Source organism: Ricinus communis, chromosome 4 (assembly GCF_019578655.1).
Source record: "Ricinus communis isolate WT05 ecotype wild-type chromosome 4, ASM1957865v1, whole genome shotgun sequence".
NCBI classification, from domain to species: Eukaryota; Viridiplantae; Streptophyta; class Magnoliopsida; order Malpighiales; family Euphorbiaceae; genus Ricinus; species Ricinus communis.
This window is the reverse complement of record NC_063259.1, coordinates 15,990,957-16,063,045: the sequence shown is the minus strand read 5'-3', so window position 1 is coordinate 16,063,045 and position 72,089 is coordinate 15,990,957. Positions and strand designations below refer to the sequence as shown.

The window sequence follows — 72,089 nt, the reverse complement described above, 5'->3', positions numbered from 1 at the left end:
TGGAATTTTTGATGTTTGTATTATGCTTGTGTCAAAGTAGAAAAGCCAAGAATGGCTCTATCCTTTATTTTGTAAGAGAAAGATATTAAACCAGGCTTGCTGGTAATCCCAGTAATTAAAAGTTATACTGAGACTTGAGGGTTAGGTGTTTTAAAGAGTGGTTGGGAAAGATCTTGAAGAGTATAATTCCATTCCCCAATCTGAAGGGTGAAGGATTTTTTGAATGGTACAAGTGGAATAAGCTGGGTCTTTATGGTTTTTGTATTTTTTGAAATGTTTAAGCTTTGCAGAACTAGTTACCTCTAAGATAAACTGGTAATAAGACTGAGGTTTTGCTTTATTCCAGGGTTTAAAATACCATCCTGGAAGAAAAGCTTTTGAAACTAATCTTGAAGGGCTTTCTGTACAAAATCATTCCTCAACAGTTAAAATGCTTTGAAAATTTTATTTTTCTATGTATTCATTAGTTTTAAAAAGTTTTGTTTGAGATAAAACTATTTCTTATGAATTTGGTTTTGAAATGCTTTGAGAGTTGTAAGATAGGTTTTGTGAGAAAATTACTATCTTAGGTTTTGAAAGAGGGATAGGGAGTATACTTTTACCCTTGGTTGAAGAAGAAGATGACTTTGGAGAAATCTTTCGCTGGACTTCAGCCATAGGTTTTGTCTTTGAATATTCTTGGACTATTTTCAAAAACTCTGTAGGTTGCTGTGCAAGCCATTCCTGTATTTAAAATTGCTTTTGGGCTGGCTCTTCTTGGCTTTTGTTTAATTCTTCTTGGATGATCTCAGTCTAAGTTTTGATTGGCTTTGAAGAGAAGGGAATAATCTCCTTCTTAGAGCTTTGATCAGCTTTTACATTTGCTATTGACTTCTCTTCTTTATCTTTTGCTATTATTTTTCGCGACATTATCACTCCTGTTTTTGAAGGAACTCTCTGGTTAGAAAGTCTGGTATTGAATTTGAATCTCTTCTCATATATTCGATTTCAAAATAAAAAATAGAAGAATAGCTTGTCATCTGACAAAAATTTATTTTGAAGCTATGTTTTGAATATCTTTTTGTAATACTTCTTTTGCAGATTTACAATCAATCCTTAAAAGAAAATTTTGATTTAAAAGATCATTTTGAAACTTTGAAATGCGTAGGACTATTGAAAGAATTTCTTTTTTGATATTTGAATAATTTCTTTAAGTATCATTCCAGTGTGCATAAGTAAACTGAACAATGCATTCTTTTTTATTGACACAGAAAGCTGCACACGACCAGTGGGATCATGATTTGGTAATTAAGTCTTTCTTCTCTAAGTCTTGGATTTCTATCCTACAATGTCTTTCTAAGGTTTCATTCATTTGGATGGGCCTAGCTTTAGTATGAATTTGTTTTTCACTAAATTCCTTTTCGTATGGTAAATCTACCATATGCTGTTTTCTTTTCCAGAAAGCATTTGGAAGATCTGAACAAACTTCTCTTTTGATTATTTTCTTGTAAATCAGAAATTCTTTTTTGGACAAAATCATTTTGCAATTGGTTTTGGATTCTTTTTAAACTCATATCTTGTTTTAAATGGAAAAGCTGGGTTTACTTTCCTTTAGTTAAAGCATTTATCCCAAAATTATAAATCGAGTGAGCTTTTGTAAGATTAAGATTTCTTTTCTTGTGTTTTTCTAAAAAAGGAAAAACAACTTTTGAACCCTTAGCTTTGAAAATGATACCATTAGTAGTTACTTTGAAGGGGTAATCAAATTAATAAAAGGAGTCCCTAAAATAACTGTTTGTTGCAAATCTTTTGTAAGAACAAAAATATTATTTAAAACAATATCTTTGTTTAGAATTGCAGCTTCGATTTTTTCCGCAATTCTCATCTTTGAATTATTAGCAGTGGTGAGTCTTTCTTTTGTCTCTTGATGATTCTTTTAGGAACTAACTCCTACTTGATACAGTTGAGGTATGCTCCTGTATTCAAATAAGGCTATAGTTTCTATTTGAAAATCATAAGAAAAAATGAGTTTTATCTAAATCAGATATTTTCTTGAGGTTATTTCTTTTAGCATATTAATAGAATTTTCTGGAACATTTTCAGAAACTTCAAGATTTTGAAAATTATTTTCTTCATCAGAATCCGATTCACTGTTTTGCTTAAGAATCAAGCTTTGGAGTAGAATATAATCACTTTGCTATTTTTCTTTTAATTCTTTAAGCTTTGTTTTAATAGTTTTAATTTCTTTTTGGAGTTTTTGGATAATAGGAAGATGATGCTTTTGCCTTTTTCCTTTTTCCAAAATTATAGTAAGATCGTAGGTGTTTTTACCAGATGAAAGGATGAGAGTTTCGGTTTTTAAAATTTCTTTCAAAACTTGCTTTTGAATTTTGGGGTCATTAATATGCTTGACAGCTTCAAGAAGAGCGTATTGTTGCTTAGTGAGCATATTAATATTTTTTAGAATCTCATCTAAATCTGATTCAGAGTATTCTGATGAAGTTTTAATTTCATCAATTTGGAATTCTTCCTCGTTATTAGAAAACTCTCATTCAAAGGTTTCAACTAGAAGAGCTGAAATTTTTGCTTAAAATTTCTTCTTCTATTTGAAGCTCCTGAAGTTCTTTAGAAAACTTACAATACTTTGAAGTATGTCCTTTTTTGCCACATTTGTTGCAAGTAATTTTGCTAAAACCTTTTTTGGGATTTTGTTTAGTGTATTTTAAAGAAGATGGCCGCTTGTAAAAATTTCTTTTTTTCTTGGCACCTTCCTGTTTTTGTGAAAATGCTTTCTCTTATAGTATTTAGAAAAATCTTCTCTAAATTTTCCTTTGCAGGTGGGGGAAGGTTCTATAGGATTATATTCAAACTGGTTACAAAAGCTACCTAGTTCTTGTCTAGTTTTCTTCATTTTCCAATTGAGCTGTCTTTGAAGCTTAAGATCATGGCAAATAGTCATTCTTTATGAGTAAGACTAACTAATTCGCCATAAGTATAGAAATCATAGGGCATTTGGCCATTATGGGCTTCTCTGATAGTATTTCTAACTCTTTCACCTAGTATTTTAGGTAAACCAGCTAAGAATTTTTCTTTCTAAAAAGGTTGGTTTGAGTCTTCTATAAGCATTACTCTGGTCAGGAAAGTGTCTTTATAGGCTTGGAAATTACTAAATTTTTTGCAGGTCAGATTGCTGAGAAGTTCAGCATTCTTATCTTTGAGATAAGATGGATCTCCTCTGAAGTGGAGGAAAATCGTAAGGATTAAGGTTGACACAGCATCCTCAATTGGATTTCCTAATTCATCTAAGATAGGGGTTCCTTCTATTATGGTTTGGATAGCACCTAGGATTTGTAGCTGCTGTGCTTGAGTGAGATGGTAATCCCACCATCCTTTAAGCTGGCCTGAAAAACCGGTTACAAGGAGTTCAGCTATAGCTCTATCAGAGGTGCCGCTTTGGATTTTGTAGGCATTTGCTGCCATGGTCATCTGTTATAAGAGACCAAGAATGTTGTACTAAGACATCCCATCTATATTCCATTCATAGACAGAGGAGGCATTGAATCTAGATTGGGTAAGGACATTATTCCTGTTTTCTATACTTAAGTCAGGGTTAATAGTCCTAAGAGTATGCCAAGTCAATCTAGGAGCTTGCCATCCCAATCTACTGATTTGGGAGGGTTTTTCAGTTATACTTTCTAGTTCTGAATCATTAGATTCACTGCTTTGGGCTTGTTCTATAGCACTGACATTTCTACTACTTTGAGGAGTATCTGGTATTAGGTTTTTTGTAGACTCGGAAGTGGCTAACTTGCTAAGCTGTTCTCTAGCAAACTCAGTTTGCTTGTGAAATTGGTCTTCACTAAGCTTTGAAATCTGAAAGGGTTTAATGACGGGATTTTTGAGTTTATCTGTTTGACTTATCTCTCCTGGATGACCAGTATTGGAGATTACAGAAGTTAAAACTGTAGTAGGTCTCTGAATATGGCTTTCTATCCTAATCAGTTGTTTTTCTATTGTGTTAAGATAGGTATTTGAAAAATTATTCTGTTGAACAATATTTTTGATATTTTTCTCAAAATCCTCTCTTACTAGTTTGTAAGATGCGGCTTCAATTTCATTTTCTCCATAAGGAATGGTTATCTTCCTCAGAGGAGGATGTTCAGACTGGATGGTTTAGTTTTCTCCGACCTTCCATTCTGGGGCTTTGTTCCTAATAGTAACTGGACTAATGAGTTTATCTTTGAAAGAATATGAAATACTATTTTCTTTGCAATAAATCTGAAACCAATTAAAAAATATGATTTGAATCTTGTTTTGTATGCAAAATTCATAGTAGCTTTCTTAGATACCATCTTTCTCTTTTAATTTTTTTTTTAAAAACTAAAGTTTTTTGGAATGGTTTTTCTTTGAATGGAAATCTTCATGTAAAAGGTTTTTATTAATTTGAGAATCTTTTGAAATCATATTGATTTCTGCTTCTAGATTTTGGATTATTACCGATAATGATGGTGAAGAGGGGGTAAAGATAGACTCTATGTCATCATCTTTCTTTGGTTCATTGTAAACAGGTCTAGTGACATTGCTTTGGTAATCAACATTTTATAATATAGTGGTTGAGCTTGGTAAATTTGATGCTGAAAATCTTGGTAACGTTTGTGATGAAATTGGTTCTTTGTAAAGGGCATAAATAACATAAGGTATATTTGAAACCCTTCCAATATCTATGGTTGAAATTGAAGAACTATCATCGGAAAATCTAGAAGATGTTAATTTTCTATTGAATGTGAGCTTTACTTTTCCATCTGGAAACTAGGTTATGTTTCTGAGATTAGTGTTTGGTTCTGTATGTTTTGGAGATTCGAGTTGGGTTGCTCCTTCAAGGATCCATTCTTCTGGAAGTGTGATATCTTTCCATTGAATAGTTTTTGGAATAGTTGCGTTCTTTTACAGGCGGCCATCTTCTTCAAAATACACAAAACAAAAAAAAAAAAAAGATTTTAGCAAAATTACTTGCTACAAATGTGGTAAAAAAGGACATACTTTAAAGTATTGTAAGTTTTCTAAAAAATTTCAAGATCTCCAAATAGAAGAAGAAATTTTAAGCAAAATTTCAGCTCTTCTAGTTGAAACCTCCGAATCAGAATTTTCTAATAACAAGGAAGAATTCCAAATTGATGAAATTAAAACCTCATCTGAATACTCTAAATCAGATTTGGATGAGATTCCAAAAAATATTAATATGCTCACTACGCAACAAGAAGCTTTTTTTGAAGCTGTCAATCATATTAATGACCCCCAAATTCAAAAGCAAGTTTTGAAAGAAATTTTAAAAACTGAAATCCTCATCCCTTCTTCTAGTAAGAACACCTACGATCCTACTATGATTTTGGAAAAGGAGAAAAGGAAAATGCATCATCTTCCTACTATCCAAGAACTCCAAAAAGAAATTAAAACCATTAAAACAAAACTCAAAGAATTAAAAGAAAAATAATAAAATAACTCTATTATACTCCAAAGCTTGATTCTTAAGCAAAACAGTGAAACAGATTCTGATAAAGAAAATAATTTTCAAAATCTTGAAGTTTCTAAAAATATTCCAAAAAATTTTAGTAATGTACTAAAAGAAATAACCTCAAGTAAATATCTGATTCAAATAAAACTCATTTTTCCTTATGATTTTCAAATAGAAACTATAGCCTTGTTTGATACAGGAGCAAACCTCAACTGTATCAACTACGAGTTAGTTCCTAAAAGATATCATCAAGAGACAAAAGAAAGACTCACATCTGCTAAGAATTCAAAGATTAGAATTACCGGAAAAATCGAAGCTGCAATTCTAAACAAAGATATTGCTTTAAAAAATATTTTCATTCTTACAAAGGATTTGCAACAAACAATTATTTTGGAGACTCCTTTTATTAATTTGATTACCCCTTTCAATGTAACTACTGATGGTATCATTTTCAAAACTCATAGTTCAAAAGTTATTTTTTCTTTTTTAGAAAAACCTAAGAAAAGAAATCTCAATCTTATAAAAGCTCATACAATTTATAATTTTGAGATAAATGCTTTAATTAAAGGAAAGCAAACCCAGCTTTTCCATTTAAAACAAGATATAAGTTTAAAAAGAATCTAAAGCCAATTACAAAATAATTTTGTTCAAAAAAGAATTTTTGATTTACAAAAAAAAAAAATCGAAAGTGAAGTATGTTCATATCTTCCAAATACAATTTATAATTTTGAGATAAATGCTTTAATTAAAGGAAAGCAAACCCAGCTTTTCCATTTAAAACAAGATATAAGTTTAAAAAGAATCTAAAGCCAATTGCAAAATAATTTTGTTCAAAAAAGAATTTTTGATTTACAAAAAAAAAATCGAAAGTGAAGTTTGTTCATATCTTCCAAATGCTTTATGGAAAAGAAAACAGCATATGGTAGATTTACAATATGAAAAGAAATTTAGTGAAAAACAAATCCTTACCAAAGCCAGGCCCATCCAAATGAACGAGACCTTAGAAAGACACTGTAGGATAGAATTCCAGGACTTAGAGAAAAAAGGCTTAATTTTCAAATCAAGATCCCCCTGGTCGTGTGCAGCTTTCTATGTCAATAAAAATAGTGAAATAGAAAGAGGTATACCTAGATTGATAATTAACTACAAACCTTTAAATAAAGCTCTTAAGTGGGTTAGATATCCTATTCCAAACAAAAAGAAATCTTCTTCAAAAGCTTATGCTTTTATTCTTTCAAAGTTTGATATGAAATCAGGATTTTGGCAAATCCAAATTCATCCTAAAGATCATTACAAAACTGCATTTACAGTTCCATTTGGCCAGTACGAATAGAATGTAATACTATTTGGTTTAAGAAATGCTCATTCTGAATTTAAAAAAAATTATGAATGATATTTTTAATCCCTATTCAAAGTTTTGCATTGTGTACATTGATGATATACTAATCTTTTCAAATTCTCTGGAACAACATTTTAAACACTTAGAAATATTTTTCTATGTTGTTAAGAAAAATGGTTTGGTTGTTTTCAAATCCAAAGTATCATTATTCCAAACAAAAATTAGATTTCTTGGGCACTACATCTACCGGAGAACTATTACCCCAATTGAAAGATTTCTAGCTTTTACTTCAAAATTTTCAAATAAAATTTTAGAAAAAACTCAATTGCAGAGATTCCTTGGCAGTTTAAATTATGTCATGGACTTTTATCCAAATTTAAACTGTTTAGCAAAACGTCTCCATGATAGGTTGAAAAAGAATCCCCCTGCATGGTCTGATGAGCATACAAAGATTGTTCAAAACATCAAAAAATAAGTTTCTGAAATTTCATGTCTACATCTAGCTGATCCATCTCCATTCAAAATAGTCAAAACTGATGCAACAGATTTAGGTTATGGTGGAATTCTTAAACAAATTCAAAATAATAAAGAATGCATTATCCAGTTTACTTCTGCATACTGGAACGATACTAAAAAAAATTATTCAACCATCAAAAAAGAAATTCTTTCAATAGTGCTATGCATTTCAAAGTCTCGAAGTGATTTTTTAAATCAACAATTTCTTTTAAGAATTGATTATAAATTTGTAAAAGAAGTATTGCAAAAAGATGTTCAAAAGATAGCTTCAAAACGGATTTTTGCCAGATGGCAAGCTATTCTTTTTGTCTTTGATTTTGTTTTGTGTATTTTGAAGAAGGTGGCCGCTTGTAAAAACTTTCTGTTTTTGGCACCTTTCTGCTTTTATGAAAACGTTTTTTGTTATAAGGCTTAGAAAATTCTTTTCTACATTTTCCTTTGCAGGCGGGGTAAGGTTCTATGGGATTATACTCAAACTGCTTACAAAAATGTGATTTGGATCTTGTTTTGCATGCAAAATTCATAGTATCTTTCTTGGATACCATCTTTCTCTTTTATTTTTTTTAAAGAACCAAAATTTTTTGGAATGGTTTTTCTTTGAATAGATATCTTCATATAAAAGCTGTTTGTTAATTTGAAAATCTTTTGAAATCATGTTGATTTCTGCTTCTAGATTTTGGGTTATTGCCGATGGTGATGGTGAAGAGGGGGTAGAGATAGACTCTATGTCATCATCTTTCTTTGGTTCATTGTAAACAGGTCTAAGGACATTGCTTTGGTAATCAACATTTTGTAATGTAGTGGTTAAGCTTGGCAAATCTGATGTTGAAAATCTTGGTAATGTTTATGATGAAATTGGTTCTTTGTAAGGGGCATAGATAACAAAAGGTATATTAGAAACCCTTCCAATATCTATGGTTGAAATTGAAGAACTATCATTGGAAAATCTATAAGATGTTGATTTTCTATGGAACGTGAGCTTTACTTTTCTATCTAGAAACTGGGTTATGTTTCTGAGATTAGTATTTGGTTATGTCTATTTTGGAGATTTGGGTTGGGTTGCTCCTTTAAGGATCCATTCTTCTAGAAGTGTGATATCTTTCCATTGAATAGTTTTTGGAATAGTTGCGTTGGCTTTAGAAAGGTCTATTTGGAGGAATAAGGTTTCTCCTTTTGGTGAATGAAGTTTGTGTTTTGAACCAAAAGCAGAAATTATGACTTTGTAATGTATTTTGAAAATCAAAACTATCGGGATAGACCCTTAATGAAGTTTGTGTTTTGAACCAAAAGCAGAAATCATGGCTTTGTAATGTATTTTGAAAATCAAAGCTATCAGGATAGACCCTTCAAGCATTTTGTAATTATGTGTTTTTATCTAGAGAACAATACTCTTTAAAACATTTTTTATCATTTAAAGAAATTGTAATATTTGGAAAACAATTGAAACTAATAGGTCATTTGTTAAGACTTGACTCGACTATTCCTAACAAAGAATCATAAAAAATTATAAACCTAGCATCCCTAAGGGTTACTAAAATGGATGTATCTAAACCTTCTCTGGTAAGGGGCTTTATTCCTACCTAGACAAGACCTATGTGGATGTATTTATAATCCTTTTCTTTATGTTTCTAGAGGATTTTTGGATTTAGAAGATAGATTTCTTCAAAAAGCTTTGGAATTTGGATATCTCTTTCTTCAGTTTTGATAGTAAAATCTGTTTTGAAGATAGGAAACTTTAAAAATTTATAAATTTGCTTTTTTTGAATCTTGGGTATTTCCCAATCATCAATATGTTTTGTAAAATCTTCAATACTGATTTCTTCACTATTTACTAATCCTTTGGATCTTGAAGATTCAGAGGTAGAAGAGTTTGAAAAAGAAGACGATCTATAGAAAAGTGGTTCTAAATTCATTTTAGAACAAATTAAAATAATTTTTTAAAACAAATATGAATCAAGCTACCAGTTTTACTGTCCTTATGTCAAAAATGGGTCTTACTACTGTGTATAAATGAACAAATTTGTTCAACGAAATTATGATGTAGTTGTTTAAAATGAGTTTAAAATTCCTTTTATGCAAACAACATTCTCTTCCTAGGAACTGTGAGGCTCTAATACCAATAGGAGTATGTGACAATTATATTTTGGTTTAATCTTGTTACTTCACTTTGTTAATTGTGGCAATTTCATATTCTAGTTTACCTTCCAATAATATCTAAGAAAGCTATATTGGTAGATCTAATAATCTAGAAATATTAGGCCTCCTTGTAGTTTGTATAATACTTTGACACTTAAGTTTATTAAGGTAAATAATTTTTCAAAAAATTTGAATTATTATTTTATATAAAATCTTAAATTACGCTAATTACTTATATAATTAGAATTAGCATTATTAATTTATAATTAATACGATATTTTAGCCAATTTAAAAAATTCTCTCTCTATTTGTACTTTTTCATATATTACAAATATAATAGTTAAGTAGTAAGGAGTTGTTTGGTTCATGAAATAATTAGAGTATGAATGAGAATGAGTGATTCTCATTATTGGTGTTTGGTTTATTAAAAATCATTCGGGAATTAGAATGTGATTATCCCATCAATGGGAATCGCCCATTCTCCCCTTTCCCTTACACTATGCATGGAAAAAAAGAAGGAAAGGGAGAGAAAGGTATTTTAAAGGGAAGGAAAGGGAGTTGAAGGGAAAGAATAAGAAAATTATTATCTTATTGTGTTTGGTTAAATAAAAATAATCATTAAAAAAAATTAAGGGGAAATATGTAAATTTGTTTGGATTAGTAGGAGGGAAAGGGAGTAATATTTATTAAAAAACACAAATACCCTTAAGTTAATATATAAGTCTCAAAAGAATTATGTTACTACATAATAAAATACATACAAGTTTTAATTAATTTTATAATGAAATGTATATAAATTTCTTTCTTACCTTGATAAAACTAAGAGATGTCTACTTAATTAATTATGAAATATGAGAAATAATGACATTATGCAAATAATATAGAATCTTATTTGGTTTTACTTGGGAGGATCTCTGTCAAATGATGGTTGCAAACAAGACATTTATGCCACTCTTCCTTCATATTAGCACATGAGAGAAGCTCTTTCAAAATAAAATGAAAAAAAAAATATTTTCAAATAGAATTAAGAGGAATCAATAAAATAAAAACAAACATTTATGTTTATGTAAATTCAAAATAAAATTTTATAATATAATAAAGATACGGAGAAAAAATCAACCCAAGAAAAATCCTTAAATTAATGAAAAACTCCCACCAAATAGCTAAATCAATCAAATAGTGTTCAAAAGACTAAATAGATATAATATCAAATAAAAGTTCTTTCCGCTGCTCTACAGGACATCCAAGAAAAGCACGTAAGTCAGCAGCATTGCCCACAAGGTAGCGATAAGCAGTACACATGTAATGAGGCTGAAGTTCTAATTCTTACAACTTATTCCATACCTCTTGCTCTCGTATATGATGTGGTTGATGAGTCTTTACTAATCGGTTTGTTAAGTTTCTAATTGCAAGTGCAACATTATCCAAGCCCTTGTTCATTATCTCATAACCTTGATGATATTTATTTAATGCTTTCGATTCAGATTTCTGTGTTTTACCTTTGGTTTTGCCTTTTTAGACGAGCTTGTATATTGAGTTGTGTCCTAAGAGATCTAATATAAAAAATATCATCATAAAAAACTGCACAATTTTCTAAAGTAACTTCTTTTTGGAATGCCAAATTGTTAATGTTTTCAATGTTAATATCTTCATTATTTGGAAGATTAGTTGTAGCAAGTCTCTGCCTCATCTCATATGCAGTTTCAGCAAACTCTCATGTTGCCCTATCATCTCCATAAAGTTGCGCCTAATAACATTAAATGGTAATAAATATTTTTAGGACAACCATTGCAAAATCTAAATAACATGTATACATAACAGTTAATTGTTCCGAAATTTCAGGTTCAACATGAAACATGCAAGTCACATGATTCCAAGCAATACTGCTACCTCCATTTTTAAAAATGTCATAGCATTTGTTGAAGGTGCATTTTATATATTTAATTCTATTTTGAACTTTATCTTTATCTATTTTCTTTGTTGGAAAATGCTCAACAATAGTCTTAACCATACTTTTAAAAGCTTCAGTAGTAAAAGGTTCATTCACTCTAGGTCCCATATTATTCTCAAGCATTAAACAATCAATTAGATAATCATTCATTGCTTATGTCCAGTGATAAAGATCACTCTTAATATCACTTTGTTCCTGTTGCTTTCTTTTTAACATACTTTTGTTAATTTAAAAATATTAATAACAAAAAAGAAATAATAATTAATAATAATGTATATTAAATATAAAAAAGTATTCTAAGCAACAAATAATATAACATAAGAAAAAAATATAGTTAAAACTGTAACTGGCATACAACAACTTTAATAGATCAATCCATACAAAGAATATTGTAAATAAAAAGTAAAAATAAATATAAATGAAAAGGAAAAATAAATTAACATCTTAATTTCTATAATAAACCATCCACATCTCTGTTGCTATATTATCCCTCAATATTTCTCCCTTTCTTGTTTCTTCATTTTCATTTATGTTGGTTGGTTGCTATCGTTGTGGTTGACTTTGATTTCTAAGATTCCCATATACTTCAATAATCATAGTCTCATATGGATCTACACTTATCAAATAATTATGCAAGATACAACAAGCTATAACCATTAGTTTTTGAGTCTCAAGACCATAAGTAGATAGATTTATGGTTGATAACCTTAGAAATCTCATTTTAAGTACTCTAAATGTCTTTTCAATCGCATTACGTAAGGATGTATGTTGAAGATTGAATAGTTCAAGAGCATCTCATGGTGGATTTCTTGAATATTCTTTCAGATGATATTGTTCTCCTCTATAAGGTGTAATTAGTTCACTCCTCAACATAAAACCGGCATCGACAAGATAATACTTTCCTATGAAAATTAAAAATTATTATTTACTTTAAGTTTTGATTTAAAAAATAATTTTGAATTACCTTATGGAATTTTAAAGGAACATCATCGGTTTAATATATTCTTTATGATTCTAGAATCAGATGTTGTTTCCTCCCATCCAGGCAATACATATGTAAATTTTAAATCAAAGAACAAACAACAAGTATATTTTGTGTTGGAAAATCCTTTTTGCCACGATATCTAGGTGCATTTTGAGGAGAAATTTTTACACGAATATGAGTTCCATCAATTGCTCCCATACAATCCTATTAAATATATTTATCATAAGAATATCGCTAATCAAGAGAAAATAATAATTTAAAATTTTAAATGAATTATTATTTTACCTTAAAAAATGGATAAAATCTATCATTATTGAAAATTTCAGCAGAAATTTCAGACTCATCAAGTTGCTTGAGGTACAACTCTTCTAATCTAATAAGCGAAGTTAATACATTATGGAAATGACGACTAACTGTTTCTCCTGATCTTCAGAAAAAAAATGATATCTCACAATTCTTCACTGTGTGGCCAAGAATAAAAAGAGATTTTAGTACTTGTTCTTCTATACTAGCATGTTTTGTTGGTTGAAGTCAACCTTTTTTAACTAATATATCACAAAGATTTAAAAATATGCTAGCACTCATTCGAACTATATCACGACATTTGTCACTTCCAATAAGTTTACTCATAATTTCTTGTCTCACTTACTCTCTTTCTTCTATTATGCTATGAGTAGGATTATCTTTAATACTTCTCCTTCCTAAAGTATTCCAATAAACAACAAGACAAGTGATTTGTACAAGAGCTATATGATACAAACGTTTATTATTCTTATTATTTCGACCATCCATCTAAAACATAAAATAAATAGTAAAAAAGTGTTAATAATTCATATTGCAGATATTTATTATATAAGAGTTTGATATAAAATATAATATATAAATCTAAAATTAGTTTTTCAAGAAATTTCTTTTTTATATTTTGATTGTCTTCTTACATTATGTATAGTATATAGATTTGCAATCTGCTATTGCGAGCAGTAGACTTTATTTTTCTTTTTCAGAATATAAATCTTGTTATCCCACTGATCTCTTTTGTTGATATGCTTGATCACATGCGCTTTATACATGATGTGTTTTTTTGTCTAAATATGTTCAGCCTAACATAGAACTCAAAAATCAATAATTTACAATTACCAAGATGTCACGAAAAACAAGATTCCAAGTAGAAACAATTGAAATCATTCACAAAACTGACAATATACAATTAGCAAGATGTCACGTAAAATAAGGTTTCAAGTAGAAAGTGGAGATTGAAAATATCAATGTCTATAGCTAGGAAATATAAAACTTTCAGGTAAAAGAAAAAAAAGAAGACATATTTAATAAGAAGTAGGAGTCCTCTTAATCGTGGCGAAATAAAGAGAGAGCAAATATGAAAATCTAATGAAAAAAATCTAAATTTATATAAAAGGGTAATTTTTAAATCATTATAAAAAATAAAAATATAAAAAGGATTTATATATATATATTAATTATTTTCTATAAATTGAAATTTTTAAATCCTAAATTAGAATCATCTTCTGTAAGGAGAATGGAGGGGAATTATTTCCCTTCTATTCTTAAAAATTTAAATAACAAAATATAATTATAACTCATTCTCCATCTATTCCCTTCCCTTCTCTTTAACTTACCTCACATCTATGCATAGTGTTAAGGAATACAAAATTTATTCACATCAAAATCAAATCAAATCAAATCAATTATAAATAATCAACAAAGTGAAAATAATAACTTGTCATTTATATAAACATGAATTTTTATATATTAAACGCATATAAAAATTATAAAATAAATATTATTATCTTTTTAACTATAATTAAATATTATTATTATGTCAATCATAAATGAATTTGATTTTCATTCTATATTCAACCAATCAACATATACAATACAATCATTTCCAATTTCTTTTATTTCCATTTCCATTTTTATTTCCGGCTTTGAACAAGATTTTAATATTATTGACAAGTAATAAGTCATAAAATTAGCCTTCTTTTCAGATAATGATATAAACGATCATTGACTTTGCATTTAGTTTTATCATTTCAATCGTTCAACTTCAGTTTTGGTTATAATTTAGTCACCTTGCCAACGAGAGATTGACATGCACATCACATTCCTCTCTTTATTTTTACGATATATTAATCTTTTATTTGTAGATGTAACTAAAATGAAAAACAATTAAATTTAAATTGATCAAAATATAATAAACTAAAATTTTATAACCAAAACAAAACTAATCATTTATATTATTATCTCATCTTCATTCATATACAAAATAATTGTTAGAGAAATTAGTATATTTACTATATTAAAAATTTTATTAAATATTTTCTATTAACTTATTTAAAATTGTTATTTATAATAAAAGTAATAGCAATAACTCGTACACTGACAAGTTTACATAATTAGAGAATAAAATCACCAAACTCATGTATTACTCCCTTATCAACAATCAACTTGGACAGAAATGCTACTACTAGAGACCACTCTTAAGTCAGACTAATAACAGAGTGATTATTGCTAAAAAAAAGTATTAAAAATAATAATAACAACAACAGCAGCAACAGATTTCATTTTGGCTCTACCGAATTGACATTCATTTTCTTGTCCTCCTGGTAATCACTCACCTGATATTCTCTAAAATGGCAGGATCAATCAAAACATTTGTGCACATGCATCAGGTCCCTACTCATTGACAGCATATTTTAGTCTGCAGCATCAGGTCCCTAAAGTGTTCTCACTGCTACTACTTCAAAGTATTAGCAGAAAGCAGTCTCCAAAGTAACTATTATGCAATTGACAGCATATAAAAGGAAAACGATTAGACCAAGGTCAGTCAAATGGGGAAAGCTTGCATATGAGTTACCCACTTTGCAATGTGTCCGGGTTCCTGTTGTGTAAGCTTGAATGTCCACGTTTTTGCTTGTACATTGTGTCAAGTGCAAACCTTATCAAACATGTTGATGATATTTTAGAACTTAAATCAGGATAAGCTCTGATAGTTTTGATCTTTAAAAATAAGTAATGGATTAGAATTCGGACAGATTACAAGGTGGGAAACTCATTTGCAATCCGGACACAACAGGAATCAAGCAAAATATCATAACGTACCTATGGCTCGATTGCTTCTGTAATCACCATTGACCTTGGGAGTCAGTGGACATCGATTGATCGAATGTTAGTTGATGTGGAAACTTTGAATGTGAGAAACTCTGTGGCTGTCTGGACCAGTCCACTTATTGTAGCGTTCTCTTAGGATGGGACACTCTGAGAATTTCAAGTGTTCTAGTAGTGCTGTCAAAATGTAGTCTGGCAGTGCCTTCAACTTTGGGCAGTCCAGAATGCTCAAGTTTTAAAGCTGCGGCATTATTCTTGTATTATCATTGTCTCCCATTCTCATTTCCCATCCATCCCATTCTTCTAATTCTTTCATATACCAAATTGTAACTTCTTTCAACTTGGGAAATGCGGAAACTGAAGACGTTCCTCCCCCGTCTTACTTTACATTGCTGTTTTCAGTTGCTTTTGCTATTCCTAAAAAGCCAACATCCAAGCTTCTTATGCTTCTAATGTTCATTGTTTGTTTTGCAAGGGAGCATAATCTTCCCAAAGGAAGCAAATATTCGCATCTGCTGTCCACAATTTCAAGCTCCCTGAGATTCATCGGCCAGATCATCCAGTTGGGGAATGAGGTTCCTATATATGCACCTAAGCGTAAATATTACAAGTCTGAAGGTGCTTGCAATGCTTCTATTAAATTATCATCATTCATCTGCAGACCTATCTCCTCCCAAGTGAAGTCTAAAAACAAACCGAGTAATTTTTTCTTATTCTTGAGTTCTGCGTTCAGAGCTTCACCTACATCCACTACATTTTCTAGATTCCTTGTCAAAAGATTCCCCTCTAGTTTGTTTAGCTGGTTTAGATCACCAAGATTAGCGGCTTCCATTACTTTCTCACTGCTACATACAATGAAATAAGATACTGTTCGAAGAGAAGCTAATCTCTCCAATCCTTTTGGCATGAAACTTAATGATGAACCAATCATTTGGCGATGTCTCAGTTTGGTAAGTTTTCCCATTCCATTCGGTAATCTTTTCAAAGATGTACATGAAGTAAGATCCAAGGATCGCAAATTAATATAAGTTACTCACTGTTCTGGCAATGCCTTCAGAGCAGCATTCTGAGACAAGTCAAGGTACCTCAAATGTAACAGTTTCCCCACTTCACTTGGAATTTCTTCAAGAGAAGATTCACTCAAGTCCAGTGATCTTAGGCAAGTGAAGTGCTGGAATTAATCCGGTAGTACTGCACATATTGAAGTATTTTTGGTCTTAATAGAGAGACTACACAGATTTTTTGCTTTATAAATGGTCATGGGAAACGAGGTCCTTTCAGAAAGCATCACTGTCATAGTGACGAGTTTTTTCATATAGAAAGCCTGTCCTTGACTTTTCAAGACTCTGTGCATCTACCCTACAACATTCATTCTTTGTCAGAGATTGTACAAAATCATGCATTTTGAATCTTGCTAAAGACTTCCTCATCTTAAAATCTATAACTTCTTCAATTTCTTCAACATCTTGGAAGAAAGAATGCATTCTAAATTTTCAAAGTAACCTTTACCAACTAACTCCATCTCGGTTTCCCCAAGATAACCATGAGCCATCCACAAATTAATCAATTTATCTTTCTCCATCTTATAGTCTTTTAAGGAATATGGAACAATACAAGAAACATCTCCTTATTGCAGCAGGTAAATCATAGTAGCTTAAAAGGAGGAAATAAACCTCTTTCTACCTCTTCTAGTTCCCATAATTCACTAGCTAAAATATTTCTCCTTTCATCTTTAGTTGTTTGGGTTAAATGCTCCGCTGGTACTAAACCTTGCCACTTATATCCATTTAGTATCAAAACTTCAATTTGTTTCTTTTTTGGTATCCCTCCTATTATTTTTGTTACTTCTGCGAGTACCAATGAGGAATCCGACAATTATTTGCTGATATGGCTGCCGGATTTATAAAGGACCACAAACCATTTGCCACATATGTTGTTGAGTCATTTACTTTATCCAAGTCAGCAATTAATAAAATCTCACCCTCAAATAAATAACCCTAAATCAGGAAAATTTCCAATTTTGAATCCTAGTTTTTAGTATTTGGATCGATTCGCTCTCTGTTCCCCTTTCTCTTATAATCGATTCTGAAGCTTCTTTGTTCTTTATCTTGACGAATAAATGGAGTAAGAAATAGTTGAAGTGTGCTTAACCTAAAGGAATATAGTGTTAGAGTTGAGCCATTGATCTATATGTGCATGTGGAATGACAAGTGAAGCTTTGCCAAAAACAGCTGAAAGTGTAGCTTTGTCTCTCGAACTGAAAGGAAACCCAGTCGCAAGTTTTGGGAATGCCCTCTTATAGCAAGTATAAGAGTGCTTTCCTTAGTTTACATTGATATGTTTTTAGTTGTAATGAAGGTTTCTTCTTGTACAGGTTCTTCATCTGTCATTTTATTAAGTTAAGAATAGACAGTGGCGAATCTGACCTTACAACTGAGCTGCTGGATGAGTACAAGAATGGATTAGTTTGCTACATTCAAAGCTGAAGAAAATGAAAGAAGAAAAAAGGAGCATGAAGCACAGTAGGGACCTGTCTAAGCTTGGTTGTTATGCTGTGGCTGGGATTCTTATTTAGAAGATGTACTTTTGTTAGCATGACTTGAAGATGTACTTTGGATAGATGGTGGGGTGTATATACAATAGTATTTACAACTACTGTTACTTATGTATTTTGATGATGAATGAATGAAATGATGAATGAGCATTTGGTTTTTACAGTAGTTGATGATGAATGAATGAAATGATAAATAGAGTAGTTTTTACTTACTACTGCTTCATTTGGTTATTACTTTTATGATAAGTAAGCACAACAAATTGTTATATAGAGCAAGTCTCGAAACAGACAAATTGAGTGATAATTTAATAAATAAGTGAAGCTGTTGATTACTTTAAATAATCAATTCTTTGAACAAAAAGTGAATGGATGTCGAAATCCTGTCCACATGAACCCTAGGCCTAAGGCTGTCAAAAGCCATTACAAAAAAACTGTCAAAGGACCACATGTTAGATCCACACATATATTAACAACACAACAACCAAAATAAACATTATTATTTAGGGTTTCAAAAACAGAAAACAATTCTAATTCTTTCCAATTATAATTCCTTTATTCTTTGCATTTCCTGGAGGCACCCAAGCTCTCTTCTTTGTTGAAACACTTCTACCAATTTTCCATTTTCTTTTGCTACTTTTTTGTCTTCCTCATTATTAGTTCATATGACATTTATTGCAGGCAGAAGTAAATGAGAGGAATGGAATACTTACACGGTTTTTTCCTCATATGTTGTTGCCTTGTAGAAGCACCAGTACCATGAAACCTCTTGTTGTGGCCCTTAGCACAACAAATTGTGCATGTCATCACAGAGCCCTTCTTGGTGACCTTGCCATTTTTTATTAGAGCCTCCATCTCATCTTCCTATAACCTTCTCTTTCTAGTAGGTCTTCCTTTTCTAGGTTTGATTAATTGGGGGGTAAGACTAGTGGGGCAGTTGCCTTAGGCCAAAATTCTTTACTGGTAGTTGGGTTAAGCAAATGGCTATAGCATTTTAGGTATGTTTCAATCTTGTAGTAGTCATATATATAAAATTTAGAATTTTCATTGCTATACCAAATTGCACATACAATATGACAACAAGGTATTCCAGTTAGATCCCACCTCGTACATGTGCATGTCACCTCTCATCTCCAGACCACTCTGTTGTAAACATTCAGCAAAATTCTTTGGACTTTTCTAGTTTTTTCAAGATCTTAGGGCAGTAAGCAGATTCCACTCTTTTCATAGCATCCCTGTTCTTATGTATCCTCTTTATTAATTTTGTTCTTATAACCTCATTCATAGCTATCACACCCTTGGTTCTAGCATCTAAGATAAAATTGTTAAAAACTCACATAAGTTGTTTAATAACATGTCACACTTAGCATCAGTCCTAAAATGAGATTTAGACCGGTGATAAAGGGGGATGCTATTCATGTAGTTATGTCCTTGATGCGATACTAATGCAAACTTCTCAATTATCCTTTAAAATATTTGGACATAACTTGCCCTAGTAGCACCCCGCATAAGTTCTTTTAACCCTAGATATTAAACTTCTTTTTAAAATTATTATGCATATGTCTAACACAAAACTTATGTTCGAAATTAGGGAATAGTTCTTCAATGGCAAGAATAAGACCCTATTCCAAAATTACAACACATAATTAATACCATTCTTCCAATCAGTCATGAAAATATATGAAGGAATAGAAAAGGAGATTGTGAAGAGTATTTACCTTCTGCCTGTCAGTCATGGGCACCTAATGATAATTGTTTGTTATCTCCAAATCTTCAGCCAGCAACTCCAAAAACTATTTCCAGTATTAGTTGTTTTCTTTCTGCACAACACACCATGCCCCTGGATAGATGCAGCCATTTGCATCTAAAGCAACAATTGTGAGAAGTTTTCCTCCAAATACTCCTTTAACCCAACATCCATCCAAAGATATGAAAAGCCCTCAATGCAGCAAAGCACACATACATACTGTTAAAAACACCTTCATTCAAATAAAAAACTATAGTGCTTCATAGATTACTTCTCAACAGTTCTAGCTTGTAATCATGAAGTCTAAAAATTTGTTCTGTCTCATCACCATTGATAAATTTCAAAGCAGCATTTCTTACTCTCTATACTTTAAGTTTGGACATATCAACACCACAGTCTTCTTTCACAGCTTGTATGATCCCTTGAATTGCCCAATTGGGATCAGCTCTGAACCTTTCAACATAATGCTAAGCTATCCATTTGGCATTAACATGCCTATTGTATGCCTCTCTTGAACAGTTGTGAGTGAAAGAAGTTGACTTGATTTGCACTATTTGTTTATCTGTGTTCATCAGGTAAGCCCAAATGAAGAACTGGCATCTTTTCTTGCATATAGCCTTGCATTTCTACCTTGTATTTGGACCAAATATTACATGGTTTCTAGTTTTGATTGATGAGCTCTTAACTGCATCCTTGAATTGTTTAAAGGAACTGAATAGCATTCCAATCTTGAACCTGGGATTTGCCATATCAGTCTCCTCATTAAACACAGGCCACCTGTGCTTCCTTGAATCTTCATCACTATCTTCAATTGTGGAGCATGACAACAACTCATCTGATGGAGCATATACTGTAGCATCTGATTCTTCAGACAACTCCTCAACAGGTTGCCTAGTAGTTCTAGATCCAGATGGTCTGTCCCTCTCAAGCTCCTTATCAACAAACTTATCAAATATGGCATCATCATTATCTTCATTCCTGAGGTCATAATCAGAGTCCACAAACTCACTGTCCTCTGAATCTGCATCACTATTCTCACTACCCTCAGAGCTGTCATCATCCATATTTTTTTCATTTTATGGCTCCTCTCCTTCCATCTCAGACATATTTTTTATAGCCTCTTCACTAGCATGTGGTTCCTCAACTTCTTCCCAACTTCTTCCCCAGCTTCTTCTACTCTTTCAAAATTATCCCTACTAAATATATGCATCAATTTACAATCCTCCACAGATATTACCATTTCTAAAGCATCACTACAGTTTCAAGGCTTCTCAATCCATCATTCATACCCTTTATAGGATCCTTCCACATAATAATTTTTGTTTCAAATTTCATTCCTAGCTCTCTAGCCATTGAATCTATTTTTAACCTAGACATCTTATCTAAACTACAAAAATCAACAGCTCCCACATCCTATAGCTTAGGGTGACCTCTACCATCAACTCCATAATCATGCCAATACAAACTAAAGTATTCGGAATTAGGCACTGCAAAATACAATTACCCTAAATTAATTTAACAAACATTAATTACTTTAAGAAAAGCAATATTAATAAACATCATTAACATTCAACCGATAAAAAAGGTTTCTTCACAGTACTAAGTGTAACACCCTTAGTTGTAATAATAATAATTATATATATATATATATATATATATTTAAAAAAATAATAATAATAATAATAAAAAAAAAAACTCTCCTTTTTCTCCTCCCTCTCTCTCTTTTCCTTCCTCCCTTCCTTCCCTTCACTCCCCACGCTTTCTCCCTTCTCCCTCTCCTGCTGACTGCCTTCTCCCCTTGCCCACGTGCCGCCCATGCCGCCGTTCGTGCGCCTTCCCTCCTCATTCCTTTCCGCTGACAAGCGAAGGGCGAAGAGGCTGCCATCGTCGATTCGGCCTCCTGCCGTCCTTTCCGCAAACCGACGCCGGAATCGGACTCCCATCCCCAAAAACCCCGGAAGCAACCCTCCTCCGTCGGAAAATCCTTGCCGGCCTTGGGAAGTGTCGCGTGAGCAGCGACTTTCCGGCCCCGATCCGGCCGCCTTCCGGCCACTTTCCGGCCAAAACTCTTGTACTTACTGGACTCCTCACAACTTGAGCTTGGCGTAGGTGCTTCCGGATTCGAATTCGAACCTTTGTTGGCGGGCTTAGGACCCAGTGTTTTCCGGACGCGTGAAATATTTCAATTTTTAACTCGGTATAATTTTATTTTAGACTCTAAAAAATTTTGTTATAATATTAGAATGTTATTGAGGCTATTAATTGCTTGTGTTGGGTAGTTTAAAAATAAATCAAATTAAATTGTTTGGATTGTGGTGTTTTGGAGTCGGGAAAATATTAATGCAGTTCTTGTGGCCCGGCTCCTGTTATTAAATTCCAGCATGTTTGATATGTTTTTGGCAGGTCCTGGACCCATTTTACGGGGGGGTAAATATCCATAATTTAGGGGAGGTAATGTTAAATTTTCGGCAGAATCCTCGAGTCCAATTTAATTCTAGGCAGTCGACCTTAGGGTCTAAGTTTAGGAAAAATTTCGAATGTCTATTAATTGTATGTCTTTTGTTATTAGATAATTCAGCCTTCCCGCCAGCTCCACCCGAGGCGTTGGAGCGAACTGTGGAACGCCTCAAATCTGTAAGTTAAAGTCATTTAATCTTTGCGCTGTTGCTAGTATGATTTTAATATGCTATTTAGAATTTGTGCTTAATATGATTATTAGTATCGCAAGATAAATGATTTCACTTGATTATTAATATTTGAAATAATATAAATATTATTATTAGTATGTTATAATAAGATAAGCGTTATTATTTTTCCCCTCACAAATTGCATGTTGTTTTACCTTAAATCTTTAATCTTTATTTCGATATGTGTTGGTTGAGTTCATCAGATAATGATATTTATTATATGTGATGATTGCGAATTGGGAAATGTGGCTTGTAGAACATGCCTTTGATGGGTTACATCGGGACGGCGTCTGCCATTAATGATCACGGACATGTAATAAGATATTTATGGGTTTGCCCTGGTCGAGCATGGCTCTCTGGGCTGATTTGTGTAAATTGGCGGAGGTAAGGTCCCTGGTCGAGCATTGCTCTCGGGGCGCCAGTCTTATTGGATTAAGAGAGCCGGATGGCTACTAGATTTTGGGGTTTAGGGTTCTACCGAGCCACTCGTCCCGTAAAAGTAAATATATATTTTTATTTATTTATTTATTATGGTATTTGATTATAATGTGATTTGTATTTACGTGCATGGTTGATATTTTAATTCGAATGATTAATATTTTATGTGAAGGAAATAGTAGGGTATGATTATAGTATGATTTGAATAATCTATGTTTTCTGAGAAGAAGCAATAGTCCCTAGATTATTTGATTTTAACTCACTCTAGGACCCATCTCCACTTATGTTTTTTTCGATTCGTGATTAGTTCTCCATGACTCTTATTGATGGCAAGAACTCCTTCATCATCGGGTGATGTATTTGATTTGGTATGTAAATTGGTAAATCTTAGATTCTCCGCATGAGTAGTAATAGTAGATGTATCAGTTGTAAATTTTCTGAGCTTCAGGTCTCGCCTAGTTTTCTAGCGGTCAAGTATTTATGTAGAATGTAGCTATTAAGATAATTTATGGTTTTAATAATATTAATTTGAGATGAGATTTGTTTAAGTCAGTTAGTGTCGGGGCTTACTACGGGTTTCGGTGGCCTTACGCTACCCATTCCCTAGTCGGTCACGGGCCCAAGGTGGGGTCGTGACAAAGTTGGTATCGAGCTTAGGTTTAGATTTCCTTCGACCTAAGTTAAGATTTTTCTTGAATGCGGAGTTAGGATCATGTCACATCTTGTTGTTTTCATTGACTCCAGTGTCTCAGCCTTCACTGTTAGAGAGTCAGTCTTTCCTTTCTTGTAAGCTTGTCCTTGGTGCTGTGCTGAGAATGTGCTTTGTAGCGATGGGAGGATCCGAAGCACGATAGACTCGTGCTGTTTCTTCAAGTGATTAGTGCAGTCCGCCTTTAGAAGCTTTGATTATTGTTTCGATGGTGGGCACCGCAGTCAGTTTTAGTGTAGAGCGTGGTTGCAGTCGTGTCATGGACTGCCTCGTCATCGCATCAGGCATCGTCTTTTTGAGTAGCGCCTAAGGTAGTGCCTGGGAAGTCGAGTAGATATCAGAGCTTTATGGTTGAGTATTGTGGTTGTAAGAAGCTTAAGAAAGGTGGCAGGAGTGTTTTCGGATGCTCGGAAATCCAGAGAAACTTAAGAGAACATTATTTATTTTTCTAAGTAGAACAAGTGTTTTAAAATACAATATTGCGCCCAGTCCCGTAAGAATGCATTATGGCATTTCACTGTTAGGCGTACATAAATTCATTTTAGGACATGCATCATACATCGTGCATTGCAACCCTTGGTGATAGGGGGCATCATCACCCTGGCGCGCGATATTGTAGAATTTTATATAAAGAAAAAATGGCTAGAGATTTTACGATTTTATAAAAGTATTTTTCCAAGATAATAAAGTTTTTATCAGTGATGATTATAAAGTAAGTAAAGATGTAATTTTTCAAAGTAAATAGTGTTAGCTTGAGAATTCTCTGGATGACGAGTTGAGTTGTTGAGAGAGTGAGTCTGTGGAGCTGTAGGCCCCATGTTAGATTATAAGGGAGGCTTTTGGATTTCAGTCAAAGAGGAATCTTGTGTCAGGATGGCATGAGTTTTGTCGGTTATGGAATCTAGATGGATGGTATGTCATAAGTGATGTGGTTTGGTAAGAAAATAAGGTTGTGAGAACCCATGGTTTTGTCGGCAGGTTAGTGAGGTGGCATGTAAGTTGGACTTGCCGCCAAGTATTAGTAATGTTCTCTGAGGTTAAATCCAGTTGTTCGTAGGTCTGAGTTGAGGAAGTATATTTTCGATCTTTTGCTCGTGTTGGATCCTCAGTGTGCGGAAGCAAGTAAAGATTTGGTTTCCGAGGAGTAGTAAGTGAGGATCACGGATTTTCAGGTTCGCCAGTTTTATTTAAGGGTTTTGTCGATGGGTCTTGTGGTTTATTTCTGCCGAGGAAAAGTTTCCGAGAAGCCGGGTTAGAGATGAGAGGTTCCTAATTAGTTTCAGTCTTAGAGTGTAGCCCCTTTTCTTTTAAAATTCGAGGTCGAATTTTTTTTTAAGGGGGGTAGAATGTAACACCCTTAGTTGTAATAATAATAATTATATATATATATATTTAAAAATAATAATAATAATAATAAAAAAAAACTCTCATTTTTCTCCTCCCTCTCTCTCTTTTCCTTCCTCCCTTCCTTCCCTTCACTCCCCACACCGCTTTCTCCCTTCTCCTCTCCCGTCCGCCTTCTCCCCCCGCCACGTGACGCCGCCGCCTTCCCTCCTCATTCCTTTCCGCGACGACGAAGGGCGAAGAGGCTGCCATCGTCGATTCGGCCTCCTGCCGGCATCCTTTCCGTAAACCGGCCGAATCGGACTCCCATCCCCAAAACCCGGAAGCAACCCTCCTCCGTCAGAAAAATCCTTGCCGGCCTTAGGAAGTGTCGCGTGAGCAGCGACTTTCCGGCCCCGATCCGCCGCTTCTTCGGCCACTTTCCGGCCAAAACTCTTGTACTTCCGGACTCCTCGCAACTTGAGCTTCGTAGGCGCCCGGATTCGAATTCAAATCTTTGGGACCAGTGTTTTCCGGACGCGTGAAATATTTCAATTTTTAACTCGGTATAATTTTATTTTAGACTCTAAAAAATTTTGTTATAATATTAGAATGTTATTGAGGCTATTAATTGCTTGTGTTGGGTAGTTTAAAAATAAATCAAATTTAAATTGTTTGGATTGTGGTGTTTTGGAGTCGGGAAAATATTAATGCAGTTCTTGTGGCCCGGCTCCTATTATTAAATTCCAGCATGTTTGATATATTTTTGGCAGGCCCTGGACCCATTTTACGGGGGGTAAATATCCGTAATTTAGGGAGGTTCACATCAAATTTTGAGAATCCTCGAGTCCAATTTAATTCTAGCAGTCGACCTTAGGGTCTAAGTTTAGGAAAAATTTGAATGTCTATTAATTGTATGTCTTTTGTTATTAGATAATTCAGCCTTCCGGCCAGCTCCACCCGAGAGGCGTTGGAGCTGATCGTGGAACGCATCAAATCATGAGTTAAAGTCATTTAATCTTTCTTGTTGTTGCTAGTATGATTTTAATATGCTATTTAGAATTTGTGCTTAATATGATTATTAGTATCGCAAGATAAATGATTTCACTTGATTATTAATATTTGAAATAATATAAATATTATTATTAGTATGTTATAATAAGATAAGCGTTATTATTTTTCCCTCACAAATTGCATGTTGTTTTACCTTAAATCTTTAATCTTTATTTCCGATATGTGTTGGTTGAGTTCATCGGATAATGATATTTATTATATGTGATGATTGCGAATTGGGAAATGTGGCTTGTAGAACATGCCACTTTGATGGGTTACATCGGGACGCGTCATACCGGTAATGATCACGGACATGTAATAAGATATTTATGGGTTTGCCACGGTCGAGCATGGCTCTCTGGGCTGATTTGTGTAAATTGGCGGAGGTAAGGTCCCTGGTCGAGCATTGCTCTCGGGTAGCCGGCTTATTTGGATACTTAAGTGACCGGTGAAGGTAAGGTCCCTGGTCGAGCATTGCTCTCGGGGCGCCCGATCTTATTGGATTAAGAGAGCCGAATGGCTACTAGATTTCTTATTTGGATACTTAAGTGACCGGTGGAGGTAAGGTCCCTGGTCGAGCATTGCTCTCAGGGGCGCGATCTTATTGGATTAAGAGAGCCGAATGGCTACTAGATTTTGGGGTTTAGGGTTCTACCGAGCCACTCGTCCCGTAAAAGTAAATATATATTTTTATTTATTTATTTATTATGGTATTTGATTATAATGTGATTTGTATTTACGTGCATGGTTGATATTTTAATTCGAATGATTAATATTTTATGTGAAGGAAATAGTAGGGTATGATTATAGTATGATTTGAATAATCTATGTTTTCTGAGAAGAAGCAATAGTCCCTAGATTATTTGATTTTAACTCACTCTAGACCGGTCTCCACTTATATTTTTTCAGGATTCGTGATCGCTAGTTCTCCATGACTCTTATTCAAGAACTTGACTCCTTCATCATCGGGTGATGTATTTGATTTGGTATGTAAATTGGTAAATCTTAGATTCTCCGCAGTAGTAATAGTAGATGTATCAGTTGTAAATTTTCTGAGCTTCAGGTCTCGCCTAGTTTTTCTGGCAGACCGAAGTATTTATGTAGAATGTAGCTATTAAGATAATTTGTGGTTTTAATAATATTAATTTGAGATGAGATTTGTTTAAGTCAGTGAGTGTCAGGCTTACTACGGGTTTCGGTGGCCTTACGCCTACCCATTCCCTAGTGCCGGTCACGGGCCCACGGGTGGGGTCGTGACACTAAGTAATGAGAAAACCTTAGCCCCCTGTATTATTATCTTTCAAAGTAATGCAGCATGCAATGCGTATTCAAAGATGCAAATTTAACATGGATAGAACTTTAGTTGTTTCAATAACCACAGAATAACTACAGGTGCTTGTACTTACAGTATACTGGTAGATCTTCGGGTTTCTCCCTTGCTCGCCAGTCAAGTGTTATTGATCCCCAATCTTGCAATGTGAAGGTACAGTTCTATAAAGAAACTATGAAGCAGAAGATCAGAGACCAGAGGTTCAGAGAGTGTTGACAATGGAGGTGGAAGTAGAACGATTTACGTTGATTTCTAAGGTAAAGCGGTTACTCTTGGGTTGGCTTAAAGGAGGAAAACAACTTGTTTCAATTGTTTAGCTCAAGGAAAAGGTTATTTATTAATTGCTGACTTGGATAAAGTAAATAACTCAGCAACAAATGTGGCAAGTGGTCTGTGGTCCTTTATAAATTCGGCAGCCACATCAGCAAATAACTGCCGGATTCCTCATTGGTACTGGCGGAAGTAACAAAAATAATAGGAGGGGTACCAAAAAGAAACAAATTGAAGGTTTGGTACCAAATGGATATAAGTGACTAAGGTTTGGTACCAGCGAACATTTAACCCTTAGTTCTTTCAACTGCATAAGATCTCCTAGAGTTTTTGCTGCAAATAGCAAGCCTTTGCATTTGTTTGCAATTTTCTTACCCATTTCAGTCAATTCCTCACACTCATCCCTACTTCTTCCACAAAATGCCACCTGACTAGACAACAATCAACATACTTCAATGGATAGTTCCCTCAAATGAAACAAGTGATTGGATTCCATCTTCTTCGCTACAGTTTCTTTATGAGTGGTCACTAAAATTCTACTCCCAGGGCACTACATTTGGGAGAGAATTTAAGGGGTTCCCACTCTCAATGATCTTGAGTCCACACATCATCAAGAACAAGAAGAAACTTTTTTCTCCTAATCAATTTAGCAATATTTTGTAAAAGAGATTGGAGTTAAGAGATTCAAGAATAGCTTTTGCTACCCTTATCTCATCAAAAGTATCTGAGACATATACCCATATCCTCTTTTTAAAGTGAATCTTGACATCATCATCATTATAAGCTAGTTGTGCCAGAGTTGTCTTCCCAATTCCTCCCATCTCAACTATGGAAATGGCATGGACTCCCACTTCCTTATTAGTTTGTGACAACAACTTGGTTACTATATTTTTCTTGTCATGACATCTACCACACACCCTAGATACATCAATGAAAGAGGTACTTAGCCTCCTAGGTTCTAAAATATCCCCACCCTCATGTTCTTTAGTGTGCCTAAAATTGTAGAGTACAGCTTCTTTAGAAATTGCATCAACTCTATCACAAACTTGTTTGATCTTAAGGGCAATGTCATGGCGTAAAATCACTTGATTAAAACTGAAACAAAAGCCGGGAGAAGGCAGGAAACAACATACCATATTCTTCCTATTTGACAACACAGAATGTTCAACCCCCTCTATTTACCATTTCAAAATTGCAGTACCCCACTCATCCAACACATCATCCATATCATAGGCCATATTTTGAGCTTTACTAGCCAATTCCTGATAGCTGCCTCCTTCATTTGTCTTCTCTCTGCATCTTCAAGCACAGCTTGGATTGCATCAAAAAGACTAGTGAGGTTTTGGACTTGTTTCTCCACACCCACTACTAGTTTCACTTCTTGTCGGATCTCTCTATCAATTACCTGAGCTAGCTGCTGCACTATTGCTGAAACAAGTGCATCGACCATTCTTGTTTTACTTTGTTGATTTCGGTTTGGCACAAAAGGAAACAAGAACGAGATTTATGAGAATGAGAAGCTAAAGAAAATGGAAGTTGTTGACCTGAAGTCTATAACTGAAAATTGATGATCCCTTGAGTCACTAATTCACATGATTGATTAAGGTCATATTCCTTTTTAATTAATGGTCAGTAAAATAGAGCGTTTTCATTTGGTCATTGTTGGTGTTGATAGCAAGTTTTTAGGCTTTGCCTATATAAACGAGTTCTTGAGTCTTGCCTTTGTCTATGATAGGTATGTTTGCCAGAAGGAAAAGAATAAACTGATGTTTACACATCTAGGGTTTTTACCGTTTTCTTTTTAAATTTGTTTTTTTTTCAAAATTTTCTTTTTATGTTTTTCTTTCAAAATATTTTATTTATACGTTTTTTTAACTGCATTATAGAATTTTTTTAATATTTTTCTAATATTTTTAATATATTTCTTTATTATTAAATATATCTTTAAATTTTATTTTAATTATATTTTTATTTATTCTAAACTCCATTTGATATAATTTTGATTTATTACAGTATATGATTTAAAACGCACATCTTCATGTCATCAACACAAACTAGTTGTTATAAAAAATATATAATATCATTCAATGTTATGAATATTAAATATAAAATAATAAATATATCTCATTTGGTTGATTTCACATTAATATAAGTTAAAATCATATACTATTAATATTTTATAGGTATACTTTTAAAAAAAAGTAAATTAATAATAATATAAGTTAAAATAAAATAATTTTGGTCCCTTTTAAGTATATTTGTAGTATTTTTTCTCGAAATTATGAAAAATAAAATGATGTAAAATAAAAAACTGAATTCACAATAATATAAATTAAAAATAATATTTTTTTGGTATCTTATAAGTATATTTTTAGTATTTTTTCTGATACAATTTTGAAAAAAGATGCTGTATTAAAAAAATATTGAAAAGAAAAACCGTAAAAAGAAAAAGATTTTATAACAGTAAAGTTTTTTTTTTTTCAAATGTAATGCACCGTGAAATTCTTCAAAAATAAATTTGGATTTGGCCACATATTTTAGTTGGATTCAATCTAGTTTGCTAAATTTATAAATCTTTAGCTAAAGTTTTTACATATTTAATTTAAAACGGCCATGTTTTATACAAGGAAAATTCATTCTCTTAATTAATAAAAATAATTTATACAATTGATAATAAGTTTTTTTTTTAAATTATTTTATAATTTTAATATAAATTAGCTTTACTCTCATTTCTGCCACAATTGCTATTATTTCCACTGCCAATGGTAATGATAATAAAGGAAAAATAATTAGTAAGAACAATCCATTTTGATTTTTAATTTAACTAATGTAATTTAATTTAATTTAAAAAATTTATATTTTTTTATTATTTAAAAAAATATAACCCATTTTCTATTTTTATTAATATAAATTAATTTAAATTAAAATACCCATTATTTAAGAAATAGCTAAACTGAACGGGCGACGGGATGAGCGATGAAACTGAGATTTATTTCAAAAGGCAAAAACAACCCACTACAGATTTATTTTAAGATGATAGTTATATTTGGACCAAAATTATTGTGTACCAACTGTTTGTTAATATATCATAAAGAGTTTTGTCTCTAATCCAATCAGCCGAAATTATTGTGTACCAACTATTTGTTAATTTATCAGAATGAGTTTTGTCTCTAGTCGAATCAGCCGCCTACTTTGAAGGAAAAAAGAATTATTTCGCTCATGAGATGGCGGCATAGGTCTAAAATAAAAGTTAAAAGGTACCAAAAACAACCCAAGAAACAAATTAATTCTTGGAAAAATCAAGTAAGAATCTAGTATTAGTTTAAATTTAAATATACTAATTAATTAGTTTTCTTTTCAAAAAAAGAAGTTTAATTAGTTTAAACTTGACTATATAAATAGTATGTTGTTGTAAAATAAAGAATAAGAATAAAGAGTTTTGTAAAATAAAGAACAAAAACAAAAGAAATAAAGAGAGAATAGATAGTATAAGTATGTATATGTGTTTATGTATATATTATTTTATTAATTGTAACACCTATTTATATGTGCGAAGGGTTACAGAAATAGAGTTCTATTTACGCAAGAAAATCTATGAATAGACATAATGATAGACACCTAATATAACTCAAATACTATAACATTATCATAACATTTCCATTTGGATGTCTATTATAATGAATATATATCGTTAAAATCTTACTAAGAAAAACTCTGTAGGAAAAAAATTTAGTAAAGGAAAAAGAATATATTATTCATGGAGAAGTTTGCGCTATAATACTGTCTCATTAAAAACCTTGTTAGAAAAATATAATAGGACAAAATCTAAGCTAAGGAAAAAAGAGTACAGGATATCAAAATCTCCTCCTCATGAAAATATGATTTCTAACAAAGATCCTTTAATCGGTGCATGTCAATTTTATTAACCAACTTCTCAAATGTTGTTGTAGAGAGTGCTTTTGTAAATAAATCTGCCAAATTATCAATAGATCGAATTTGATGAACACCTAAAACTCCTTGTTTTTGAAGCTTATGAGTGAAAAAAAAAACTTTGGTGAAATATGCTTGGTTCTATCTCCTTTAATATATCTTTCTTTGAGTTGGGCAATACAAACAACATTATCTTCATATAGCACTATGGGGCTTCCTTTATCAAATAGAAGATCATATGTTTCCTTGATATATTAGATCATAGATCTCAACCATATACATTCTCTAGTAGCCTTGTGCATTACTAATATTTCAGCATGATTAGATGATGTGGTAGTTAGAGTTTGCTTAGTAGAATACCAAGATATAACAATGCTACCATATGTAAACAAGTAACCCATTTATGATCGAGTTTTTTGTGGATAAGATAAATATCGGACATCTGCATATCCAATTAATTTTAACTTCGAGTCTTGTGGATAAAATAAGAACATATCTAATGTACCACGTAGATAATGGAAAACTTGTTTCATACCATTTCAATGTCTTCGAGTTGGTGAGGAACTATATCTTGCTAGCAAATTCATAGAAGATGCTACATCAAGTCTTGTACTATTAGCAAGATATATTAATGCTCCAATAGCACTAAAATATGGTGCTATTATACTAAGTATTTCTTCACCATCTTTCCGAGGACGAAAAGGATCCTTTTTCATATTTAGGTATTTAACAATAATGGGAGAACTCATTGGATTAATCTATTTCCAATTTAAGTTGACTGATGAATAAAAATCCATCCAAATAAATGTTCGATCCATAGGACGAGACAAAATTTTATTCGTCCCAAATCTTTCATTTCACATTCATTTTTAAAATAATTTATTGTTTCTGTCAACTCTTTAGAAGTCCCAATGATGTTTAAATCATCAACATAAACTGCAATTATAGTAAAATCAGAATTTGTTTTCTTAATGAAAACACATGGACAAATTGAATTATTAATATATCATTCCTTCAAAAGATATTCACTTAGGCGGTTATACCACATTCGTCCATATTATTTTAATCCATACAAGGATTTGTGTAGCTTAATGAATATATTTCTCGAGGCTTTAAGCTACATACTTCAGGCATTTTTAGTCATTTCAAGAACTTTCATATAAATATCATTATCAAGTGATCCATATAAATAAGTTGTAACGACATCCATAAAATGCATATGACGTCGTTCTAAACTTGCCAGACTAATTAAAAATCTAAATGTAATTAATGTTAGGTTCTTATGAGAACTATTGTGCTACAAGTCGTGCTTTGTATCTTACAATCTCATTTTTATCATTTTGTTTACGCAAAAAAATCCATTTATAGCCTACTGACTTATTATCTTCAGGTATTAAAACAATGGGCTCAAAGACTTGGTATTTTTCTAATGAGTTTAATTTTGCCTGGATTGTATCTTTCTATTTAGACCAATCATTTCTTTGTCGATATACAATGACGAACTTAGGTTCAATGTCCTCACTTTCTTTTGCAATATCAATTGCCACTGTATATGTAAATACATTTTCGACAATAGTTTCACTTTGATTCCATCTCTTACCTGAAGTGACATAGTTGAATGATATCTCATTGTTTTCATCATCTTCAAGCACTTGAACCTCTTCTGGGGTTATTTGTTTTTTTATGTCTTTTGTTATAGACTCTTTAGGAACATTAATTTTAAGACTGTCACTTGGTTTATTTTGTTCCTTTTTCTTTCTTGGACTTTTATCCTTAGAACCAGGTGGCCTACCATGCTTCTAGAGTGTTTGGACTCATTTTCTATAATATTAACATGTTGTCCTACTAGGACATCAATTATAGCTAGAGCATTTTCAGCTAGTATATGAGATTTAGTAACTTTTTTTGGATCATAAAATGTATTTAGCAATTGGTTTGCTATACTTTGCAAATGAATGATCCTTTGAACTTCTAATTCACATTATTTTGAATAAGGATCAAGATGATTTAATGATGGGTCATTCCAAACAATTCGTTTCTCTAATTGCTTGTTCTCTCCCTCCAACTTAGGAAACAAAGACTTATTAAAATGACAATCATTAAATCTGGCAGTAAAGACATCCTCAATTAATTGCTCAAGATATTTAATTATAGATGGAGATTCATATCCAATATATATTCTCAATCTCCTCCGAGGTCCTATTTTTGTGCGATGTGGGGGGTCAATTGGAACATAAACAACACATTCAATAATTCTCAAATGGAAAATATTTGGTTCCTGGACAAAAACCAATTATAATGGTGAAAATTTATGATAACTAATTGGCCTGATGCGAAAAATAGTTGTTGCATGTAAAATTGCATGTCTCCAAGCAATTATTGGGAGATTTGTTTTCATGAGCAATGGTCTAGCTATTAATTGGAGAAGTTTAATGAAAGATTCTGCTAGACCATTTTGAGTATGAACATGAGCTACTCGACGTTCAACAGTATTTTAATTGACATGCAATAATCATTTAAAGGCCTTAGATGCAAATTCATCGGTATTATCAAGACGAATTGTCTTAATAGCATATTCTGAAAACTGTGCTCTTAATTAAATTATTTGACCAGGTAATCTGAAAAATGCCAGATTTCGAGTTGATAATAAACATACATGTGACCATCTTGTTAATGCATCTATTAATACTGTAAGATATTTAAATGGTCCACATGGTGAATGAATTGGTTCACAAATATCACCTTGTATACATTCTAGATATCTAGGTGATTCATTTTGAATTTTGCTTGGTGAAGGCTTAATAATCAACTTTCCTTAAGAGCAAGCTAAACATGAGAATTCATTATATTGAAGAATCTTCTGGTTCTTCAATGGATGGCATAAGATCTTTTAATAATTTTCGCATCGTTGTTGATCCAGGATGACCTAATCGATCATGCCAAATAAAAAAAATATTTAGATCAGTAAACTTCTGGTTTACTACCATATTTGTTTTAATAGTATACAGATATGTGTAATATAGCCAAAAGAGAAAGCATGTACTTTCTCCAATACACATTTCTTTCTCATTGTGAGGTTGTAATATAGAGATATTTAATATTTTCCACATTTATAGTTTTAATATGATATCCATTTCGGCAAATATCTTTAAAGCTCAATAAATTTCTACGAGATTTTGGAGAGAATAATGCATTTTTAATAAAGAAATATATACATTCAGGTAGTAATATATTTGTTCTTCTGGAGCCTTCAATTATTCTTTTACTATCAAATATTACATTGACATAAGTTTCTCCTATTGTTAAGTGAGAAATATATTTATTATCTCTTAATGTGGTATGCGTGGTAGCACTGTCTGGAAGATATAAATCTGAATCATTTGTTCTTAATCCTACTAACGATTAAGTAGGATCCATAATATTTTACCTTTATGTATAAATAAAAATAAATAACACGTCAATTAGTATTAATCTTTTAAAGATTAATGTATTTAGTTCTTCAAGAACATAAAATATTAATTCTTTAATAAATTGGAATACTAGATTTCAAAATATTTTGTTCTTCAAGAACTTATGGTCAAAATTCTTCAAGAATTTATACTTTTAGTTATTTATTTATTTAGTTCTTCAAGAACTAAAACTAATATTATGATAAAAGTTCTTCAAGTACTTTAGGAACTAAATTTATGATACAAGTACTTGAAGAATTAAAAATTATAATACAAGTTCTGTAGGAACTAAAATTTATAATATAAGTTCTTCAAGAATTAAAATGTATAATATTAAATTCTTCAAAAACTATATATCACTAGTTCTTCAGGAACTAAAATTTATAATACAAGTTCTCCAAGAACTAAAAGTTATAATACAAGTTCTTCAGGAACTAAAATTTATAATATAAGTTCTTCAAGAACTATATATGACACTAGTTCTTAAGGAACTATAAATTAATATCATATAATATATCTATAATAAATAAATAAATAAAACAAGATAGAAATAAAATAAAACTATGATCCTACAAAGTATGTAGATAAAACTATAATTTCAACATAAACTAGTATTTAGCTAAAATAAAGGAATTTAATAGAAATTCAAAAGCCATAAAAGCAAAAAAAAAAAAAGATGCTATATACTCATTAGGACTACCAAAAATGGATCATTGTGAAATTCAATACTTTTTTCTTTTTCACTTTTGAGTATATCAATTTTAGAGTTTGTTTTAAAAGTGGCATTTGAAAAAAGATTAAATATGAGTTGGGCAATGCTGGCATAACTAACAAACTAATTACCTTAGCTATTTACAATTTTGTCTTTAGTATCTTGACACTCCCCTTCAAGATGAGCATTACAAATTTATTATGCTCATTTTGCTTAATAAACTATTGAACTGCCATGGATTCAATCTTTTAGTAAAAACATTAGCAGGTTGTTCATGAGTCCTTATATGCATAGGCTTGATGATCCTACTCTAAATTTTCTTTTTGATCAAAAGGCAATCCAATTCTATATGCTTTATACGCTCATGGAAAACTGAATTGTTTGCTATATAGAAAACATATACATTATCAGATAATAACTCCATAGGCAGGCTTCTCATGATGAACTCCCAAGTTTCTCAGTAGAAACAAAATCCACATAATCTTACAATTTATGTCGGACATAGCTCTATATTCTACTTCAGCTCAACTCCTTGACCAAGCTTTGTGATTTCCAACTTATCAAAGAACTACCAAGAAAAGTATAAAAACATGTTAAGAACTTCTTAGTTTCAGGATAGCTTGCTCAATCACTATCAGTATAGGCTCTCAATTGTAGATTAGACTCTGTAGACATGAACTTACCCTAGAGCAAGTTTCAAATACCTTAACACCCTAAATACTGCACCTAAATGTAATTGAGCTAGTCTATCCATGAATTTAGACAAGACATAAACAATATAACAAATGTCTGGCCTTGTCAAGGTCAAATTCAACAGCTTTATAACTAATTTTCTAATAAAGAATAGGATTTTAAAGTAAATTATTATCAATATTTTTTTGATTTATGATATACCTCAATAGGTATACTGCTAGGTTTAGCTCCCAAACATCCATACTCATGTAATAAATCCGAAATAAACTTCCTCTGACACATAACAATACCTCAAGTTAATTTAGTAATCTCAAGTTCTATAAAATATCTCAAATCTCCAAGGTCTTTCAATTTGAAAGTAGAACTCAAGACTGTCTTTAATTCGTCAATAACCCCTTTACTGGTCCATACAATCACTATGTCGACAACATAGAATAGTAAAGCAACAAACTCCTCTCCAATTTTCTTTGTAAAAAGAGAATAATCAACTTTGGATTGAATGAAGCCATTAAGCAATAAGTAAAAGGTAAACTCTTCACTCCATTACCTTGATTCTTGCTTCAATCCATACAAAGATTTTTAAGAGTTTACAAACCATCTTAACTGAATTCTTTGTACCAAATTCATATGTTGTCTCCCCATGAATCTGGCATCCTTGAGGAAGCTCTATATACATATCTTTATTAAGATCCCTATTAAGGAATGTATTTTTAATATCAACCTGAGCTAATAAAACCATCCCTTAGCAGCTTCTAAAGCTAAAAACTACCTTACTATTGTTTGTTTAGCAACTGGACTAAAGGCTTCTTGATAGTCAAACCCCTCTTTTTGACTGTATCCTTTGACTACAAGTCTAGCATTGTATTTGTCCATAGTACATCATGCTTGTACTTGATTTTATAAATCCATTTAGCACCTGCAATGTTTCTATCACAAGGCATAGAAATGACTTGCCAAGTCTTTTTCTCCTCCAAATCAGCAAGTTCTTCATTCATAGCTATTTTCCAATGATCATGTTCGATAGCTACATGGTATGGAGTTGGTTCAAAGTTGGAAGAAACATTTAAAGAAAAGTATTTAAAGGTAATTTAGAATAAGAAAGTTGATTAGAAATAGGATAAATAGAACAATAAGGTTGAACTTAAGATGAATCATAATGTTTAAGTATGTGATGATAGTCATGCAAATAAGAAGCAATTTTATGTGTTAAAGTACTGTGTCTAGTAGTTGGAACAGTTGGATTAGAAATTATTAGCTAGAATAGAAGTAGGAGCAGAAGTAGTGATTGAAGATATAAAAGAACAAGAAGATTCTAAATTATCAAAAGTAATAAGAATAAATGAAGTAGTATGTAAAAGCTTATCAGAGTCAATGAAGTTGGGAAGAATAATACATTGTTGCGATGAGTGTGAGATATCTTAAAACGATAGAAAAATATGTGTTCAAGAAAATGAACATCCTTGGAGATAAAGAAATGACCATATTCAATATCATATAATTTGTACCCTTTGGTACCAACTAGATATCCAAGAAATATACATTGTTTAGAACTAGGATCAAACTTCTTTTAAAGACATGAAATGGTAGCAGCAACGCAAAGAGATCCGAACACTCTCAAATGAGTATATAAAGGAGTCTTTTGGAAAATAATTTCATAAGTCTTTTATTCTGAAGTAATGGAGAAGGTATATCTATTAAGTAAGTAGGTAGTTGTTACGACAACATCCCCCTAAAAATGTACAAGTAAAGATGCTTGAAATAATAAAGCTCTGGCAATGTTGAGTAAGGTTTGAAGTTTTCTTTTAGCCACTCTATTATGTTGTGGAGGATATATACATGTAGTTTGGTGAAGTATGCCAATAAAAGTTGTTGTCTTTTAGAGTTAAGAAGGAGGAGTTGAATCATAAAATTAGATAAAGTATGTAAGCTCAAGAATCATAAAACTTTAACAAGGAAATAAGTAGAGATTTAGGGTTGGAAAAATTGACACAAGAGATTTATAGTGGTGGAGAAACAATCCTTCCTACGTCCACTCCTCAAGATCGCACTTGCGTATTCCACTATAATCAAATTTGATTACAGACCTTGGATTTTAACAAGCTCCCCTAATAACCTGATATTTTAATAGGCTAACACTCAACTTCTTTCTTTAATGTATCAATATCTTACTAAGTCCCTTAATCCTGAGTTTTAATAAAAGCTCAATAACCAATTTCTTACACTTTTAAGACCTAGGCTCATACAACAGCGCTTTTCGGTATAGTTGAATAAAGGAATTCAACTTAGAACACTATATAGAAAAAAGAATTAAGTGTAGTAAGTTGAGAAATAAATTTGTAAGAGTCTGGGTACTAAGATTTTCACACACTTATTTCTTGTGTCTTTATGAGGGTATTTATACTCATATCAACCCCTTAAAGACGTTACAAGGATTCCATAACTCATCTAATGCAAACCTTGATGATTTGGCAAAAAGAAACTTTCTATCTAAGAGGTGCCCTCGCGCTTTCTGAATGCAGTTGTTGGATCTCTAACGACTCTAGACACGTGGAATTGCAATAACAGTTTTCCTTGCAACGGTCACAGACTCAACATTAATTGTGAAAACTGCCCTAACGCTTTAAAAGCACCTCTGCACTTTAGAAGCACCCTCGTGGATGTTCCTTCCATGCTTAAGAGCACCCTCGCACTTCAGCTCATGAAACCTACTGCCAAAATTTGATTTTCTCTTTGATTTGGGGCGCTCTCGTGCTCCACAAGCGCTCTCGTGCTTCTTAAAGAGGAGACTCTTTGACTTTCAGGTACCTTCATGAGATTAGAGATCTTCTAGGATATCTTTCTACATAGATGGTCAACTTGGACCACTTGAAAAGCATCATTATGCTTCTCAAGCGCCTTCATGATTTTTAGATATTTTTAAAATACTCCAAGGCACTTTTGCCCAATCTCTATCCTCTTAAAATCATATCATCGGTGAAGATTTTTCCTTTTAACCCAACACGACTAGAGATTCTTAATGGCTTTGACGAAATCTTCTTTAACAATGTCCTAGCAAGGCTGAAAGAAATAAGCATTACACTTAAATAATTGAACTTTAGGTCAATAAAAGTATAAAAGGTGGGAAGCAAAAATCCTAGTCCATTATCAATTCGAATTTGTTTGATAGAAGACTGAAATTGATTTAAATCATGTGATACAAGGTTTGCAGAATGCTCAAGGCTTAAGATTTAAGTTTCATTAGATACACCCAGGTCATTTTAATAAAATCATCTACTAAAGTCAAAAAATAGTGATTGCCACATAAATCTACAATAGAATAAGTGTGCCATATATCAACATGAACAAGCTCAAAAGGAAATTGGTATTTATTGAATAAAAAGGAAATTTATTTCTTCTTTGCTTTATTTTTGGACAGACTAAACAATGATTACAATGATAAATATAGATAAAGTAGGAACACAAGGCTTAATGAGCTTGAATCTATCAAAAGATGGATGTCCAAGTCTCATATGCCAAATGTCAAGAAGTATTACAAGCAAGAGATGCAGTTCTGTGGGTTATAGAAGAACTTTAGGAATAAAAGCATAGATGGAACTAGAAGTAGCAATACTTTGATAAAGACAATATAAGCCTGCTTGCATTCTAGCTTGCTCAATCACCGTCAATGTGGACAGGACCTAAATGAGATAGACATCTCTAAGAAAGAGTAGACAATATTCATTTGTTATTGTTAATTTACTAGTAAAAAAATCGAATGAGGAACAAAGAATGAGGAGAACATTTTAAAGAACAAGAGAAGGCAACAAAGTGGCTGTGCTAATATGAAACTAGAGTTAGATTTGTAACTAGACAAAGTCGGACCAAAAATACTTTAACTTTCTAGTATATTATGAGCATACTTTTGTTATTTTTAAATAAATTTTGTAATTCGGTCTTAGTTTCTTTTTATATAACCGAGTAACGATTTATATATTACAACTTTGATTAAAACATTTATAAATATACAACTAAAAATATATTAACAATATCTTATTGGTATATTGTTGTTTAAATTTTTAAATTTTTAAAATCTTTTTAAAATCGCTTATATACTCTTATATTATATGATATTTTTCAAGTATACCAAAAGTATCTTTTAGATATATTATTATAAAAATTAAATATAAACTTACTTACTTTAATATTACATAATACTTTTACTTTATGGTATGAAGAGCATACTTTTATTATCTTTAAATATATATTGTAATTGTGAATTAAATTAAATATGCATGTATTTGATTGTTGAGTACAATGTGCTAACAATTATTCAGCGAAACTAACAATTATTTACATTTTATCCAACACTTGAATTGCACTGTCTTCTTTCTTAATCAAAAACTCTCAACTAAATACAAAATTCAGAAATTCTTTTAAAATTAATGGTAATGATTATAGTCGTAGGATCATCGAGCAACAAATAAAGATGATACAAAATTGTTAAAACTTCAAATAATTTAATATCCACACACTTATATAAGTGTTTTTCAGTCATAATCTTAACTTTTACTGTAATTTCGAATAAAAAAACTAAGTCTGATTAGCTTAGATTGCACGATAAAGAACACATATGTAGTAATCTTTAATATATTACCTACAAGTGCTACCCATTTATTCTGAATCAAACCTTTAAAAGGTGAAATTTTACTCTACTTGTTAAAATTAAAGAAAAGTAGGAAGTGGAAGTATGTAATAAAAATTCATTATGGTGACAAATTATAGAAAAAAGAGTGAATAAAAACTGTAATTGAGAGAAAATCCAATAATTACGAAGAAGTTTTTTCTCTAATTATAGCTGTTTTAAAATTAGGTACTCCTTTAAATCTCACAAGATTCATCAACCAAAGACCTATTTTTTTGTTTGACGTTTTGTTATAAATGAGCAAAAATTTACAGAAAGATCCATAAAAAAGAATTCGAAATCTAAAAATTACGGAAGTAAATAAGCAAAAAAAATTACAGAAAATCTCAAGGCAAAAAAAGCAGTAGAAAGAAAAGATAAAAGTTAAAAAACGTTTGAAATATAAATAAATATAGTATAGATGTAAACTATCAAAACAAACCGTATAAATATAAAATACAGCTTTTCTTAAGGCGCGGTTCAGTTAACCAAACTATGCTCGCCGCCACTAATATCAGCAAAACGAAAAAAAATGAAAAAAGCAAAGGCCAATTAAAGTCAAACAGCAGGAAATAAAAAAATGTAATGGACTAAAGTAAGTGAATGATAATATTTAGCAAGTGATGTTTGCTTCTGTCTTCAGCAAAACCCACTTAGCATTTGATCCCAAGAAGAGGAAGAGCAGCATCATCTTCATCCTCTCCTCATTCATCTTCAAGGTAAACCAATATAAACACTTCTTGCTGTTCTTATTTTCCTTTTCACCATTTTATCAGTTTCTTGATTTTCTTTTGACATGTTAATGAAGTTGTTGGACTGCTATTGATGAATTCATGAAATGATTCATTCAAAAGGGTAAAGGGTCATATTGTATATTCTTTATGATTTGTGTTGATGATCAGGTTTTATACAGTCTATAATGGTTTACAACAGAAAGTAAGAAAGGAAGGTTGCATGTGGTTTGATGTTCTGTGTTTTAATTGTTAGTAATTAATCAACTCTGCAATTTTAGATCTTTTCCTTTGTCATTTCATATTACTTAATGAAATACTTTCATTGTTTTTGAGAGAGATTAGTTCCCTGAAATATTTGTGGAACTCTAATTCCTTGGTTCTATTGCAATCTGAGATCTCTTGGTATTATGCTTCTATTAAACAAAAACAATAGACATGAATTCACTTATCTTACAAAAGAGTAGTGCTCATAGATTTCATTAATTTACCAACTTGTCAACTCTATCTTTTAGATATCAAGGCTTTGAGCTTCTAATCAATAATTATTGTTATGCAATTTTTAGCACCATCTTCAAATGGCTCGATCGGCGCTTGATGAAATGTCGGACACTGGGGCATTTCTGAGAACTGCTTCAACATTTCGCAATTTTATTTCACGAGATCCAAATTCTCAATTTCCAGCTGAATCTGGAAGGTATCATCTGTATGTATCTTATGCTTGTCCCTGGGCTTCCAGGTGTCTTGCATACTTGAAGATTAAAGGGCTCGACAAGGCCATCAGTTTCACGGTATACTAATGATGAATTTCCTATACTTCGATTAAGGTTGTAATGACTAAAATCATCTTTGTCCTTTGCCATTTGTAGTCTGTCAAACCTATATGGGAAAGAACGAAGGACAGTGATGAACATATGGGATGGGTTTTTCCTGCTTCGGAGACAGAGGAACCAGGAGCTGAGCCTGACCCTTTGAATGGCGCAAAGAGTATAAGAGAACTTTATGAGCTTGCAAGTGCTAATTATGTCGGAAAGTACACAGTTCCTGTATGTCAGTTTAATTACTTGCATAAAGCTGCCTATTTTAGTCTTTATTTTTCTTTAATCTCTTGAATTTATGTGCTGCAATATTTTCTTATTATAGGTACTGTGGGATAAGAAGCTCAAGACAATTGTTAGTAATGAGAGTTCGGAAATCATTCGTATGTTTAATACTGAATTTAATGATGTAGCTGAGAATGCAGCTCTAGATTTATATCCTTCCCACTTGCAAGTTCAAATTGAGGAAACCAATGAATGGGTATATAGTGGGATAAATAATGGTGTTTATAGATGTGGCTTTGCAAAGAAGCAAGGGCCTTATGAGGAGGTAAGCTTTGCTACATCATTTGGGCATAATTAGGCCAAGCATTCCTTTCAGAGAATTGGTTTGCAAACGGTTGAAATTTTATTTGGTGATGGCTGCAGGCTGCAAAACAATTGTATGACGCTCTTGATAAATGTGAGAAGATACTTGGAAAGCAACGTTATATATGTGGCAACACTTTGTCTGAAGCAGATATCCGGTTGTTTGTCACCCTTATAAGATTTGATGAGGTACTACATGTTTTGTCACAAAATAAGAGATCAAGTCTATTTTTATCATATGTTTGTATATCGTCTGCCCTCACTCCACCTGACCTGATCTTTTTATTAAAAGGTTTTGTGAAAATATCTTCTGTCATCACTAACCAGATTCCTTCACGAAAAAGCTTTTTCTAATACTAGGTAAAGCTGAAGAGCCACTTGAAGCTGGGAAAAGTACTGCTATAGAAATTACTTGAACTTAGCATGATATACCATAAAGGTTACACCCAGAGATTGCTGCATCTTTTCTTTGTTTTGTTTTTATCCATATGCCTCTGCAATCTTATGCAAGCTACTACACATTTCTTGACTAGATACAGTCCTCACTTTGTTTATGAATGACAGATATCTCACTTGTAGTAGAAGGTTCCACATGGCTTCCTGAAGTTGTATTTTCTTTTCTTCAAATCTGCCTGCTTAGCAGCTTATTATAGACTGGATGTATTTACTACCAAGCCATTTACCTGCTATGTTCTCTAGGCATTCCTATTATTTAGAAATCCTTTTTCTTATGACCTCAGGATCATGAAACTTCTGGCCCATGCTCCTTGTTTTTTGTAATTTTCTTTGATGTCAAAGCAACTGCCTTGTTGGAAACGAGGATGTGGTTTCCTATTGGAAACAAAAGGCATGAGGGAATCTTTGAAATATAGAATAAAAGGGATGTCTACTGGTAAATGTGATGATCATCCCTGATGTTTTCTCGATATGGAACTTGGATTAAACATAATCAGGAAATTTTGATTTATACGAGTAATAACCCTTTATTTAGCTTTCTAAATACTAATGGCAGGCTCATGCATGTTTTTCTTGTTCAACCATTCATGTATCTCATGATTGTAACGGTCCTTCTTCTACAGGTTTATGCAGTTCACTTCAAGTGCAACAAAAAGCTTCTAAGGGAGTACCCAAATCTGTTCAATTATACCAAAGATATCTTCCAAGTTCCTGGCATGAGGAGCAGTGTAAACATGGAACACATTAAGCGGCATTATTACGGAAGTCATCCTTCAATAAATCCATTTGGAATCATTCCTCTTGGCCCAGACACCGACTTTTCGTCACCCCATGACAGAGAAAAGTTTGTTATGTAAATTGCCATGTACATCTGCACTCATATTGGTAGTTGGTGTTCTTGGAGGAAATCATGGATATCCATATAGCAAGTCATGTATTAAGAATGAAATCAAGTCACCATACTATGTTCTTGGTAGCTTATATCTAGCATCAGATATGGACTACACTCTTTCTCGAGGTGAACTTGGAGAATAAGTAGGTAGCTGTTTTTTTTTTTTTCTTTTTCTGCTTGTGTTTGCTTCCTATCAATAATCAGAATGACAATAATCTTCTTGAATGGAAGAGTTTCATTCTAGTCCTTGTTTTTGTTCATTTATTTTTATTTAAATTCTAATAGGTATTTTATATGTGCATCTGAATTCTCCCCAGTGACAAAATTTTCATGGTGCCTTAGATAATAGAATATTGGGATTGCTCTATATCTTGTTTTTATTTCTTCCAAAGCTGGTTATGAGAGAGATGTGAGCTTTGTTAGATAAAAGGTCTTTATTAGAGATCCCACATTCTTAAGAAATGAGGGGTATAAACAATTTATTAGTGTGAAAGTCCAATCAACCAACCAAATAAGTGGCTAGTCATTTTGATAATGGTTTTGATAATGGTTGGACCTAAGTTCATATTTATTAACTGGGTTCTAATACTTTCTTATTCGTATTTATTAAAACATAAAATTAGGTATGATCTAATACTTTCTCATTCATATTTATTAAAATATAAAGTTAGGTGTGTGTTTCGATAAATTATGAATTATGACTTGTTTGGTTAGACATTAATTGATATTTTATATTATTAAATGACTAATAAACCAAAAAATAAAAATTAATTAATACTACAAATTTAGATCTATTATAAAATAGATGAATCAATATATTATTATTTTTTTATCATGTCTCATCCCTTAAATTTATATTATATTATTATAAAAAATTATTTTATTTTAATTTCAATTTTTACAATTTACTGTATTTTATATTTCTTTTTACTACAACGCTAAATTTATTTTTAAAGAATATGTTAATACTTTTATAAGAAAAATACTACATATTAAAATAATAGAAGTTTTAATCAATATAATTAAGAGTAAATATAAGAAAAAAATAATTTTATGTTTCCAAAAGAATAAAAATAATTTTAATATTTTTTTTTCCAAACATTGTTAGTATGGTTTAAATTTATAAAATATATTGTAGCTCATGTGTTGTAAATTGTAAGTTCATCACATGTATATTCGAGATTTATAAGTTATTGTCTGAAAAATCATAAATTAAAAATAAATTCATATGTTAAAAACAAGTTCACTAGTAAAAATTAATGAATATGCACTTCACATTTAATAAATCTTACACTAATAATAAATGAATATACAATTTATAAGTAATGAGCCTAAAATTTATGTTTAATGGACCTAGCACTAATAATATATGAATATACAATTTATAAGTAATGAACCTAAAATTTATGTTTAATGAACCTACACTAATAACAAATGAATATACCCTTTATTACTAATAAATAACAGATTGATATGTTAAGAACCTATTCATATAAAAGTTAATGAATATACACTTTATATTTAATGAACTTTATACTAATAACATATAAATATACAATTTATAAGTAATGAAGTTAAAATTTATGTTTAATTAATTTGACACTAATAACAAATGAATATATATTTTATAAGTGATGAATCTAAAGTTCATGTTTAATGAACTTGACACTAATAATAAATGAATATGCATTTTCTAAGTAATGAAAAATAATAGGTTCATTATCTACAAACTACAAGTTCATTAAATGTACACTTGAGGTTCATTTAATATAATACAATATTAATATTTATAAAAAAAGTCATTTAGTCTTAATTAGCTATTTGTTTCCTATAATTAAGCTTCTTAAATGCTTTCTTAATATAAATAAAATACTAAAAAACCATTAATTAGTATAAAATGAAGAGAGTAATTATTAATAAAAAATTCAATAAGAAAATAATTAATATTTAATAAAAATAAAAATAATTAAAATTTAATTAATAAAATTATTAATTTACCAAATATCAAATATAAATATAATTAATTAGTTTGTAACATGACTATTTTATTATTCAAAAGACTATATAAAGAAGAAAAAAAAGTTATATGTAATTAAAAAAACAACCGAATAAAGCCTTGAAAAATAAAAGTTATGCATGTATAAGATTACCTAGATTCACATGTTGTGTGAGCCTAGGTCCATGATATAATTTACCTACATCGAGTATATAAAACAATATGAAAGAGTTTATAATGTAAAAGGCCAAATCCATTAACTTGATTTAAGTCACGCTAATAGTTAGATCCAAATTAAAATTGATTGTTATTGACCCATTCATACTTCTCTCATTTCTAATTTTAGGACTCATGAATTTCTACATAGTATCAGAGCCTGATAATGGGTAGGGCTGTAAATGAACTAAAAGTCTTGCGAACTATTCGAAGCTCTGATCGATAAAAAGTTCGTTTGAAGTTGTTCGTTAAGCTCAATTTCAAGCTCGATAATCTTATTGAGCCGAGCTCGAGCTTGATAGAGTTTGGTTTGTTGCTTGCGAACCTGCTTCTTTACTGGCTCGTGAATAGGCTCGTGAGCTCGAGCTCGAGCTCAGTTTGTTTGTAAAGCTCGCGAATAGGTTCACAATCTAACTCGTTTGTAAAGTTCGTGAAACATGCTCGTTTATAAAATCAACAAGCAGACTCGTGAGCAAGCTCATTTATAAGCTCGAGCTCGAATTCAAATAATAATAATAATAATAATAAAATAATAATAATATAACTACAACATTTAAATGTAGCTACTACTATTAGTAAGAATTATAACAAAAATAATAAAAATAAATAAATATATTCTATAACAATTTAATAAAATGAGTATTTTTCAAATTAGATAAAATAAAGTTGACTCATTAATATATTTTTTATTTTACTTATAAATTATTGTGTATTATAAACTTTAATTATATTTTTACGACGGTAAAAATATTCTAAATGCATCCTCTAATTATACTAATTTAATAAAAAAATATTTATTATTGAAACCTTAATTAGTATATAATAGGTCATGACTAATCAAGCACTAGCGTAGAAAGAAAAAGTTATACATTGTGTCTAAATGAATATAGTCGTGGTATTGTCATTATTGCGAAACCTTATATATATCTTTATCTTAACACAAAGTATTTTCTTTTTAATATCATGCTCTTCAATTCTTAGAAATCTCATATTTGTCTAACTCGAATTTTGGAGTCAGTAGAGTGGAGTGTCGGTATTGAATCATACGGTTTCTTTGAGAGAATCTTAATTTAATTAAAATTTTGGATTGAATTTACGTTTATATTTATAAATGGTATTCAAATTGAAAACTAAGCTAAAATAAATCAAGAATATAATTTATATAAGTTTATTATGAAAAACTTATAGCTACTTTATTATATCACACTTCGACTAGTTTATATTTTAAAATTTATTTTAAATTTTATAAATATTATCATTAAAAAGTAAGTGCCACTAGAAAATGAAATAGTATGATTGGTTTATATGCTTTTTTAAGTTAACACATACTTGTGATATGTTTAGTATGGTCTTTTTGCAATTTTTATCCATCGATGGTCTTTACTTTCATTATTCATGTTGTTTTACTAATACTTTTTCTTTTGCATGTTTTGCTATATTTTTAGAAGCTGATTTTGATTATTTTTATTGTGAATTTAATTTTTTTTTATTTGCTACATTTTATACTTTCATCATTTTTTGCTATATTTTTAGATGTTGCTATTGATTAACTTAATTAAAAAAATGCTTAACGAGTTCGAATTCGAGTTTTTCTCATTATATAACTACTTAATGAATCAAATTTGAACAGAGCTTGAGCTATCCATCGAACCGAGCTCAAGCTATTCATGAGCCTAATTATTTTCAAACTAGTTGAGTTTGAGCTCCATAATAAAGCTCGAATCGAGTTTGAGTAGAGCTCGAGCCTCTGCCAGAATTAATCAAACCAAGCTTGAACTTGTTGATATCTGGCTTGACTCGGTTCTGGGACCCATTTAACTTGTGGATTATATAATTCAGGATCTTGGATTTATATTGGCTTTTGAGCTAGCTCGATCTATATAATATTACCAAGTGCAAATTGCAAAGCAACGACTGGAGTGGGAGAGTCAGAGTCGAGAAGAGGATTCCTCACTTCTTTCTCTCATTCAAAACCGTGCATGAGATTTTCATCTCGCGCGGCTCCTAAGTGATAAAAGAAAGAAGATGAGTTCTTCTTTCTTTTTTGATTACTTTCCTCGCGTATGTATAAGACCGAATCCATTCGATTTCTAAAAAGGATTACTAATCCTTAACTTTTCGAGGAATCCGGATATATAAAAAAAATCTAAAAGAGTTTGTAATGTAAAAAAGTTAAATCCATTAACTTAGACTTAAATCATACTAATGATTAGGTCCAAGAATTTGATTGTTGTTGATATATTCAGACTCGCTTTCATGCAGCAAATTTATCTTTGAAGCAGTTGAATACCTTTTGGAACACTAGCTTTGCTTTATAAACGAGTTGCTAAAAAATGGAATAAATGCCAATTTGCCATTCAAAGTCTTCATATAGTGTCAATTTACTCCTTTTTCTCTTCTAATCTTTTTGTCTAACATAATACAAAATTAATACTTTTTACTTCAATTAAACCTAGTTTCAGATTTTGTTATATTTATAGACACACACATATATATATATACTAATTTTTTCCTCACGAATGTTGCATATGAATTATAATATTTTGACTCATATTCACATACTATAAATTAGAATAATTTTAAATAAAAATAAATATGGTAATATATTTTAATAAATTAATATTATTATTTTGAAAATATCATTTTGTAACTAATTTTTTTAAGTTACAATGTTTATTATTTTGATTTTAATTTTTAATTTGTATTTATCTTCACTTTATTATTTTATATAAAATAATTATTTATCTCCAAAAATATTGTAATAAAATAAAAAAATATGTTACTTTCTATATTAATATATTTACATCCATATGTTTCTCTTGTAATTGTTTAAATACATTTATATAATTATAATATCATATAATTTACAATTATTCTTATTTACCACAATCAAATTAATTAAAAGTTATAAAGATAAATTTAATTATTTATATATTAAGGAATAATACATTTAAAATAAATTAGTTGGTTGATTGAAACATAAAAATATAATCAATTAAGATGTAGCACTCATATTTATTATTACCATGCAAAGCTTATAATTATTAAAAATTAGAAACATTAATTGTCTCTTTTAGTTTAACAATTTTTCTATTTTCAATTAGTAACATTCTCATTTTTTTTATTGAAAAAATAAATTAAGAAAACTTAAAATTCTAGCATTGAAATTGTATTACTAGATCAAATGAAATTCCAATCCACGTATAAATTAATAGTGGACTTTATTTTTGTAATGAAGAAAGTAGTTTTTATTTATTTATGTGCATTGCATGTGAATATTAAGTATTTGACTCGTTGTCACTTAAAAAATAGAAAATTATATATATTTTAAATTTATCATCATATTCATTTTTAATGTTAAGACAATATAAAAATCTTTACACTATAGTAAATTAATCTACAAATAAATATATTTATACCTCAAAATGTTACACTAATTATATCTATAGTTAGTAATAAAAAAATTTAATATATTATTACAAAAGATAAGATTCACAAATATAGTAAAAATATATTAATTTAAAATCAAAGACTTCCAATATTATAAAATATTTTATACCATCTTGAAATCACAAATTTCAGGTAAACTTTATTATTTTTAATAATTGATATATTCAAAATGTTTAATTCTTTTAAAATTTCATAGTTACAATTTATTAAATGATTGAATGTGCAATGATAGTTTATACATATTTTGTTAAAAACTTTTAAAAATAAAAATTATAATATTGGTATGTATTATTTATTTTTAAGAAAAAGATTTTATTAAACATTAATATTCTAATATATAACAACATCTTTTTATGAGTTTTTCTTTCATTAAACTTTTTTTTTTAATATTAATAGCGCCATATTAATATCTATTAATGTACATTAAATCTTAATTTATCACCTTTTCTTTCAATTTCTTTTATTGTCATCATATTTAATTATTTGATATATCTTTCATAAAATTAGTTATCATTATTACTATAAGATAAAGTTAAATATATCAATTTTCAATAAGATTAATTTTAGTTAATGATATCAATATTAATCTAATCAATTCTTTTCAACTTTGTCATCATTATCTTCTTTTATATTTTAATTTATTTCTTCATTAAAATTCAAAGAAATGTTCACCTTTTATAGAAATTGTAAGAGGATGTTAATGTGGTGATTTATTTTAGATTTTTCATATTAATTATAAATATGTGGAGAATTAATTGGTTAGCGAATTCAAAATTGAGAAAAATTATTACATATCTTCGAAAATAAAGAGATGGACTTGTATTTTTAACATTATTACAAAAGAGTCCTGGTACTTTAATCTATACTCACTAAAGAAATTATAAATTCAATTAAAAATATCATTTTATCTTTTTTATCACTCCTATTTTTAGCCAGTTTATTTTTATCATGTTGAAAGTGATTTCTTTTCAAAATTTTACTTTATGTAAATATAATAATATTATGATTTGAATATTTTTGTACATAACTCTAACCTACTTAATTATATATATATTTCGTGTTTTATTTAGAAATCTATTTTTTGACAGATACAATGTACTTAAATGATATTTGTGATTGTTATAAAATCATTTAGTATAAAATAAATACACATATATTTAATTATTAAAATAATTTAATAATATAATTAAAATTAAAAAATTAAAAAACATGTTTATTATCTAATTACACAAATCACAAAATTACTATATAATAATAGTTGCTATTGATTGAATACATCTAATATGCATGTCTAGATATTTATTAGCTTAATTTGATTGTCTTATGAGATAATGATGACTTATTAGTTGCTAGTTTAGTGCATCCAACATTCATGCAGAATACACATAAACTACTAAAAGAAATAATTAAAATTCTAGTTTTGTGTATTAAACTAATAGGATAAATTTACAACTAATATATTAATAAAATTATATTAGCTTAACATAATTAAATAATCATATTGATTATTAGTTTAGCATGTCAAAGTTATAAAATCTAAAATTTCATCTACATCAACTATATATGTAGTATTTTATTACTAGTTTAGTATAATAATATATTTTTATGAAAAAAGTAATTTTTTTTTAATTTTTTAGTATCCTATTTCTATAAAAATTATCTTTATATTATTACTATTTTATATTGTTTGGTTCTTTTCTCAATGTTGAGCCGCACCTTAGCATGTAAGTCACGCACTAAATTTGTCTTTTCTTTCCATCAAAATCAACACGCTTATCAAGTGGTAAATGAGATAAATATAAGGAGTAAGTGGATTAAAACTATATACAATTTCACAGGGTGAGAATTTAGCGGCTGAATGGACACTTCTATTGTATGCAAATTCAACATATGGCAAACAATCTTTCCATATTTTAAGATTCTTTTGAATAATGGCACGCAACAAAGTAGATAAGGTTCTATTTACTACTTTTGTTGACCATCAGTTTATGGGTGACAAGTCGTAGAAAATAAAAGTTTAGTACTTAATTTACACCATAAGGTCTTCTAAAAGTAAGTCAAGAACTTTGCATCCCTATCACTCACAATAGTTATAGACATGCCATGTATGTGCACAATTTCTTTAAAGAACAAATCAGCTATATGTGATGCATAATTGGTTTTATGACATGGTAAGAAATGTGCCATCTTAGAAAACCTATCAACAAACACATTTATAGAATTATTACACCTTCTTGTAGGCGAACTTAATACAAAGTCCATAGAAATATCAACCCAAGGTTCAATAGGGATAGGCAAAGGAGTACACAAACTATGAGGCTTACCTTTAGACTTAGCTTTTTTACATGTAACATATCTTTTACAAATATGCATAACATCATGTTTCATATTAGGCTAAAAGAAGTGTTCAATTAAAACATTATAAGTCTTAGCTATCCCAAAATGCCCTATTAACCCGCCTCCATAAACTTCTTTCATAAGCAACTCAAGCAAAAAAGAATTAGGCACACATAGTTTATTTTCTTTAAATAGAAATCCATCATATGCCTATAGAACTTTCCAAAAGCTACTTTCTCACAAGCATTGAACACATTACTAAAATCAACATCATCAACATATAAATCTTTAATGTATTCAAATCCCAACAATTTTGCATTTAGAGTAAAAAGTAGTGCATACTTGCGTGATAAAGCATATGCAACCACGTTTTCCTTCCCTTGCTTGTACTTGATCACATAAGAAAACATTTTGATGAATTCAACCCACTTAGCATGCCGTCTATTTAACTTGTGTTGCCCCTTAAGATGCTTCAAAGATTCATGATCTGTATGAATTACAAACTTTTTGGGCCACAAATAATATTGCCAAGTCTCTGAGGGGTGCACTAAAGCATAAAGCTCTTTGTCATATATGGGGTAATTCAATGCTGCCCCATTAAACTTTTTGCTAAAGAAAGCGATTGGCCTCTTTTCCTGCATAAGAACAGCTCCAATACCTAGTCCTGAAGCATCACATTCAATCTCAAAATCTTTTGTAAAGTTAGGTAAATCAAGAATAGGTGAGGAAGACAACTTATCCTTAATCAAATGAAAAGTCTTTTCTTGCTCATCACCCCACTTAAACCAACACTTTGCTTAATAACTTTAGTGAAAGGGGCGGCTAGTGTACTAAAATCTTTAACAAATCTCCTAAAGAAACTAGCCAAACCATGGAAACTCCTCACATCCCCAATTCCCTTAGGCGTCTGCCATTCCTTGATGGCTTTCACCTTTTCCTCATCAACCTCAATAACCTAGCACTAACATATAACCAAGAAACACAAGTTTATCTGTGCAAAAGGTACACTTTTTGAGATTGACATAGAGCTTTTTGGCTCTTAAAACATGCAAAACAAGTTGCAAATATTCAACATGTTCATGCAAAGTGCGACTATAAACCAAAATAAAAGTGCGCAAAACATGATTCATATAAGTCTCTTGAATATATTAGGTGCATTAGTTAATTCAAAAGACATAACTAACCATTCATATAATCCATATTTTATTTTGAATGTCATTTTCCATTCATCCCCTTCCCTCATGCGGATTTGATAATATTCACTCTTTAAGTCTATCTTAGAAAACATACAAGATCCATGCAATTCATCTAACATATCATCTAATACAGGAATGGGATGTCTATACTTTACAGTGATATTGTTGATAGCTCGGTAATCAACATACAAACATACAAGATCCATCCTTCTTAGGTACTAGCAAGATAGGAACCACACATGGACTCATGTTCCCCTCACGTGCCCGTTGGTCATCAATTCCTCATCTTGCTTTTGAAGTTCCTTCTTCTCCTTCGGATTGCTCCTATAGGCTGGTCTATTTGGAATTAAAGCTTTAGGTATAAAGTCAATTTGGTGCTCAATTCTCCTAATAGGTGGTAAACCATTAGGCACATCTTCAGGAAATACATCACCAAATTCATGTCACAAGGAAAGAATAGCACTAGCTAGGGAAGAATCAAGATCGTTAGTGCTTAAAAAGGCCTCCTTATACAAAGTACAATCATAGACTAATTTTAATCAAAAGCCCTCTTAATCTCACTCTCTCTCACATAAAAGCTCACTTTTCTCGCTTTAGTTTCACTTATATGTATACACTCTTTCTTTTCACTCTTGGCCAAACCTGCCTTTTCACTCACACTCTCTTTTTTTATTTTTAAACTTTAAGTCTTCTCACTTTCTTCACTCTTGATTATTTTCTTTTTTTCACTCTTTTTCATGCACATTTGATCATCATCCACCAGTTTAGGTGTCAAAGGAACAAGAGTAATATGTCTTTTATTCATTATAAAAAAATAATGATTAGTGTATCCATCATGAACTACTCTCCTATCATATTGCCAAGGAAGCCCTAAAAGAAAATGACCCGCATGCATAGGTATGACATCATATAACACCTCTTCCTTATAACGCCCAATAGAAAAAGACATTAGAACTTGTTTAGTCACCTTAATCTCCCCATAATCATTTAGCCATTGCAATTTGTAAAGTCTAGGATGTGCTAAAGTAGATAAGCCAAGCTTTTCAACTAACTCAATGCTAGTAACATTTGTAGAACTCCCCTCATTAATAATCATACTACATACTTTTTTATTTACATGGCATCTAGTATGAAAATATTATCACGTTGTACCTCATCTACTTTGGCATGTGCACTCAAGGCTCTTTATGCGACCAACACCTCTCCATTTGTGGGCATCTCAATATCACTTGAATCCTCAAGTGGCGGCATATCTTCCTCTTCCTCACTCTGGATCTCCACTCCACCATCATCTTTCAAGATCAATGCTTTTTTATTAGGACATTGAGAAGCTATGTGTCCTAACCCTAAGCATCGAAAGCATTTGATGTCCCTTGTTCTTGAATTAGGTGTCTCGGCCTTGTTGGGAGTTTTTATAGTGAACTCTTTGAATCCTTTAGCTTCTCATATCTTGGTCTTTCTTTGACTTCTTCCTTCTTATAATTCGGTTTCCCTGTGGATGTAGAAGCCGAATTGAATCTGTTGGAGTTGCTTTGATTCTTAAGTTGCCTCTCCACTTTAATGGCCATATGTATCATATCTTCAAGTTCCACATAATGGTGCAATTCAATCACATCAGCAATATTTCAGTTTAAACCATGCAAGAATCGAGCCACAGTAGCCTCTCTATCCTCTTCCACATTAGCCTTTATTATGGCTATTTCCATCTCTTTATGGTAGTCCTCCATACTCTTAGATCCCTCCACAAGACTTTGTAATTTCTTATATAATTCTCTATAATAGTGAGAAGGAATAAACCTCTTTTTCATGACCCTCTTCATCTCCTCCCATATGGAAATCGGTCCTTCACCATTCTGTGGCCTTGAAAGCTGATGTGTGCTAAGTCAAGCAAGACTATGACCTAAAGCAGTGTACCTATCAGTAGAGTATAGCTAACGGCGAGTACCAAGTATCGTATTCCCCAAAGAACGTATGAACCTAAATCTACTTTCTCTGTTATCTAATCACAAAAAAAATGGTGTTAATGAATAATTCCTAAATTAACTAACAGCTACTCTAATTGTTGTCGAACTACGTATACTAGGGAATGATTAATTCAAGTAAAGGAATAACGCTTTGAAAATTCTTGTCTCTAAGGAATGGAAACTAAGGGTGGAATTGATTGATTGAATCCAATTTCCGTAGGAAAATCTCTACACAATTAATGCCTTTCTCAATAACACTAACATCTTAACTTAGATTAATTAGGTTGAAATCTCTTCCTAACTCTAATTACCCAAATTAGCATTATGTACCATTTAACACTATTGAGAGTTGTTAATTCTCAATCCGCTAGAACGAACACCCTATCTCTAGGCGAATTCAATTCTAGGTTGCAAAGGACAATCCAAACCTAAACGTCTTTCTCAAGATCATTCAAATTTCAAAAATCATTCAACAAGATATGAAGAACAAATCAATAAATACTTCCATTACAAATCAATATTTACAAGCAATACATTCAATTCAAAATTGAAGTACAAAAATCCCTAGATAATGAACCCCAATGGGTTAATAAGTTTAGCTAATCATGTTCATAATCACAACCAATAAGAATTCAATCACAAAAAATGAGTAAAGGTAGAGGAACCCGAATACACCCTTGGATGAGAGTAAATAGCTCCAATTCCTCGTACCCAATTTGGATCGATTCTTGTTCCTCTTACTCGGATTGAAACCAATCGATAATCCTCGCTAATCTTTGATCTTCGAAGAGAATCCAAGTGAAACCTTGATCCAAGTCTCATTTTCTCTTAGTTTCAACTCAGAAAACCCTTAGATAGAGAAAAAGATGAGTTTTGGACGTTCTAACCCTAGCTGCCTCCCTTTTTCTCTTTTCTTTCTTTTTAAATGAATTTGACCAGCTGCCATGAACATGGCCGTGTTTATGCACGTGTTCCCAACATGTTCTGGTATTGATGCCCGTGTTACTCTTGGATGAGAGTAAATAGCTCCAATTCCTCGTACCCAATTTGGATCGATTCTTGTTCCTCTTACTCGGATTGAAACCAATCGATAATCCTCGCCAATCTTTGATCTTCGAAGAGAATCCAAGTGAAACCTTGATCCAAGTCTCATTTTCTCTTAGTTTCAACTCAGAAAACCCTTAGATAGAGAAAAAGATGAGTTTTGGACGTTCTAACCCTAGCTGCCTCCCTTTTTCTCTTTTCTTTCTTTTTAAATGAATTTGACCAGCTGCCATGAACATGGCCGTGTTTATGCACGTGTTCCCAACATGTTCTGGTGTTGATGCCCGTGTTACTCTGTGTGGCCGTGCTCCTTAAAAACTTCTTTTTTTTTTTTTTTATGTTTGATGCATCCAACACGGCCGTGTTGCTAGCCGTGTAGGGAACACGGCCAGTGTTGAATCCAACACGGTCGTGTTAACCTTCCTCATGAAATACTTAGCTTGTTTCAGCAACTTTGACGACCAATTATGCTCCATTTCTTCCCTTTATCATATTTTGACTTCTTTTGGACCTAATGCATACAAACAGACACATAGGGTGAGTGTTGGGACCAATTCACATCCAAATGTACATAAAGTTAATCTTAAAAATCCCATTTAGATGTACGTATTTTACGCACATCAAAAGCACAAGTTGGTCCCACTAAACCACGTCATAATCAGTGAACTCAACCGTAGCTAGCTTCAACTTCTTCTCTTTGGAATAATCATGGCAATCAAATACTAGCTCAACCTTCATGTCCCATTCAAAATAAATCTCAGGATCATTCTTGCCTTGAAACGAAGAGATTTTTCATTTTGATATTCCCCAAGTTTCTATCTTGCCTTCTAGGTCCTCTTTTATCTCGTCCTCCATAACCTCTCCTAAATCTGTCATAATTCAAGTTGGAACCTCGCTCCTCCTCTTTGTAATTATCCTCATAGTAATCATCATGATCTATATGCCTTGTCCTCCTCTGATTGCTGTTGAAGCACCTAGGCTGCCCTTTTTGAGAATTGGACTGCACTCGCTCAAGTCTTTCATCCATGTTGTCAATACCTTAAATTTAGGTGTTTTAAGGTCCCTTGAAACTACTCTCCTATCATATGGAGTTTAAGACCCATCTCTCGCGGCTCATCATCCGAGATCCCTTTATCCTTGCTTTGGGACATGTTTCAAATTTACAAAACAAAGATTAAAACAAAACTTCACCCACTCCCTTGCGTGTTTACACTGAAAAATAGTTAAAACACTCGTATTTGATAAAATTTGGCTCTTTCTTTCTTTTGTGCTCAATATTCTTGCCTTTTACCAATCTTAATCCTCACTTTTAGTTCTTTAAATTCAAAAAAATTCTCTGGTCATGTCCCCTTTTCATGAGTTTATTTCTATTGGGCAATGCAAGATATGGCTCACATCACAAATTGGCATTGAGAAAATAAAAAGAGTATTTTTGCAAAAGTTTTAACATAAAAAAAAAAAGAAGGAAACTATTGTTACGTTTTTTTGTGTGAGGTAAAAATATAATAATTATTGTAAAAAAGTCGTAAAATATTCGATTCTAAATAAGTTATACGTTAATAAATGAATTGTTTGAGACCCATCCTCTTTATATTCAATCCACACTCACCTGTACCGATGCACTCACATGTATAAGGTCCATCTACTAGTCTTGGAGAGTTTGGCTTTGCATGATGCTATGGTTTGAACTATGGAGTTGGATTGGAAACATGTTTCTTTTCTTCTTCCTTTTTTTTTTTTTTTTTTTTTTTTTGTGAAGGAGATACATTGGAAGTTAATCAGATAGCTTATCAACACACGTCAATCCTGTCTTATCTTTGGCCATATATTTGATATTCTATCTGATTCCTCTCCTATCAAGTTTTCCTTTACTCTTTATTCTAAATGAAAAAAGGGTTTCCTTTGCTCCGCGTGATTGTAATATTTTGGCTCATATAATTTGTATTTTTCACCCTCTTTTAATCTATTTCATCTATCTCGATTAAAAAAAGATGATCCAAGTTGATTACTATAAAAATCAAAAATTTATTATTATTATTATTATTATTATTATTATTATAAAAGGTTATTTTCATAATTGTTCGCATTTGCTCCACCATTTTAATTACACTTGATAAATATGGTGAATATATATGAGCTCGAATTGATGTTACCGTTTGAGATTATTGTCTGTCTTTTTTTCTTTTTCATTATTAGTTTCGGTTTAAATATAAGATTCTTTACATATTTTTTATTAGATTACAGAACTTTTATATATTTAACGATAGTACATTTTTATATACTTTTTCAAAACTACAGTCTTTTAAATATAAAAAATCAAACTATAAGGACCATTTTTATGCTTCCTTAAATATAATTTTATTAATCTAATAGAACAATATATATATATATATATATATATATATATTAACTTATTCTTCAAACAGTTTAATAGTTTTAGGCAAAATGTAAAAAACACTTTATTAAATTTTTGACTAAATCTCAATTAAGCTTTTAAATTTTAAGTTGAAACAATTAATTCCTTAAACTACATAATACAGAATAATTAAGCTCTTTTATGCAACTCCATCATTGATATAGTTAACTATTTTGACAAAAGATATGGATGGGGAGCCCACTAGAAAATACTCAATCAAGAAATATTGCTATGAAAGTTGAAACTAGATCGATGACAACTCTAAGAGCTTTTTAAAAGAATTACCTTAGCATTTACTTTTTCTCGCTAGCAGAAGGAAGAGCTTAAGACGATCGAAAGGAACTCGCCTTACACTGGATAGGCTTAAGACTTAGAATACTCTCTAAATTTTTGAATAAATATCAATTAAGCCCTTAAACTATAATTTAGAACAATTAAATCTTTAAACTAAATATATGAAACAATTAAACCTCTTTATATAACTCCTATGGATAATTATTTTTATTAATGACGACACAAATAAAATAAAAAGCAATAGCATAAAGACACCTAGATTATAAATTCTATTTTTTTATATTTCTAAAAAATTATATAAAATAAAAAAATAATTCAAAAATTAAAATAATTATTTCTAAAAAGAAGAAGATAAAATCGATATGTAGAAAATGAAAGAGTTAAGATAAAACCTAGGTGTGAAAAATGAAAGGATTTTATCTTTTTTCTTTTATTGAAATAATAGTCTTTTAGTTTAAAGGCTTAATTATTTCATCTTATAGTTTAAGTGTTTAATTGAGATTCAATCAAAAGTTTAAGGGATTATTCATACCTTTTATCAAAATAGTTAACGCAAAAAGTAACAGAGTCGCATAGAGAGGCTTAATTGTTCCATATTATTTAGTTTAAGGATTTAATTATTCTGGCTTAAAATTTAAAGGCTTAATTGAGATTTGATTAAAAGTTTGAAGATTCTATCTGTACCTTTTCCCATAGTTTTAAAAGTTCAAAGTTTTAAATTAAATTAAATTAAATTAACTAAAACTTTAAGGGCTAAATTGCACATTTGGTACAAGTATAAGGTCCTTCAGATATTCAGTGGGAGGGAACGTTGTTGCTTCTTGTTTTGCTAGAAACATTGGAGTTCAAAAGAAAACAAAAGGATGATTTCTTTAGACAGGATGCTAATTTCATCTTTCTTTAGCAAATCCACTTAGCATTTGAGCCAGTTAACAAGAGGAACACCACATTCGTGTTCAAAGTAACTAATCCAGATTTGTATGTGTTAGTGAAGTTGTTATTCATGAACTTCTGTATGATTCTTACTTATAACAGGGGGAAAGAAAGGGTCGATCTTCTGGGGTTTCTCTTGTTAAATGAGCTGTCTAATGGCCTTTGAGAAAGATTTAACTCTTTGTTTCTGTTGCAATCTAACATCACTTGGGACATATTGAAATGCAGAAAATCTGGATATTATGCTTCTGCATCAAAAGACATTAATAAGCTTGCAGCTGTCTTCTAGATGACAAGAGCTTGAGTTTCTCATGAATATACCCTGTTTTTCTTGGTCTTTTACAAAGTTTGGGTGCTTTTTATTTTTTGAATTTTTGCACTTTTTCAGCAACATCTCCAAGCGACTCGATCTGCACTTGGTGAAAAATCAGACACTGGGGCACTTGTAAGAACTGCCTCAACATTTCGCAATTTTTTTTCGAGAGATTCAAATGCTCAATTTCCAGCTGAGTCTAGAAGGTATCATCTGTATGTATCTTATGCATGCCCCTGGGCCTCAAGGTGTCTTGCGTACTTGAAGATTAAAGGACTCGAGTAGGCTATCAGTTTCACGGTAAATTTATGATTGAATTTTGTATATTCCAGTCCATATTGTAATGCTAAAAGTTACTCTTATTTTTTTAACTGTGTAGCCTACCAAATCTGTATGGGGAAGAACGAAGGACAATTTGGAACATATGGGATGGGTTTTTCTTGCTTCAGAGACCGAGGAACCAGGAGCTGAGCCTGATCCTTTGAATGGAGCAAAAAGTACAAGAGAACTTTATGAGCTTGCAAGTGCTAATTATGTTGGAAAGTACACAGTTCCTGTATGTTTCATACTTGCATACAGTTTCCTTTTTCACTCTCTATTTTGGTTTTATTTCTTGAGTTGATATGTTGTATTTTTTTCTTCTTAGGATAGCTGCTGTGGGATAAGCAGCTCAAGACAATTGTTAATAATGTGTTGAGGAACTAAATCAAGACCCAGTCAGCAAGAACCAACAGTCAAAGGCCTCAATTCTTATCATCACAGGCCACAAATCAGGGAAAAGGAGCAACCTTTCTTCCTTAAGGAAGAAAGGTCACTTCCACCTCTCCCAAGCTAGAAAGGAACGTTGGAATGGAACACATATGGTAATAGGACCGTTATAATTACAAACTTGTATGTAACATAATACTCACACTGATGTAATCTCAAAATACTAATGTATATCATCATAGATCAATAAAAACAACATTTTACAGTTTCTATATAGTATCAGAGTAGGCTTGATCCTGTCATCCCCTACCAATCCAAACCAACCACCAACATAAAAACAATCTCTTTCGCCATGTCTCACAGTGATATCACAAAATTAACCAACACTGTGCTAAAAGAAATCAAAATTATTTTGAATGGTTGAGATTAGTCTACATCATCCTAAGTGGCAGGAAGAAATTAGGGTTCATCACAGGGACCCGAAGCAGACCTCAACCACCCAATCCAAGACAACCAACAAAAGAAGGAATGGAGGCAATTGAGGAGTGGCAGACGACAAACCATTTGGTCAAGTCGCTGCTCACTAATACTATGAAGCCTCAGATAACAAGGCTGTGCATGCTATTGGAATCCTCACAGGCAATATGGAATAAAATGAAAGGCCTCTATGACCATGAGCAGAATTATGCCACATTTTTTATCTAAAGCATGAATTAGCACAGATTAAGCAAGGAACTCGAACAAGCACAAGCTACGCAACAGAAATTTTGACCAGATGGGAGGAACTACAAAGTTACCTTCCACTGACAATCGACCCAGAAGAGTCGAGAAAAAGAGCACAGCAAGATCTGGTATATACTTACCTGGGCGGGTCGGATACAAGCTATGAGGCCCTTCGATCTCAAATACTTCTGTTAAGCCACCTTTCCTCAATAAACGTCGTCATAGCTACCATCCAACAGGAGGAAACTAGATGAGCTACCATGAGCGTGACTAGCAGCTTCGACAACATAGAAACCAAGGCCTACATCGCCCACCCTTCGCACCCTCACGAGACGACTCGAGCGAGAGGAGCGCTCGCGAGCGTCGAGAGGTGCGACCACTGCAGAAGGCAGGGGCACGCTTAGGAATGCTGCTGGCACCTCCATCTCAGTCTACGGCCAGGTCTCGACAGGGGCGAGAGAGGCAGAAGCAAGAGACGAGAGAAAGAGGAGAAAAAAAGATTTGGCGGCCTTGGTGTCGCTAACCCTAAGGGTTATGAGGGAATGATGGAGTCGAGTCGTGAGAGTAACGGGTTGGTGTCTTTTAACTTACACCGAACTGACTCAAGCGATTCGACCCGACCCGGAATCAGTGACCCGACCCGACCCAGCTCCTCTGACCCGGATCTGACTCACTCTGCTCAGCACACCTGACCCGGATCCGACCCGACAGAACAATCTCAACTTAGAGAATTAATTTCTCAACTTCAGTTAATTGTTCAGCTCCAGCAAGTGGGTCAGGTTCAGTTTCTAAAAGTTATATAAAATCATTAAATACTTCTCAAAATTGGAGCATTGACTCCGGGGCAACGGATCACATGACATGAGATGCAACAAAATTGTAAAATTTTGTTCCTACCCATTCTCAACATGTGATCGTTGCCAACGGAAATCAATCTAAAATCTTTGGTTTTGGCTCTTCTCAGTTATTGCATAAAAATATTCCTGATATTCTTCTCTTACCTGATTTTACATCTAATTTATTATCTGTTGGTAAGTTCACTAAGACTCTCAATTATAATGTTATATTCTCACCCTTTGAAGTGCTATTTTAGGATCGCATTACAGGGAAGATGATTGGTGAGGGTCGCTTTGAACGTGGCCTATTTTATCTCACAAATTCTTCCAACCAGTGTTTTGCCTCGACCAACCCTGTTAATCAAGAAATGTTGCTTCATCGACGGTTTGGACATCCGTTCGATAGAGTCTTAAATTAGCTATTTTGTTTAAAAATGAACTCTAGTTGTTGTGATATTTGCAAATTTGCTAAACACACTATATTACCTTTTCCTGTATCTTCTACTATATCTAAAAATATGTTTGATTTGATTCACTCCGATATTTGGGGACCTGCCCCTGTCACTTCATACAATTACTTTCGTTATTTTTTCACGTTTATTGATGATCACTCACGTACTACTTGGGTTTATTTGCTCAGAGGAAAAAATGAAGTTTTTACCTGCTTCCAAATTTTTTTAATTTTATTCAAAATCAGTATAACGCCAAAATTAAAATTTTCCGTTCAGATAATGTACTGAATACGTAAACAACAACTTTTTGGATTTTTTCTCCACACATGAAATTTTATATCAAACCACCTGCATTTATACTCCTGAACAAAAAGGGGTTTCTGAATGAAAAAATCGCCACATTTTTTAAGTCACTAGATCACTCCTTTTTTCAAAATAATATTCCCCATATTTTTTGGTCTAACGCCCTCCTAACCACTGCCTATCTCATCAACCGCTTACCCAGCCCTAGACTCAAAAATCTCAGTCCGCTAGAAATTCTCAAAGGCCGGAAAATAGAATTAGGACACATTCGTGTTTTTGATTGCATAGCTTTTGTCCACATTAGGCATCACCATAAATTCGACAGAAGTTCTGTCAAAATTGTGTTCCTAGGATACTCCTCTGAAAAAAAGGGGTATAAATGTTATGACCCTTCCAGCCATAAGTCCTATATATCTCGAGATGTGTCATTTGATGAAAGCTCCCCGTACTTTACTTCTCCCAATCATGGACCCTCTACTTTATTATTTTTGGATAACCCTTCCTTTTTTGACAGCATAATCCAGGACATTCCATCTAACAGAGAGCAAATCTCTGAGGCTACCACCGAGGCAACTTCCTTCGGGGGAGACAATCTCACTACCGAGGCAACTCTTTTAGAGGGAGAAAATGAGCCACAAGGAGAAGCAATTGCCTTATAAAGATCATCTCGGCTAATCAGACCTCCTACTAGGCTAAGGGACTATGTGTCCCATAAGGTATCGTATCCAATCCAACACTTCATTAGTTACACTTCAGTATCAAAACAATACAAGGCATATTTAGGAAAACTCACAACACACACTGAGCCCTCCTCCTTCTATGAAGTTAACACTAATCCCAATTAGTGTAAAGCCATGAAGGAAGAACTTCAGGATTTAGAAAAGAATGACACATGGGACATTATCACTTTGCCTCAAAACAAAAAAGCTGTGGGGTGTAAATGGATATATAAGATTAAGTATAAATGTGATGGTACCATTGAACGATATAAGGCTAGGTTAGTCGCAAAAGGATTCACTCAGACCTATGGGGTAGACTATCAGGAAACTTTTGCTCCTGTAGCCAAAATGAGTACTGTTCGCATATTGTTATCTGTTGCAATTAATTCAGGTTGGAGTTTGTTTCAAATGGACGTAAAGAATGCCTTTCTCCAAGGATCGCTAGACGAAGAAGTCTATATGACTCTTCCTCCAGGTCACAAGTCTTCTTCAGATCATTCCTTGGTATGTAAGTTAAAAAAGGCTATCTATAGCAATTCCCAAGAGCATGGTATGCCAAGCTAAGTCATTTTTTGTTAAAAATCAATTTTCATAAATGTGTTTCGGATTCTTCTATATTTGTAAAACACACTCACACATCCACTATTATTATTCTTGTTTATGTCGATGACATTATCATAACTGGTAATAATAATGAGAAAATTGAAAAGGTGAAGCTAAAACTAAAACGAGAATTTGATATCAAAGATTTAGGTCAACTATCATACTTTTTGGGGATAGAAATAGCCAAATCACATAAAGGCTTATTTCTGTCTCAAAGAAAATATGTTCTTGACCTATTAAAAGAAACATGAAAAATAGGAGTAAAACCAATAAATACCCCAATGGAGACTAAAACCAAACTAAATTTAGAAGATGGGGAACCTCTAGACAACATAGGAAGTTATCAGCGTCTAGTAGGAAAACTAATATATCTAACTGTTACTAGACTCGATATTGCCTATGCTGTAAGTATGGTAAGCCAATTTATGCATTCTCCCTGCACCTGTCATATGGACGCCATCGATAGAATCCTCAGATATCTCAAAGGCACTCCAGGTCAAGGTATATGGATGAAAAATAATAATGATGCTAATACTATAGTTGGTTTCTCTAATGCAATTGGGCTGGAAGCTGTGACAGAAAATTGACTTCTGGGTTCTGCATCTTCGTGGGAGGAAACTTAGTAGCATGGAAAAGCAAAAAGCAAACCGTAATTGCGAGATCGAGTGCAGAAGCAGAATATAGAGCAATGGCGTCAACAGCCAGCGAGCTCATCTGGATCAAACAAGTGCTTACCGACATGAAAATAGAATGCAAAAACCCAATGAAAATGTACTGTGATAATCAAGCAGCTAGGCACATTGCATCGAATCCTGTCTTTCGCGAACGAACCAAACATATTGAAGTGATTGCCACTTCATAAGAGAAAAAGTCCAGTCTGGGGAAATTGAAACTCCATTCATCAAAAGCCATGAGCAACTGGCAGATATCTTTACAAACGCCCTAGATAAATCAAATCATCAAAGCCTCCTTAGCAAGATGGGTTTTATCAACTTGTTTGAACCCACCTTGAGCGGGAGTGAGGGGGAGTGTTGAGGAACTAAATCAAGAACAGTCAGCAAGGACCAACAATCAAGGACTGTTAGCAAGAACCAACAGTCTTTGACTGTTGGTCAAGGCCTCAGTTCTGATCATCACAGGCCACAAATCAGGGAAAAGGAGCAACCTTTCTTCCCTAAGGAAGAAAGGTCACTTCCACCTCTCCCAAGCTAGAAAGGAATGTTGGAATGGAACACACATAGTAATAGGATCGTTATAATCACAAGCTTGTATATAACAGAATACTCACACTCATGTAATCTCAGAATACTAATGTATATCATCATATATCAATAAAAACAACATTTTACAGTTTCTACATAATGAGAGTTCAGAAATCATCCGTATGTTTAATTCTGAATTTAATGATGTAGCTGAGAATCCAGGTCTGGATTTATATCCTCCCCACTTGCGTGCTCATATTGACGAAACCAATGAATGGATATACAATGGAATAAACAATGGCGTTTATAGATGTGGTCTTGCAAAAAGCAAGAGGCTTATGAGGAGGTAAGCTTTGTTCTTTTATGTTCGGCATGATTAGGCCAAGTATTATTTTAACAGAGGTGGTTTGTTAATAGTTCAAATTCTATTTGGTCCAATTTTTGCAGGCTACAAAACAGTTGTTTGAAGCTCTTGATAAATGCGAGGAGATACTTGGAAAGCAACGTTATATATGTGGAAACACTTTGTCTGAATCCGATATCCGGTTGTTTGTCACCCTTGTAAGATTTGATGAGGTATTACATGTTCTCACATAAAGAGGAGCTTAGATCTTTTTTTTTTTTTCTGATATGATTGTCTCATCACGCCCACTGAACACTGCCCATTCCAACCCAGTCTTCTCTTCAAAAGATTTTGTAGAAAATATAGTTGGAATCATTGCACAGATTCCTCCAGGAAAGCATTTTTCCAGTGCTAAAACTGAGCACCCATTTGGGGTTGGGAAAAGAAGTGATGTTATAGTAATTGCTCGAGCTTAGCATGTTATAGTATAAAGGTCACACCTACAGGATGCTGCATCTTTACTTTGTTTGGCTTTATTCACATGCGGCTGTAATCTTGACTTCTGAACTTATTTCCTATACCGATTTTGTTTATGGATGACAGAAAGATGCCTCGCCTGGACTTTAAGGTTCCAGATAGCTTCCAGAAGTGGTAAGTTTTTGTATGTGTCCACTTAGCAGCTCAAAAAAGTGCATGAATGTATCGACTACCAAACCATTGACCTGCTGTTTTTTTTAGGCATTCGTATTCTTCAGAAATCATCTCTTATTGCTTGCTCTATCATGAGACTTGTGGTGACTGTTTTTAGCTTTTTCTATTCTAAAGCAGTTTTTCTTTCAAGTCAAAGCAACTCTCCCCGTTGGAAACAGGAATGTAGTTTTCTTTTATGGCAAATGAGGGCATGATGACATCTCTGAAACTAGAGTGAAAGGGATGCCAACTATGCTTTGGGACAGTTATCCCTGACATGTTTTTGACAGGGAACTTGGATAAAACAGAATTGGGAAATTTGGTTTCAGACAAGTAGAACCCTTTATTGAGCTTTCTAAATACTAATGTCAGGCTCTTATATTCATTTTCGAATCGAATGTGCATGTATCTTATGAATCTCATTTTGATCTTTCTACAGGTTTATGCCATTTACTTCAAGTGCAGCAAAAGGCTTCTAAGAGAGTACCCAAATCTGTTAAATTATACCAAATATATTTTCCAAGTTCCTGGTATGAGTAGCATTGTAAACATGCAACATATTAAGCGCCATTTTTATCTAACTCATGTTTCAATAAATCCATTTGGAATCATTCCTCTCGGCCCGTAAATCGACTTTTCGTCGGGCCATGACAGAGAGAAGTCTGCTAAGTAAAAATGGTATATGCATCTGCACTCAGAATGGCAATTAATCTGCTTGGAGGAGATTATGTAACCTTGATAGTAAGTCATGTATAAGGAACAAAATTAAGTCATCATGTTTATGTTCTTGATAGTGTATGTCTAGCAACAGATATGGACTATTATGTTTCTCTAAAATAAGCTTAGGGGTGACTTGGATTGAGACATTTTAAATAAAAAATTCTATAAAATTCATTGATTTAACTTAAATTCATTATTTGACAAGCAAAAAAAATCTAAATCTATAAATTTTAAAAAATTTATCATCCTTCAAAATCTCTTATTTCTTGGGGTTTTAATTTTTCATCTAGTAAATTGAAAATTTTAAAATTCACAATTTTAAAAGAATAGTGGGTTGTTTTAATACTTTTTTTTTTAAATATTGTCTCTAATAAATTTTTATTATTTCAAGATTATTCTTAATTTTAAATAAAAATCTATTATTTTTAATATTTAATTCAAATGATAAAATTTTTAAAATTTTGTAAATTTTAAATCCATAAATTTTGGCTAAATCTACAGGATTTAGAATTCCTTAACCCAAACAAAGGAAAGTGGTAGAATGATAACAATCTTTTGAAAATCTAATAAAATATTATAACAATATTAATTTTTTTTTCATTAATATATAATATATGTTGATTATATCATGAGTATGTAATTAATGTCTACTGCTATTTTTTAATTCATTAAGATCTATATATTTGTTGCATAAGTACTATAGACTCTAATAAATAACTTTAACCACTCATAATAGCTATTAACTAATTATAAAAAATATTTAGTTACACAAATTTTAATTCATTAAATAAAGTCATAAAATTGAATATAAAAGTTATTAATATTAAATATCCTTTGCATCAAAGTCTACATATCTCATATTTTCTTTTTAATATCTATTGTGGCGGAGAAAAATAGATAGTCCATATATATATATATATATATATATATTAAATTTTAAAGATTAAAGAAAATAAAAAAGAAAATAACTGGTTATTTATAAAATAAAAAATTATTTTAAAAATCTGAATGGTGAAAAACAATGAGAATTATAGTATCATATATCCGAAATAAACTCGTTATATACTTAATATATACTTTTTATCAGATACTTAAAAAATTATTTTATATATTTTAGAAAAATTATTTTTCTATATAATATATAAATAATTTATTTCTTTTATATATCTACATCATATAATAGTCAATATACAAAAAATTTATAAGTCATATATCAAGCACATATAATATAAACACAAATTTATTGAATTTTAAAAATATATATTTATGATATATTTATATATATTCGATATATACTATTTTCTGGGTTTTCTACAAAATAGATGTAAGTACTTAGTGTTTTGTAGATCCGAGTTTTGAAATTCAATATTTATCTTTTATAACTTTAAATATTTAATAAATCACATAATGTGATAGTTTTTGAAGTATTTGAATATATTAAAATTTAAAATAATATAAAATCAACTAAATAAAAGTTTAAAATTAGATTTAACTCTTATAAAATTAAAGAACTGATGAATTTATCTTCAAAAAGTCTCTAATCTTTAGTTTTTCTATTTGATGATGTGAATTTGTGAATTATTGATGAGATGGTTGTTAGATTTGCTGCAATCTTTATAGAGTTTGGATAAAAAATTATCTTGAGTTGAAATTTAAATCTGTTAACAATCAACTAAATGAGGTTGAATGATCATATTTGCAACCAGTAATACAAACAAGAGAGAGAGAAAATGATAGTTAAGAGTTGTTTTGAAAATAAATAAATAAAAAAGAATAAACAGTAACAAAATGCGATGAAAAGTCCAAATTCAAATACAAAGCTCCAAAACCACATTCAAAAGTAGAAATGAAAGATAAAGGTTCATAAAATATAAGAAAAAGAAAAGATTAGCAAAAAAGGAAAATGTTAAAAGGTGTGGTATAAAAGTAAAATTATAAAGAAAAAAGTATACCATGTAAATTCCTCATATTTAGGAATCATGGTGAGCTATTGTCACTCTCCTCTCTTGATGTCACCAGCTCCGACGGCATTATCAACTATGACAAGCTCTCCGACCAGCTCCCTTACATCAGCTTTTGAACCTTTAGTTTTCTCATCCTCTCAATCTTGATCAATTGTTAAATTAAATCAGGTTTAAGGTAAGTAAATATAGGTTTTAATTTTTGATTTTTGCCTAATCTTTCAAATGGGTGAGAACTAAATCTATTCATGTAGGAATTAGATGATTGTTATCAGAGCTTAGGTTTAAATTTCCTTCGACCTAGGTTAAGATTCTTGGTACTGCGGAGCTAGGATCAGGTTTGTCTTATTATTTTCATTGAATCCAATGTCTCAGTTTTCACTGTTAGAGAGTTTGTCATTCTTTTCTCATGAGCTTGTCTTTGATGCTGTGTTGAGAATGAGCGTTGTAGCAATAGCAAGATCTGAAGCACAGTAGACTCGTGCCGTTTTCTTTAAGTGATTGGTACAGGCCGACCCTTGGATACTACGACTGTTATTTCGATAGTGGGCACCACCAGTCAGAATTAGTGCAGAGCGTAGTTGCAGTCGTGTCATGAACTGCCTCGTCATTGCATCAGGCATCGCCTTAATGAGGAGCACCGAAGTTAGTGCGTGGAAAGTCGAGCAGAGGTCAGGGCATATATGGTTGAGTTTGGTGATTATAAGAAGCTTAAGAAAGGTGGTAGGAATATTTTCAGATGCTCGAAATTCATTGAAGCTTAAGCAAACACTATTTATTTTTCTAAGTAAAACAAAGTGTTTTAAAATTTAATATTGCACCCAGTCTCGTAAGAAATCATTAAGGCATTTCATTATTAGGCATGCACAATTCCATACTTATTTTAGGGCATGCATCATACATCGTGCATTGCAACACTTAGTGATAGGGGGCATCATCACCTTGGTGCGCAATATTATAGAAATTCTATATAAAGAAAATGACTGGAGATTTTACAATTTTACAAAGGTGTTGCTTTTTCGAGATATTAAGTTTTTTATCAGTGATGATTATAAAGTAAATAAATAAGTAAATATTTCAAAGTAAATTATGTTAGCTTGGGATTCTTTGGATGACAAGCTGAGTTGCTGTGAGAATGAATCTGTGGCGCAGTAGACCCCATGTTGGATTATAAAGGAGACTTTTGGATTTCAATCGAAGAGGAATTTTATGTCAAGATGGCCTGGTTTTGTATCGATTATGGCAACCAGATGGATGATATGATGTGGATGATGTGATGTGGATGTTAAGGATATTCTGTACGTGCAAAGGACACGTTGTTAGGAAGGATTTGGCGAATGGATGTTTGGCGGGACCCAAGTTGGTCCAGATCATTTAGAGAAAATTCTTGTCACGACCTGAACTGTAGGCCCGTGACCGGCACTAGGGAATGGGTAGCCGTAAGGCCACCGAATCCTATAGTAAGCCTGATAGTCATTAACTTAATTAGATCTCATATGATATTACTGATATCACAATATGTCTTAAGCATTAAATTCTACATAATTAATTAGGTCTGCCTGAAGAATTAGGCAAGACCCGAAACTATAATAATTTACAACTGACAAGTCTATTATTTCTATTACGGAGAATCTAAGATTTTACAAGTTAACATACCAAACCAAATTCATCACCCGATGATGAAGGAGTCGGATTGCTATATAAGAGCTGTGGGAAGACTAACAATCACATATCTGAAAAACAGTAAAATTGAGACTGTCAGTCTCGAGAGTGAGTTAAAATCATATATCCAAAGAAAAACAGTTACAAACACTTCAATAACACATTTATTTAATTTGAAATAAATAGTTAACATACCAAACCAAATTCATCACCCGATGATGAAAGAGTCGGATTGCTATATAAGAGCTGTGGGAAGACTAACAATCACATATCTGAAAAACAGTAAAATTGAGACTGTCAGTCTCGAGAGTGAGTTAAAATCATATATCCAAGGAAAAACAGTTACAAACACTTCAATAACACATTTATTTAATTTGAAATAAATAGTAAGTCATGCAAAAATAAACGTGTCATGCCATGCTTAAATAAA

At 31.8% G+C, this 72,089-nt stretch overlaps 1 protein-coding gene and 2 pseudogenes across 1 annotated transcript; 2 read left to right on the top strand and 1 right to left on the bottom strand.

Moving 5' to 3' along the window:
* Positions 1–27,457: 27,457 nt before the first annotated feature.
* LOC107261647 lies at positions 27,458–29,777 on the bottom strand (annotated as a pseudogene).
* Positions 29,778–41,553: 11,776 nt separating this feature from the next.
* On the top strand, positions 41,554–44,824 carry LOC8274796 (glutathionyl-hydroquinone reductase YqjG). The gene is made up of 6 exons (XM_002524103.4): positions 41,554–41,812; positions 42,391–42,615; positions 42,694–42,870; positions 42,968–43,192; positions 43,291–43,419; positions 44,310–44,824. The coding sequence occupies exons 1-6, from the start codon at positions 41,717–41,719 to the stop codon at positions 44,541–44,543; spliced, it is 1,086 nt and encodes a 361-aa protein (XP_002524149.1). The 5' UTR covers positions 41,554–41,716; the 3' UTR covers positions 44,544–44,824.
* A 16,259-nt stretch (positions 44,825–61,083) lies between these two features.
* Positions 61,084–67,989, top strand: LOC8274797 (annotated as a pseudogene).
* The last annotated feature ends 4,100 nt before the right edge of the window (positions 67,990–72,089 follow it).

What these genes read in the sequence shown, in the direction of transcription:
- LOC8274796 (XM_002524103.4), top strand. Translation starts at nt 41,717, where the DNA reads ATGTTTGCTTCTGTCTTCAGCAAAACCCACTTAGCATTTGATCCCAAG. An exon ending in AGCAAGGGCCTTATGAGGAG is followed by an intron (nt 43,193 to 43,290) that starts GTAAGCTTTGCT and finishes TGATGGCTGCAG; the next exon opens with GCTGCAAAACAATTGTATGA. An exon ending in CCCTTATAAGATTTGATGAG is followed by an intron (nt 43,420 to 44,309) that starts GTACTACATGTT and finishes CTTCTTCTACAG; the next exon opens with GTTTATGCAGTTCACTTCAA.